At 40.2% G+C, this 56,505-nt stretch overlaps 3 protein-coding genes across 6 annotated transcripts; 1 reads left to right on the top strand and 2 right to left on the bottom strand.

Annotated features, from left to right (window-relative positions):
- Positions 1-860: 860 nt before the first annotated feature.
- aftphb (aftiphilin b) lies at positions 861-9,840 on the bottom strand. Of its 2 annotated transcripts, XM_084561931.1 has the most exons (10): positions 9,758-9,840; positions 7,396-8,756; positions 7,064-7,230; positions 6,779-6,905; positions 6,112-6,168; positions 5,779-5,901; positions 5,646-5,706; positions 1,894-1,986; positions 1,654-1,777; positions 861-1,531 (listed from the first exon to the last, which is right to left on the bottom strand). In XM_084561931.1, the coding sequence occupies exons 2-10, from the start codon at positions 8,719-8,721 to the stop codon at positions 1,393-1,395; spliced, it is 2,217 nt and encodes a 738-aa protein (XP_084418057.1). In that variant the 5' UTR covers positions 8,722-8,756; positions 9,758-9,840; the 3' UTR covers positions 861-1,392. The 2 variants fall into 2 exon arrangements, 1 of the variants encoding a protein (XP_084418057.1); XR_014699485.1 differs by lacking the exons at positions 861-1,531; positions 1,654-1,777 and having other exon boundaries at positions 1,907-1,986; positions 5,418-5,706.
- A 6,692-nt stretch (positions 9,841-16,532) lies between these two features.
- LOC311500309 (galectin-related protein-like) lies at positions 16,533-23,552 on the bottom strand. 2 transcript variants are annotated; one of them, XM_084561628.1, is made up of 5 exons: positions 22,970-23,552; positions 22,343-22,423; positions 22,174-22,262; positions 21,246-21,432; positions 16,533-17,174 (listed from the first exon to the last, which is right to left on the bottom strand). In XM_084561628.1, the coding sequence occupies exons 1-5, from the start codon at positions 23,000-23,002 to the stop codon at positions 17,031-17,033; spliced, it is 534 nt and encodes a 177-aa protein (XP_084417754.1). In that variant the 5' UTR covers positions 23,003-23,552; the 3' UTR covers positions 16,533-17,030. The 2 variants fall into 2 exon arrangements, with proteins under 2 accessions (XP_084417754.1, XP_084417753.1); XM_084561627.1 differs by having other exon boundaries at positions 22,343-22,432; positions 22,970-23,551.
- A 4,268-nt stretch (positions 23,553-27,820) lies between these two features.
- abch1 (ATP-binding cassette, sub-family H, member 1) lies at positions 27,821-56,229 on the top strand. Of its 2 annotated transcripts, XM_084561626.1 has the most exons (20): positions 27,821-28,069; positions 29,605-29,753; positions 31,881-32,040; positions 33,905-34,059; positions 35,469-35,576; positions 36,464-36,557; positions 40,836-40,910; positions 41,156-41,336; positions 42,335-42,431; positions 42,520-42,688; positions 43,374-43,474; positions 46,184-46,254; positions 46,487-46,536; positions 46,638-46,694; positions 46,857-46,927; positions 48,594-48,682; positions 49,853-49,956; positions 52,399-52,558; positions 53,087-53,191; positions 54,568-56,229. In XM_084561626.1, the coding sequence occupies exons 2-20, from the start codon at positions 29,620-29,622 to the stop codon at positions 54,672-54,674; spliced, it is 2,088 nt and encodes a 695-aa protein (XP_084417752.1). In that variant the 5' UTR covers positions 27,821-28,069; positions 29,605-29,619; the 3' UTR covers positions 54,675-56,229. The 2 variants fall into 2 exon arrangements, with proteins under 2 accessions (XP_084417752.1, XP_084417751.1); XM_084561625.1 differs by lacking the exon at positions 27,821-28,069 and having other exon boundaries at positions 29,211-29,753.
- Positions 56,230-56,505: the final 276 nt, after the last annotated feature.

Below are 56,505 nucleotides of genomic sequence, written 5' to 3'. Positions count from 1 at the left end.
CTGATACTTGGTTTCATACTTTGAATTTGAATTTGTGTGGATCACATTTGCCCAGACGTGCGTGTGTTTCTTCTCTCTGACGTGTAATAAATCATGGATGACTCTCCGGTCATTATTAGGACCGACAAATAAATTAATGAGGCCTAACTAAGGCAAGGCATTCGATAGGAGACAGGTAAAAATATATTTCAATGTCAGTGCAAATGTAAAAAAAAAAAAATTTTTAAAAAATCTAACATTAAAATAGTCAATTAGGAACTACTGTTATAGTGCAAATACAAAAATTATAAGAATTTTGAACAGAAAAGGAGTGGGAGGAACAAGAGGACCAGAAGGACGACTAGGAGGAAGAAGAGGAAGAGGAGAAAAAGAGAAAGAGGACAGTGAGAATGAAGACGATGAAGAAGAATAGGAGAAAGAGAAGGAGGAGAGGAACGAAGAAGAGGAAGAAGAAAAGCGACAGGACGACAATGAGAAAGAAGAGGAAGAGAAACACAACAAGGATGAAGTAAATAAAGAAGAGCAGGAAGAAGAGGACATGGAGGAGGAGGAAGAAGAAGAGGATGACAACAAGGAAGAAGGAATAAAGGTAGATGAGAAAGAAGAAGGCAATGTGGAGGGGAGAAGAAAGAAGCAAAATGGAAGAGGATGAATACGAAGAAGAAGAAGATGGGGAGAATGACAAGGACGAGGAAGACAAAAGGAAGAGGATGAGGAAGAGAGAGGAGTTATTCCTCCTCCTCTTTGTCCTCCTCTTGGATGAAAATGATTGTGTCAAGAAGATGAACAGGAGGAGAAGGAAGAAGAAGAAGAGGATGAGGAGAAAGAGGAAGAAGTAGTTTAAACCCCAAAATTAATACTCAAATAAGAATCTTCTTTTATTTCTATCAAATGTCAGATGTCACACATCCTCTAGAGGGCAATCAATAATATTCAGGCCTTATCAGACCAGCCAGTAAGTACATTCTCTCTGTCTACGATATCAATTACATCAAAAATAAACGGACGGGTTTTATCATAAATACATAAGTGTTTGCTATAATAGTTTCTACAGTGAATAAAGGTGTGAAGTGTCAGTTTAAAACGAACTCAACTACAACGCTGCAATTGAATAATTATTCAGGCTACAGGCAGACAATAGCCAGCAGGTGGAGTAGTTTTACCAAAGTGTTGATGATCAACCTCTTGCATCCTTTTTAAACATATGTGCCTTTTCAGTCAGTGTCTGCGATGTCATGTGATATGTACTGCAGCATACAAATTCAAACAGCCCAGATTATTCTGGAAAAACTGATTATCATCTGCATGCATCAGAAGGAAAATTGTCTGACTCCAGATGCTATATAAGTGGCATATTAAGCCTTCAGTATAAATGTGTGTGGAGATCACACATCACTGGAGATCTGCATGCTGCTTGGGTACGAGGACGCTTGGAAACATGAGGACCTTGGCCTGCATGAAGGACAGGTTAGGAAGTCCAGCGATCACACTGCCAGCCTCTGCACTCAGCTCTTCATCCTGATGAGGTCTCCTGTTCGACAACATACACAAGTGACATAAGTGAGTTTTTAAAAATGAGACACACATAAGCAGATGTTTAAGTACAGATATCGTAAAAGAAGCTCAAAATTTGAGCATAGACCTGAAGCTGACCTCACTGAAAGGCTTGTCTTCTCTACAGTGGACATCAGTCGATTCAAGGTGTCCTCTAGGCTGCTTCTATTCGTGCTGCTTTCCAGTTTGCTGACGGTCAACTCATACAGCTCTCGGTCAACACCTTTTCATGACAGTATGTATAGTAGCAAACACAATAAAAGGGACAGCGCTTCAAGAGGACCTTTGTCATGGTAAACCTAAGGGGAAAAGTTTAGTTCTGTGGTTTTACATGCTGACCTGGTGGAGGACTGTTGCATCGGCTGCTGCTGCTGCTGCTCGATGTGCTCTCGTCCACAGGCCCAAAATAATCCAGGTTGAGAGCAGAGCAGCCTAGCAGGGGGAGAGAAAGAATGAGCCATTTCTTATTTATCGTCTACTTGTGTTTGGTGAGAGAAAGGGCAAGAAATTTTATATTCAGTCAGTGACAGCTGGTTCCAGTATGACGATTTAGTTCTACATTTACTCATATCGATCACATGCAAATATATAAAAAGTCTTGATGAGGAACTTCATCCCAAACATTTATTGCCCTGTCTTTAGTACAACAGACATTTATTATAGAGGATAATGATTCAGAGCTAATAAAATCTGGGTATGATAATGAACAATGATTTTAAACTGGACAGACAGATTGATTCAATGGTGGAGTCCTGTTTCTTCCAGTTGAAGCTCTAATCAATCCTGTCTCATCTGTTTTTTTGAAGATATTTTTATCTCGTCTCATCTTGACTATTCTAATGCCCTGCACACTGATGATAGCCAGGCCTATCTCTATCACTAGTTGGCTACTAGTTGGAATCTAGTTGGCGCAGAAGGCTGCGGCTACCAGGAAGCAAGAATGCATTTTCCTAGTTTGACATTTCCTTCAGTTTGAGAGCTGCCTTCTAAAATGAGTGTATTTGCCTTGTTGTTTTGCAACTCATCTTCTTAAATTGATACCGACACAACTGATAACCTCACAAGTTTCTGTTGCGGAAAAAAAAAATCTACATATGAATATACTATCATGCTAATAATTTAATGGAATTCCTTTGATTGATCCCCAGCCGGTGTAAATTACTTGAATTACCAAAATACCATGAAGGTAGAATAAGGTAGAATAAATCCATGCCCCTAGATTGTTGTTCTTCTTCTTTTCATCTGTTCAAACTTGTAAGCTTTTGTACCAGTTTATTCATGCAGCGCACTCTGGAAACACAGATGACTTGTGGTCGAGAATATACGAATGTGTAGTAAGTAATATAGTATCAGTCCAAGTAGTTTTATATAATGTCTTTATGTTTAAGCGCAGGCATCTCCGAGTCACTAGAGGGCAGCCAAGCAGTGTTTCCACTGGAGGCTGGGGGTTGCGACAGGTGTTTTAAGTTCACTGATCATTTTAACAAAGGCGCTGATGGGGTATCAAACAGTTTTTGATTGCGCTCGAATTTACGTTGTCTTTTTGTGGTTTCTGTTTATGTCAAACCTATTGGAAGTGACAGACTATTTACTGAACAGTAACGCGGTAACATATAAAACACAGTGTGATGTTGAAAAGTTGGAAAAGACTGGAGTTGTTTTTTTGAGCACATCCAAACAATAGGCCCATTATCAGCCAGTAGTGGCTTCAGTATAGGACTCTGTCACTACAGGCTTTATAGAAGTTAGATGTCACATATCAATGCCCAGGTCACGATAACACTACAGGAAATGATCTTTATCTTTTTATGTCCTCCTGTTTCATGTAAAAAAAACAGACAGAATATCCAAGCCAGCGCTGGAGTTGTTTGAATATTCCAACTTTGCATTCAACCACAGAGCAGAGTGATGAAAACACCAGGAAGAGAAGCCAAACCAAGCAGAAAGGATCGACCCATTTATTTCAGTATTTACAAGGAGTCCTTATTGCAGTGCACCAATTCTCAATTTGAGCAGTAAATCGGGATAAATAAATAAAAAGTCTTTTTGTCGACAAATTATAGATCCAAATATAATTTCACCATTTGAAACAAAAAATTAAAAAAAATATTAGAAAATGATTGCTAGCAAAAAGGCACAACTCATTATGAACAGCTGTATCTGGATTTAGAGAAATGTTGTAGAAGCACCTGGAAAATGGTGATTATTTTCTCAAATTGAGGTGCTTTGGGATCAAACGCTCAGTCCTATTAAACCTGCTCATATTTTAAAGGATGAGTGAAGAAGAGGTTAAAAATAAAAACAAATGAAAAGGAACAGGAAACACAACTGCAACCTTTAACTGAGAAGCGCAAGAATATAATCAAACAAAGAAAGAAGAGACAATAAGCAACTATTTTTAAACATATAAAGTAGACATCCTTTTGTATTAGTGGCTGATTGGAGAGTCAGATTGAACACTGGCATCTGCTGTGCATACTTTATTATTTCAACACTGTTATGTTGTCAGTGTGGTTTTGTTTATTTCTGCATTTGTTTCTCATTTTACGACTAAACCGTTGTCTTGTCTGGCTTGTAGATGTGAATATATGAAGAGTAAACCTAAGTATATAAACCAAGGTAAAAGGGCATCTTCAATTTAAACATTGTCCATTTTGTCTACACCAGCGGACTCAACTCAACAAAAGTTTTATCAGGCATATTAGAGCAGATATTCATCAATCAAGTTTATCAGCTGCTCATGTCCATTTTTAGATACATACATGTGTATATATCTGGTAGCTCCATCAAGAACAAAGTTTAATCTTGCATGCTTCGCGGTTATTTCTGGGAATTTCACATGATCTTTTTTCTCTAGTAACATATTCCTTATGTGGAAAAAACTTGGTTATTTTGCATACCTTAGTGTTACCTTCTTTAAATACATGCAGCAGCAAATGGCTGCCCTAAAATGCAAACTGACGCACATTGTGGTTAGTGTGAAAGCAATTAATATTATTTATTAAATTAGTGACAATAACATAATATTTGAAAAATAGGTTCTGTTACTGTTGTTTTGTGATTTGGTTTAGATCCCCCGTCTAATTAACTTATAAATTAACATATCTATCCACGCAACATACCTGTTGCAAGTGGCGTTCACCAAAGCACATACTACTTTCTTAATACCATTATTTTCGGAATTTCAGTTGAAATTTACACCAGATTTACACAACTATTTATGCTAAAAATTTAACAAATATTTCACTAAACACCTATTCTGCTTCTTGTTAAATTAAATTTGCCAAATTTCCTGAGCAAAGAATTGCGCTTTTCAAATAAATATGAACAAATAAATGTTTTTTTGTCAAAGAATTAAAGACAAAGTCAGAAAGTGTGGGATACAGTCCGATTTAGTGTGTAATATAGTCAAAAGTTACAGTATTAACACTCAGAGACTTCAACCTCTGCAGAGGCCACAAAAAAGTAAAATTAAAATAATCCCTGAATAAACATATCCATCAAAACTCTGGCACATGTTAGAGCCTTGCTCACTGACTTGTTTGATAGAGTGGGATAAACAAGGGAAGTGTTTAGTGTTAGATGTGGTGTTAATTTTGAATTAATTGAGTTCTTGTGATGTAGTTTAAAAAAATAACTTCAGGACTATTAAGCAGCACTTCAAGATGGACATCCTAAACTTTCCTTATCTCAAATGGGATTGATAAATACTGAGATAAATTCCTTCTGGTAAAGATGAGGTAAAGACACCAGAGTAGGTGAAAAAAGGGAAAGGGGTACAGCACAGTGTTTCCCCTGTGATGGTTTTGAAACAACTGAGAGCAATTAGTATTTTTTTCTGTTTGTATGTACATCTGTCTTACTTTGAAACTCCAGTTTTGAGACTGTTGACAACAACAGAACGTTGTGGTCATCGTTACAGCAGAAGAGGGGAAACACAGGGAGGATTCAAAGAAGCAGCACATGCCCTGGAGGAGGTGAGGAGTCCAGAGGAAACTCAAAAGTTTTGGCTTCTTAACAGAAGCCATGAAGGGGATGGCTGGTAGTCTACTTCCAACCCCAGAAGTGGGGTGCTCGGCGAGGGGACGTACCGTCCTGAGAGCTGCTAAGGCCACGGCTGACCCACTCGAGCCGGCTGGAAGGGAGCTCCTCCTTCAAAGAATACAAATATTGTTAGATGTGCTCTGGTATTGTTTAACTGAGTCATCAACCAGTCTGATGTACCTGCACTGAAAGTGTTGAGGGACCAGGTGTGTCCCGAGGCCTTGCAGGTGCTTGTGCTGTGACCACTGAATGTCCTGGAGAACACACAGCTGGCACAGAGTCTTTGGTGGGCTTGAGCATTCCCTGGAGAAAATAAGAAAGTTTTAAAGGGTTGGGTGCAAGCAGTGGAAAGACTGAATAAAGATTTTACAGAGCAACAGGGCTTCATATAAAGGGGATAAAACACAGCACGTCTCAATGCTACATTCAAACAATAAAGACATGTTGTCTGGTCATCTATCACACACCAGTAAGTGTCACTGATTTACTTCACATTTCCTACAGGTAGCTCACCAGGCCGGATGCAAAAGCAGGCACAGTCACAGGCTGCTTCTTCTTGCCAACAAACACCTTCAGAAGGAAAGGAAGTAAAAACTGATTTCTTTTACATTTGCAGAATAACATCACCTAAAATGGTGATGTTTCATGTGAATTACAGTGAATGCAGCAGTACAGCTATCTGATGTGCTATTTTTACATGGACACTTGTATTCCACTAATAATCATAAACAAGAATAAAAAAGCCTCATGTAAGCACCTCAATCAGAACAGACTGGTGCAATTGGAGGGAATTATGTCAACAGTTGATCTGATTGTTTCTCTCTGGTTGGAATAAATCTTTTCTTTATGCTCAAGTTCGTCCCACGTGGCGTAAACATCAGGTGATGTGATGATTTTCCAGGAGGGACAGAGACATGGAGGTAGCAGAAATACCAGTTGTTCAAACAAGTGACAGATTTGATGCTGGGCATGTGAAAAAAAGTTCTATTGTGCTTTATGTTTTGGGGTATGTAAACACAAACTGTAGATCTTATCAGAATATTTTACCCAATGTCCATGTAAACAGTTAAGTTGGAATTTCGGATCAGAATCATTTCAGTTGGACTGAAGAAATACTGTCCATGTAAGTTCAGCTTGGTAAACCAGTATCTGGTATAAATGCTACTGAAGCGCGACTCACAATGTTCCTTGTGTCTACGCCAAGGCACCTGAGCAGAGTCCTGTTAGTATGAGACCCCCCCCACTGAAACTGGAGCCCAACTGCACTGTGGATGTCCTGCTGTGGCCAGAACAACTCTTGCTGAATCCTGGGAGACGGTGAGAACATCAAAAAGCAGAGTAATGGTATATTTAGAGATAATATAGAGATATGTTAAATCACAATTTGTGGTACAAAATTAATTTAAATCCAAATAATAGTTTAGTCTGAATTGGGCTAACTCCTAATTCAGGAGTTTATCCTCACCACTGAGCACCATTGAATTTTGGTATCGCCTCTTCGGTCTCAGGGAGACGGCGGGGCTGAAGCAAAGCACAGAGGCTGAGCAGCTCTTCTTCACCTTCCACAGCTGGGACCTCTACCTCTGGGAAAGTGGCCAGCAGGAGCTGCTGGACACGGCAGGACAAGGAAGCCTGGGCAGAAAACAGAGATACGTGTTCATGTTCAGAATATATACCTTTTGACAGACATCTAGCTTTTACTGTAGTTTAATTGCCAGGGAATATCTTAAAATGTATTTGGGAAAAGTATAAAATAATTATAATTATTGTCACCAACAGCAATAACAACACTCCTACCTGACAGCTGTTCCTTCTGCTACCTCCATATTCCTCCTCCTCTGTGCCCCTATCAGTCTGCAGGCTGCTGACTGGCTCTCTGAACTGTGTCCAAGTTCTTCCTTCTACATGTGCACTCTGGTCCTTGAACTCTGCCCACAACCCTTCTCCGTCTTCCTGCGTGGGCGCTGAGCAGAAATCTGCGAAGCTGTCGCTCGGTGGGAGGTTTCCTAGACTCTGCACGGCTGCATCAGCTGTTTGTTCTTGGTCCCTGTGATGCTCAGAAGAACTGTCAGTGAAGTCAGCAAACCTGTCTTCGGTCTGGTTGGAGGTAGCGGAGGTTTCCTGAGTCGCATATTGGTTGCAATGATCACTCCTTTCTGACTCAGACTGGCTGAGGTTTACCATACTGCTGTTCACACATGAGTCAGTATATTTGTAGTGTCCCACTTCTTCATCCTCACCATCAGTCCGGTCCCAGTCACTCTCATCTTCTTGAGAAGCAAGGGATGAAACATTGGGTTCCAGGTCTGCAGAGACACCCTCAAATGACAAATCATCACAGAGAGATGCCAGGTCCGATGAAGCAGGCTCATACGTACTTCGATCTCGATCTTCTGTCTCTCCATCTTTAGAGGTTTGTAGAGGACTAAAACTCCATCCCCTCTGAGCGTCCTTGCCTCGCTCCTCCTCACCAGATGGAAAATCCAAAGCTGCTGCAGCTTCCTGAGTCTCATAGTGGTCCTGAGATGGTTGCACAAGTGCTGCATCTCTTTTCTCACAGTGCTTGACCTTACTACAGACATTTTCACAATGAGGTCTGGGCTCAGACTCCATAAGAACTTCCTGTCCTGAATCACAGATTTGTTCATCAGAGCTGGTGTCTGTCCCTCCTGCTTTGCTGTCCCACTGCTCTGCGTTGCCCATGGGAGACAAACCACAGCACCAGGGGTGGGCCGTCTGCTCGGTGAACACAGAGAAATCAGCAAATCCGGTTTCCTCCTTTGGAGAGGAAGCACGGATTATAGAAGCACTATGTGTTTGAGTGTTATGGCATTTTTCAGCATATCCATTTGTGAGGTGCAAAGAAGATTCTGCATTACAACCCTGGTCTTCCTGACCTCTGCCGGACTCCCATTTCACAGTGGATGTAGGTTGGGATTGTTCAACTGGGTCTTTAAAGCAAGGTGGCTCAGTAGCATCAGCAAAGCGAGGGGAGCAGGACATCTCAACAGAAAATCCCCCAAAATCTCCAAACTCGTCGTCCCCTGATCCCACCTCCCCTCCACTGTCATCATCCAGTGGAGGCGGGGAGGAGGAGTGCAAGGGAATGATGTCTGGCTCCATGGCTTCTCCTAGCAGCACCTGAAGGCCTCATGTACCTGGTGGAGGAACGTTAAAAGAATAAGAAGAGAACGATTGTAAACAACAGCGTTATGGGACTCATTTTAGTGCAGTAAAGATGATAATCACAAGGTTGTCAGTCTTTTCTAGAAATGGCTGGATGAATTTAGCTTTTGTCCTTACGTATGTATGTACATTTCATAGATTACTTTAAATGTTCTGGCACTGGATTTACTCTGTCTTAACAATCTGCATACAGCTGATGTACTGAAGACCAGTAGCTCAGTGCAACTACACTCCAGTATCTTGGTTTTAATATAATGTTTAACAAGTGAAATTCCCCTGAAACTAAAGCATTTCCTCTTTACAGACTGTGCTAAAAAAATAGAGGAACTTGCACAGTAATCATCTTTATACATTTATAACGCAGCCTCATTCTTTTACATACCCTATTTTGTGTGCGTCCCAAATATATTTAGCAGATTTCTACACTTTAACTAATACTCTAACGGTACTTCTGGTGCTGATCCTGAAGTGGAAAAAGTGGCCCCAGTCAGTAAACCGATACAGGAAACATTATCCGCAGCTTTGTGCTACTTAGATGAGCAGTTCAGGATCATGGATTAGCGTCTGCATTAACACAAACACACACACGAACTACTCTGACTGATATACATCTACACAGCAGGTACATTTCACTTATTTTTTGTTTGGTAAATGTGTAGTCCATAACGCGAAAACAACGACACACGTCCTGCCATATTCCCCCAGCCTCTCCTGGACAGACAGGTGTCATGGACAGCTGAAGTAAGCAGAAGCTAAAGCTATCTACAGCTAATTAGCTTAAAATACATACATACAGAAAAGCTAAAGCAAATAAACAAACAGCGCTATATTGTTACCAACACAACAACTGACTAGCTTATAACAGCTAGCAAGAGTAGCCGCAGTCTAACGCTATTTGTCCGCCACAAGCAACCAAAACACTGACAAGCTACTTAAATGTAGCTAACTAGCAACAATTATCTTATTTATTTACCAACGGTGAATCACTTCGCTTGTCTGTCAGCGCCGCAGCCTTGTTCTCCATCATCTCCACCCCGCACCATTCTTCCATAGGTATTTACATAGGTGTTTGGAAAGTGACGAGGTCTCACTATGCTCCCTCGGAACACTTGAGGAAACACACAAAGCACAAATACAAAAAAAGGGAGTGGAACGCCACTTTAAAATAGACGATCTCTGTTCGTGTCCAAGATGCCTGAAAATATTATCACCCCCTGCTGGTGAGCTTCGACCCTACACCTCCAACAGTTTATATTGTTTGAGGTTGTGAACAAATGACTAAATAAATACATTTATTTACGATGAAACCACCATTAATATCGATGACAATATTATAATAATAATACTGAAACACACGTTGGCATTAATTAATCAAAATAAATGTGATAAAATTATAATTCTATTTGAATGAATTGTAAAAATGCAGAATACATAAATAAATACAAAATTAGATCATTAATAAATAAACGTAACAAATTAAAGGTAAATAAACTAATTAAAGAGGGATTATTGCAAATAATAATAAGAACAGAATAAAAACATAAATATTAATTTGTCAAATGTTCCAACTTCAGGACACACAGCGCCCCCTGCTGTGCCGGATGACCCTGGTTGTTGCAGAAACACTAAAATGAACTGAGGTCAAGTTTTGAACGAGTACAGGTGATATAGTTCAATAATCTACATACTTTTACACAGATTATGGAAACAATTAATTGCCTTCTTGGTAGAAAGTCTGTATGACACTGCAAACATTCAGAACAACTGTCAGTGTTAAGAAATAATGTTAAAGAATAGGAATAAACATGACTTATAGGTTTATTTCAAAACTTATTTCCTTAACTGAGTGAAGATGTGGTAAACTGTTGAATATACAGTATGACAAAAAAAAAAAAAAATTAAAAGTTAAACAGAAATTTTACTTTGGAATAACAGCCATGTACCAGTTAGAAAAAGGATGGCTGGAGGTTTTACAAACTTGGTGCCATTCTGCTGCTGAAACGAATCCAAATGCAGAAACAATATTGTTTGTCTCTTATAGGCAAAGCGCTGGATCAAACTCATGTAATGTTTCTTTCTGGTGTGAGTGTGCAGGTCCTCCACTGAGTCTCCTTCTTCTTCTCCTTCTTCCTCTCCTTTATTTACATGTGCAGCAGCAGCAGGTTCTGACAGATGGCAGTTCCTTCTGTTTCATTACAGAGTTGTTTCACACAGCTGGAAGGAGTGGACTCCAACGTTTCATGTGCTGGAAATTGAAACAACTAATGAGTTTCCATGCTGGGACTCATCAGTTGAAGAGGAAATGTTTCTTCAGATGACTTCAGCTGCATCTCTTAAACATGAAAACATTTATCCAAGATCTGGGAGAATACAAATATGTCAGGTGTTTCTTCTATGAATTGTTCGTCTTTAACTCTTCATTATTATTATTATATACATTATGTACTAATAGGTGTTAGCTAGAAAAGCATATTGACTAAGCACTTGAATTTCTTCACTTAAATCTTGAATGTAAGATTTCAACTGGTTATTTTCTGCTACTCTGCTCTTTGGATTTTCTTATTTGAATTGTATCGTTCTTGGGAAACTGTCTCATTGTTTGAATGTTTGCCTTTGATAAGCATTTGATTGGGTGTTGCAACAAAGATTTCTCAGTTTTTTTTTTTATTGAGAATTCGAAGCCTTATAAGCTCACATTTAACTCTTGCATCACTTTCGCCCCTATTGAATCCAGCGCAGGTCGTGGACAAAATCGTGACAAAATTACATTATAGGCTGATCAACCACAACATGGGAATAACATTTACCATGTTGTGACAATTCACTGTTCTGCTGAGAAACGTTTGGACCTGGCATTCATGTGGATGTTACTTAGACATGTAGCACGCCCTCCCCTTAACCCACAGGACCCAAAGGCCCCCACTAACAACATTCTGTTGTCAGACACCACAGGACACCCTCAGAAGGCCATTCTCTGATGAGTCACAACTGTTTTGGAGGCACAAGGGAGACCTACACAATATTACGCCTCATATCTCTAATATCAGTCATCTTTGTAACCACTCAGTGTTTAGAGACAGCCATAGTGAGCAAGAGGTGGTTCCAAGATGAGAAGTTTATTGGTTTGCAAAGTAGCTGTTTTTACAAAAGCACAATAAGAGAAAACATTTGGAGCTGGGAGAATGTACCGTGTGGTTCTTGTGCACATTCTCTATTAAACATGTAGGGTCAGCTTTGACTCATTTGGGAATTTGTCATCACGTAGGTATACTGCTCCAGTGAGAAACAGCAGGACAAACAGCCAACACGATGCTTGGTAAGATGAAAAATACTCAGCATTTGTAACTCCCTGGAAACAGTCATATGAAAATGATGGCTAACCTTGTTTTGCAGTTAAAAGAAAGTCAGTTCAAGCCAATACTTCTTTCATACATTTCCTTAAGTCATACAGTAAATTCCGTAATATTTGTACACGTCAGAAACCTCACTTTCATCATTATAAACTTTTCATATGCCTTCATGTAAACAGCAGAAATGTTAGCAATACAGTACTTATCCTCACCACGAACAACCCTGCTGGTTACACTGTAATAAATAGAAACGATAACATGATTGTACAACCACACGACACTTTAGAAACAGATCAGCCTCCTTCTACTGTTCATTAATAGAGAGGCTCCCTCAACAGCAGTGTAGCACTTTTTAAAAAGTTTGTCTTGAAAGTTGGGGGGGAAGAGCTTGAGTAAATACGTTAGCCCACATTCTTCAAATCCTGCATTTTATCATCAATTTAAGGACTTAAATTCAGTCTTCAGATGAACTAAAAGTAGGCAGGACGAAGGAAAAACTTGTTGGAAAGATGTTTAAAAGAAGAAATCAACATGCCTGACTGAAACAAAAACTGGCAATATACCTGTAGTCCGTCACAAAAATCGCCAGGTACTAGCTTACATGCATAACAAAAGGCTTTCTGCTTGTTTGTGTAAAAAAACCCAAAGCCCCCCGAAGGCCGCGTTCATAAATATGTACATCCAAAGTCCAGAATCAGGGTAACATACAGACCCAGGAAAAATAAAAAGGTGTCAATCATGTAAAGGGAGGAAGGGTCCAAACGTAGATTCTAAATAAGTGGGAAGAACAAATATTTCCACCTGGGTTTTAATGATCAGATTACAATCAAGAAGAGAATGACATTCAATCTTATTTTTAAAGGGTTGCAGAACAATTGATGTTCTTCAAATAACATGGGATCATTAGGAGATTATGAGCTGGGACCTGTTGTATACTTCAGGGAGAATACAATTGACACAATCAGCCATAACATTTTGACCATTATCTTGTGTTGGAAGCTGTGGGTGGGATAAATTAGACAGCAAATACGTCCTCAAACATGATATGATGTGGAAAGATTTGAGCAACTTTGACAAAGACCCAACTGTGATGTCTAAATGACTGGGTCAAAGCATCTCCAAAAGTGCAGCTCTTGGCGTGTAGAGGAAGGACAACAAGGTCATGGGTGTCCAAGGCTCATTGATGCACATGGGAGTTGAGGCTGGCCTGTCAGACACAGTGGATCACTGCCAAAAGCGCCTACAATAAACACATGAGCATGAGAACTGGACCACAGTGCAATGGACCTAGTCTGATGAATCATGTTTTCTTTTACATCACATAAATGGCTGGGCTGGGGTCGCTCACCTGGGGAAAACATGGGACTGGGATGCACATAAATCCCACTAGCCAGGTTACATCGTAATGAGATCATCAGTGTTCTTCACATCACAGGGAGGTGGTTTTAATGTTGTGGCTGATCGGTGTATGTTGTACCAAAAATGCTTTTTAAACTGTAATACTGGTAGCTGGACACCATTTTAAAGTGCAACTGTACCAAACAGGTAAGCTCAAGTACCTCCACACATCTACAGAGAACCCACTGCACACACATCCACACAAATAGCCCCCTTTAGTTCCAGCCCTTTAATTCAGCAAGCCGTGTACTTGTTCGTCTCCCTCCCCCATAATTCCTGTTGAGGAACCAAAAACACAAACCTGTATCCCACTTTAACGCACGTCTTGTTTCTACATCACTGAGATTACAGCCCGACATGGATTATATTAACACAGGAAACAAATGCTCACCCGTTAATAGAAGCAACACAAGAAATAATACAGTATCCAACAACACACTCTGTCAACACAGTTACACATTATTTGTACACATTTGTTCTGTTGTAATACTGGAGTAATGATGCATCACACTGGCCCATGTTCTTGGAAAAGCAGTTCTCAGTACTGTATCTGTCCAAAATAAACAAGGAAGACCCGACTGACCGACCAGGAAAAAACAAGTTCTGCTCCAGAGCAGTCTTTCACAGATCAGCGATGTTATTGCTACGTGAAAGGAACTAATAAAAAGTAGTGCATGCATGTAAAGAAAGCATCCTGTCTGCATTTTGATGGATGATGCACACAGGTAATGAGACCTCTGAAAGAAAACCTCATTAATGTGAGCGAGGGTATGCCTCAATTACCGAGTGCCCTGAAGTGAAGACAGTGATGCACAGATGTCATTTTACTCCACGGCAGCAGGACATGACTGGGAAGACTCCTCATCAGCTTTCTATCAACGTGGAATACTGAAGTGTAAAAAAATGAATGCTAATTTTGTGCAGCTTTATGCAAGAGCTACCCTCAGTTCTTCATCTGCCTTCAGTTTTACTGACGCAGCATTAAGAGCATGCAGGGTTCTGGATAAATAAATAAAACCTGCAGAATTCAGCTACTTTCCAGTATGTTACACTTTATTAGGGTTTATAAGTTGTAAAAATTGATTGTATTGACAGTTAATAAATCATTTACTAATTAACTGTAACCAGGTTGTGAAAATCCATTTGGTGGATCCTCATACTAAAACCTGCTTTGTCTTTTTAACATCTGGAAGAGCTGCAGGGCATCCTGACCGGTATTTATTAACAGCTTATTAACATTTATAGTTGTATCCTAATGCATTACTATAAAGTGAGAAAATCTGAAACTTTTATAAATGATTAATTAACATGTATAACTAAAACCTGATGCATCAATGTAGGTGTTTATGAAAACACAAAATGGATTTTTCACAGCCTGGCAGCTGAAAAAGTTGCTCTAATTAATATTAATTGGTCTATAAAGTATGGGTAAATGATTTATTACCAGGAAGTAGCACTCTGAAATTTATGCAGCCTTTTTCTTTCTTTTTTTTTTTTTTTTTAGACTTAAACCTTGCCGACCACCCTTAATGTAGACACTGGATGAAGAGGAGTAATCAGAGCACCTTGAGGCATAATAGTTTTGGTGTACATTATTGTAACTTGCTTTCTGGCTCATATCAGTGAAGGAAAGACTTCCTGTGGCGACTGGAATGGTCACAAAGACAAAAACATGAGATGCATAACAGACATTGTTTGTAAGACTTCATAAAAACCTGCGAGGTAACCGCTCCGTAATGTTAATCTGCCTCGGTGTAGACGAGATGCGGGTGTGGAATGATTCAGGATTTTTTTTTTTTCTTTTTCAAAAAGCCACACATTAGACGTATAACAGCACCAGCCATACCAGCTAAAGACATTAAGAAAATCATTCTGTGCATCACTATATCTCCTATGCTACTATAGAAACATGAACACTATACATTCAAAATACCACCAGGATCCGATCGTGCGTCCACGATGACCGTCTAATGTGAAGGTGATAAAGGTTGTGGGTTTTAATTTGATCACAACACTTTCTCCTAAATATGAACTGAAGAGTGTTTCTTCTTAAGAGTACAACTTGCATATTGTGTCATTAGTGTACAATTCTAAATGAGGTTTGCATGAAATAAAAAAGTGATTTAAAAGCCATTTCTCAACTGTATGTTCTAACCCCAGGAGAATGGCTGCAGAGAAAACGCTATAAACAAGTGCCAACTACCAACTCACTCAGTCTGCAACATGGCACGCTGCATCTCATCATGATTTAATCCTTGTTTCTGGGTATTTAGGTCGGTGAGGTTGCAGCACGTTACCATGACAACTGGAATAAACCCAAGGGAGAGGACGGGGAGCACCAGTGGAGTTGGAGATACATCAGCACAGAAAAAAAACATTCCACTAATCTAAGTAAAGTACTGGGTAATAGCTAATGGCGTATCACTGTAACAGATAGAGTCCTGTTAGTGTTTTGCAATAAACTCTTCTGATCCACAATGTTGGCGTGTCAGGATTTTCTCCACAAGATTTGGAAAAAAATGAGGATTTTCTGAGTCATATAGAGTTAAGAAGCGTTTTGCTTTAGATAAAATTCTCCAGAAAGAACGTTTGGCTGAATAAAGATGCAAAGATTTGTGGATGAGAATAAAAGCTTGTATGCAAGCAGTCTCACTGAAAATAGGATTCCCTTGATATAGTAGAGGAAGGGGCGACACTTTCCTGTGCGAGCAAGAGCTGGGACAAGGTCTGCACATAATAGCAATTAAACAGCTCAGCCCACAACACACACATCTAATCTAACGTGTGATGAACAGGCAATGTTTTGTATGGGAATTAATAAAGGCTCAAACACTGCTCAGGTTCAGCTGGAGAATTTTACAGCACATTTGTCACCGTTCTCAGGTGAAAAGTCTCTTTTTAGCCCAGTTGAGATGAATTTTCCAGTTTATCCAAACTATTCTACAACATTTTTACATGCTTAAAAATGCATTCAGTTGACCGTTCAAATTACAGAATAGAATCGGTCAGCAGTTTTTTATTTCTCCAATCATTAGCAACAGTTTGCTTTCATATCAGCCAATATAGTATTTTACCTGAGTAACTGGTTACTAGAACCAGAAACACCTGCTTCTCTCTCGCTCGGCGGCCCCACAGAATTCAACATAAAAAATGAATGCGCAAATCCCTGATCTGACAAAACGGGAACAACAATGAAAAAGAAAAAAAAAAAAAAAAAACTTAAAATGGAGCACACACACCCACAAACAATCATCATATCAGATCCTGGTCAAACAAAAAGAAGGGGAAATAAGTGAAGTAGAGAAACTCTAACTTGTCACTGCCAGACTTTTTTTCCTTTTTCCAGTTGCTATGTTTCTGCAGTGTTGATGGGTGTTGATGGGTCATGGATGATGACGCAACAAGTGCACGTGTGTGTGTGTGTGTTTGTGTGTGCGGTCATCTGTGATCAAGTCCTTGCTTCACACACGACTTGCAGAGCGGGAAGATTCGGGGAGGTTAACCTAGCTTGGTGATCTGTAGGTCTCCTTGTATCCGTACTGTGTCGATAGAGGGCAAAGATTTTACTTTGTGATAAAAGTCAAAGAGCTGGTGTCCGTCCACGAATATCCGGAACCTCTGATGCTCGCAGTGGATCTCAATCTGAGGACAGGGGAGGAGAAAAAGACAGGGAGGAAGAACAGAAAGAAGAATCATCAATTATACAAGTTGAGAAATAAGTTTCAAGGCGTCATGCTAGGCTAAGCTAAGCTAACTGGCGGTAAAATCAAAAAAACCTAACCATGCTTCTTGTGTCGACATTTACATTCATGTCGAGCTGTCTCAAAAATAAAAGTAAATTCAAACCAAGAACTCTGCTTATCTGCATCAAAGGTGGAAAACAAAACTACTTAATTAAGCAGTTTTAATTAGTTTAGGTAAAAACCTTTACCCAAACTACTTTTTACCCAAGATGATGGCGGAAGACTTTTATTTGGTGAACGAAAGCAATGAAATCTTATAATTTAGTTACACACTGTACTCAATGTGGCATCTTATAACCAGTGTTAATGAAACACACATTTTGGTCATTTTAGCGTTGTTATTACAAAAAGGGGCAAGGTACAAGAAAAAGCCATGTGTGGTAATTAAATGAATTGTCACAAAGAACCACGCCAGATCACCCAATATAATTTGAATAATAACCATCTCTTTTGGCTCCAATTTTGGTCTCCACCAAATCCACAGGAAAAATCTAAGGTTAAGCTGCTAAATGTTCAGGTGCTTTCTAACTTTTCTCCTGTGTTTATCACTTGTATTCTGAAAGCAGCTACATCTGGAATGCTTACAGTGAAGAACAACAAAATTTGATCTAAATCGGTCCAAACTACTGTCTGAACTAGGGGTGTCCCAACTGGTATCGGGGGACAATCCAGGTATTTATTTATTTATTTATTTTTTTTTTTAAATGGTCGGATCGGGTTTCCACCCAGCCAGATCTTTTGTAGTTATTCATTTTAGGTCTGCAATAAACCAAATGGAAAATTGGGTGAAAATTGTAGATGTTTGACAAGGTGATAGTAGCAGCTCATCATTCAATACTACCAACTTGATTCAACACTGGCAGCACCGAAGCAAAAACAACAAACACTGAACACTGAGTTGACCAGCTCTTTTCTGTAGTAACACACAAGGTATGAACTACTGTCTTGACACTACATCAACTTTCACAACTCTATAGTCACACAGAGCACAAGCGATCTAGAAAAATACAAATAAGACAAGAAAAGTCTTTATGAATCCCCAGGGGAGGGAACTTTGTTGGAATTCAAGACCAGATTGGGCCTCGGATCATCTGACACAAAAAAAAAAAAAACTGGATCTGGATATCTCTAGTCTGAACTTTCTTGGTGTTTTAACATGCACACGTGTTCATGGCTTCTTTGTATCGGCACACAGGCCCTCGGCGAACCCCTGGACCGAACAAAACAAACTTGTAGGTGTGATCACACAGCCTAAGCAGCAAGTAGCAGGAATGAGGCGTCCCGCTCTGAAACCACAGCACATCATGTGTCTGTCCACATGCCTCTGAATTCATGAAGCATCTTGAAACAATCAGCATGACAGCCTTAATCTCCAGCCCCCAGCTTTTGAAAGTCATGACTGCTCTGTCACACTTTAGCCACAGACAATGGCACTTTATCAGAAAGCTGACATTTAAACAACACAAACAGGAAACAGCTCCAAAAATAAATGAAATAAAGATCTGTATCAGTACCACTATAGTGTACATAACTTAAGAACTTAAAGGCTTGAACTCCCTCTCTTTTAGTAGAAAGTCTCATGCATCAATTTAGAAGTAGCTCTCTCGTTACATGTTTCCCTTTAGATTGAAACATATGTTTTTAGTTCAACGCCATGTGTTTTATTCATGACCACATTCAGAATTATTAGAGCGGAATATGACAGAGAGCCAACAGCTCCTCAGGACTTATGACAATTACTTATCATGCATATGTTCTGCTGCTCTGTCTCCCCCCACGCCACACTTCATCCAGCACATAAACAGCTGATGCACTCTCTCATGCAGTAAATAGGCCACTATACACACACACACACACACACACACACACACACACACACACACACAGCGCGATGTATTTACATTAGATAGATATGATGAAGCATGGGAGTCATTTCCTGTTTGTCTCCAGTTTTTACTCTGGGAGGATATTTGCAAAATATTACTGGAACGTGTGATTAACTCATTCAGATTGCTTGTTGTGTCAATGTCAGGACTTAAAAAGGGAGAATCCCACACACCAAAATAAATACTTCAAGGTTTTAGCCGATTTCCGGTATGGCTTAAAAGTCGCATTACTGCTCAGAGTGCCAACTGTTTTTAGTTTGCACATTTATAGCCGTTTTTGAAGAGCATGTATGCAAGTAGGAAAAGAAACTGGAACGTGCTGAATGTTGTACTACTCAGCATCACACTGCAAGCAAGGCCCAGTTCCCCCATACCTGGCAGAACTGGGGCTCAAAGCTATCCTCTAATGGTTGCACAAGGTCAGCCGCAAAGGGTTGTGAGAGTTGGGACAAACATAATCTGAAAGTCCCTGCAACTGAAAATGCTATGCACAAAAGAAGCCAGTATATTATGCTGCCGTTATCAGCGGGACAGGTCAACTACGGGCTTCACTTTTTTTAGACTACTGTCACCAGTAGAGCCAAATCAGGGCATTGTGCCTGATGAGTAAAATGCTACCACATCCAATGGGAATAGTAATTCAGATAAGAGCCACACAAATCAAAGTTGAAGCTGGTAAAAGGATAGATTTTCAGATAAATACCCAAATATTTCTTTAAACCTGACCAAAATTCTTTGATTGTATAGATTCCAACTTGTTGACATTCACACAAAATTATCATGAAGTCAGCACAAAGTTTCCCCGCAATTTCAATCTGGAGTCGCTCCATTCAGAATTCATTATGTTCGGGAATGACGCACTGGGCCAATCAAATCATTTGGGTGGGCTTTAGGTGGTGATGTCATACACGTCATCTCTGCGTTAACAAAATGGCTGCCGTCATAAAAGTGAGATGCTTGGATTCCGCTATTGGGTCTGTTGTAAAGGATACTGAATTAAACTACACTGAAATAACTTTAAAAGGACAAATAAGTAACAGAGATTAAGGCGTTTGTCGAGAAGCACACGTCACACAATTTGTTGCTCTGACTGGTTGTTGCATGTAGCGGTGTTTGTCTCTCTGCATTGGTTGAAACATGTCCCATAATCCGTATGGCTACACCCGGCTAACTCTAAATAAAGTGGTTCTGCCTGCTGCAGAGCTTCAAATCTGTCAGATATTTAACATTATTTGTCTACTTTATTGACAACACTGCATCCATTCAATAGAAGATGACCAAGGCAGGCTCATGTTTTTGCTACTTCCATGTTTCTCTTATGAAAGCATGGTTATTAGGAGCTAATATTATTAAAGGTTCTCTCAGTCTGACTGTAAATTCCTTCAGACTAGGCCGGTCTATTCCAATTGAAAATATGCTCTCTAAAATGTTGGGTCAGGATCACACAGTATTACCTGGATAACGACCAGATGTCAAATTTTTATTCATCTGGATTGCTGTGTCCATCTCATGACAGTAGCTCCAATACTCACTCCACCAAATCCTCAGGAAAATATCTTCAGCGGCTAAATATTCACCATCTACTTTCTGGAAACACCCGCTGATAGGGAGGAAATACATTACAGCTGTGTGATGTTTCATCAAAACAGTGAGCTGGAGGACGCTAAGAAAGCTCCATAGACCTGAAGGAAAATTTTTCAATTACAAATCCTGTTGAATTTAAAAATATTCAGTGTAGCTTCAACTAATTCGTAAACAAGATTAGATTAAAATGAGTCTAAACTACAGTCTAAACTGTGTAGGTTTTATTTTTTGGGTGTTTTAACGTGCATGTGTGTCGCCAATAAAGCAGAGGGGTAAAAACGGGCCAGTCTGTTCTGACTGAGGCGGTCACATGAGGCAGTTTCGTGCTCCTCTGACAATAATTCTGACTGTGAGGTGAATATTAATGTCCATGTAAACAAAACAAGTGGAACTAAGATAATGCGTAATGTTTTTCATTATGAGCCAACAAAAAACTGCCGGGAAGGTAGCCAGCATCAGTGGATATATGAATAGACTGTGAAAGCAAAATGGGACTTTACCCTAAAAGGCTGGTCAGGGATGAAGGGGAAGTAGACGGTGGACACCTCCTCCTCTGTCCACTTGCCAGAGATGCGGGCATTGCGCAGAAACTGGCGGTCGTTGAAGCGAGCGGTGAGTTTCAGGGCCACGTCGTACGGAAGCTCCTCCTTCTCCGAATCACGGCCGCAGGTCAGGCTGACGTCAAAGCTGAGTGAGGAAAAAAAAAAGACAAAGGGTCAGGGGGGGCAGCACGGGGTGACATCAGATGTATGAGTCCAATAGCTAATCTGGGGATAAATCAGATTCTTAATTCTGCTGCTGCTGTCTAAGAGCAAACCAATTGTGTGTTAATTATGCATAATCCCTGCTGCTTGTTTTGCTTGCCCACCCTCCCCTGCAGCTGTGCAACTCATACACAAGCATCTTTGTGCAAGGCTGTAGCCATGATTACAGTAACACATTTCCTGGGATCCAACAAAGGAAAGCAGTATTGTGCATTTTTGAGCCTCAGAGCAGATCTGTCAGCCGGGACACTCACATGAACTTTGGCATTATTACTCTGCCAGCAGCAGCTTCTGAACAAGATGAGGTCATAGAGAGGTTTCTTCCAAGTTCTGACACAAGTTTCCATGTAAGGGTGGGACACACCCAAACAAATCTGCTTCAATGGGTTCTCTTTTATTTATTCCCCCTTTTTTCTCTCCCAGCTGTTGAGGGGAACGCCCGTCTCTGCATGCTTAAAGAGTCACCATTCTCCCTGGCTGCCCACGCATTACTCAGTGTGTCCTGGGGTGGCTGTGCAAGTCTGGCAGGCCCAAGAACAAAACAAAAGCCTATCTCTAAACTCTTATCATGCATGTAGCTAAATTAAGTTTTTTAAATGCTCTAAGATAAAGCCCGGCTCCAGATAAGGAGTGTGTGTGCGTGCTTTCTAAAGTGTTATCTTACCTTTCTGGCTCCAGGTCGACAATGCCCATCACTATGATCTTCTTCCCTGGCCGCATGCCGCCCCGGATGCGCCCGCTGAACGGCACCGTCTATGCAAAACATGCAATGAATTTATTAAGCGCAGCTCGGAGCGAGCCTCAAACGAGTTGACCATAAAGACATGTCCTACCAGGAGACGTGATAGATCCTTGTCAGGTGAGATGAGGCCGGGGTTCCCAAGCGAGTCGTTCAGGTGGTCATCTTCCACAGTCTTCAACACCAGTGACAAAAGACACAGGAAGCAAACTATAATGTATCGCTCTGTCAGGTAGGCTATAAATGAACCTGGATGGTTTAACAGCCAGGTTGAGTCTGCGGGCCTTTCATTTAATAAACACACACAGTGTGGCCTTGCATGCGACTTGAAACAATGACGAGGTGGCTGCAGACCTGTCATGTTATTATGGACCCCGTCTATGAGCCCTGTGATATTATAAATCAGTCTCCGAATTTGCTCCATCTTACACTGCGGTACAAATACGCACATTCGGAGCACCGGCTGCGCGGCCTAGGTGAGCACACGCCGCCGAAACATCTCAGTGTATTGGATTTCCTATTTCCTTCCCGGCCAACAGATGAAAGAGGAGTCGCCTTGCGCTCTGAATGCGTTGCGCACGGCGCTCCGCATTTACAATAAGCCCTGGATAATCGACATAACGGTGCACTTAAATCAAAACCGTAGACAGTTACGCACGGAAAGTAAACGCCGAAACATCCAAACCCCGCCACGTTCTCCAAACCGATTCAAAATACTCACTATTCCGTCCTTTTCCGCTGCCTGCACCGCCATCTTGAGCAGAATAGCATAGGATGCTTATTATCGGAGCAGAGGCAGCCCTGCCGGGGAGCGCGGTGAGTGTCAGCGTCGTGGCACTGACTCAGGAGGATATTCCTGTTCCTGCTCCTATTCCTGGGTCCCCACGCCTGGCCTGGCCTCGCAGAGAGCAGAGTCATCTAGCAGGACATCCCTGTGCTCCACCGTCTGTTTGAAAATGGGTGGATAGCTGCTGACGTATGCTTTATAATAATTACTGCCTAAAAGCTTAATCCCCGTCTGTTGGAGAGGGCTAATCAGACAGATTTTCCGCAACCCTTCACCCAATTAGGCAACGCGGCCTTGAGGGTTGTTTTGGGGTTTTGTTTCTAGACTGGAACGACAATCCTGGTTAGTTTAAGGGAGCCAGACTACTGCACTCGTGTGTCGTTTAATCAGTTTGACTGTGGGACAGAAAGGCTCTGGTCTAATTGGTCAGAGAGGGCACATTCCAATACTTTTGAATGATTTAACAATACTGCAGGGCGAGTGTGAGATAAAAATAGACCAGAAATTTGCAAGACTGCATCGTTAATAGCTTTTCACTGAATGAGCTGGACAATTTCACTGCCTCCCTTTCACTGACTTTTGCACACCCCTCAATTGGATTTCTATGCATGCACCCCCCCCCCCCCCCTCTCTCTCTCTCTCTCTCTCTCTCTCTCTCTCTCTCTCTCTCTCTCTCTCGATTCCTCCCCCCTGCACCTTTCTCTTTCTGGTCGTTTCTGGTTCAGTTAAACTGGTCCACTCTGCCCCTTTGTGGATTTTTTAAGGCATTACAAGCTGAAGAAACTCAAAAGGCCTGCGTTGTATAGAAATAAATAATTGATGCATAATTAAAATCGAAAGCTCTCAAAGTCACTTTAATTATCCAGTTAAAGTCACATTAAGGCCTTTTTAAAAATCCCCCTAACATTGCTTTAATTAGCCTCAACATTTGTGTTCTTTATTTGCCAAAGAAAACAATCAAGTAGCATAGTCTTTGATAGTAATAATTTTGATTTAAAGTCTTTTCCGTATCCCAATAAGACTCCTAACATAATAACAGTATGCACAACCAATTTAATAGTAATCCTAAAGCGTTATGCCTATGTTTGAAAACATTATGCTGTATATGTGTTACATCTACTTTAAATTAGTTTCAAAGAGAACAAAATACAGAAACACCAAGGTGTGTAGTGAAGCAATCAAAGACCCACTGTAAAGCTATTAAAATAAAGAACACTTGGGTTCTGCAGTTACAGTCAAATATCTGAAGACACTTCAGTGGACATCACCAGTGTCTGCTTTTTAAAGTTGACTGTGTTATACACTGCACTGTAAAAAGTCGCCACCTGGATTTAACTAAGCAAATAGGTACGAGTCTCCTATTGGATAATTACTGCATGGGCGATTATCTTTCAGCTGGCAACAAGTTATTTAACCCCAACGATACAATGAGTAGCTTTTCATTTCTTAAATAACCACGTCGAAAGACACATCCTGTGGTCGTGGAAAAGATGTTAGTCTGTTTGAGAAGGGTCAAATCATTGGCATGCACCAAGCAGCGAAAACATCTAAGGAGATTGTAGAAACTACTAAAATTGGGTTAAGAACTGTCCAACGCATTATTAAAAACTGGAAGAATAGTGGGGAACCATCTTCTTCGAGTAAGAAATGTGGTCGGAAAAAAATCCCTTGATTGATAGTGATCACGATCACTTAAACGTTTGGTGAAATCAAATCAAAGAAAAAGAACAGCAGAACTCAGGGCTTTGTTTAATAGTGAAAGTAAGAGCATTTCCACACGTACAATGTGAAGGGTATCAAGGGATGGGGACTGCAGCTGTGTAGCCTTAAGAAAACCACTAATCAATGAGGCTAACCAGAGAAAAAAAGGCTTCAGTTCAGTTTGATAGGTGTTAGGGAGGAATTTGTGGTGATGCAGATGAAGAAGAAGAAGCATCAGAGTCCTGTATGTCTTATGCTGAAGGAGTTTATTTAGGCTCGATCGAGGAGAACAGAAGATTCGTCATCACAACATAAGTGCATGAGTCCACCTCAATTCTAAGGGTCAAACCGTAAAGCTCAGATTCTTATACTAGAAAGGTGGGCCGAGGCAACAAAGGGGAGTTAACATCCAATTGGCTATAGTACATAAACATGAAGATAAGGATTCACACCAGCTAGGAGATACAAAGTATCATCCAGTGACGGAGGGCGTTATCATCTAACTCTACAGCTGTGTCTGTAGACAGCCAGAAAGTGAGATTGAAGACGCCAAAGAGGGACCATGGCCTTGGCATGTTCCTCAGAGAGAAAATAGGGCAGATAACTGACCCCAGCAGTAATCTAACAGAAAGTTGGTCAGGTCTAGGTTATGTGTCCAGCTGACTACCTGAATAAACTTATCGAAACAATGCCACAGTGAATGCGTGCTGTAAGCAAACAGTCCAACAAAATATTAGAGAGCATGACCTTTTGTTTTTTGGCCAGGCAGTGTACATGCTAAAGTAGTACCTCTCTTATGCTCTCCTCTCTCTTACTATCCATGCTCCTCATATGCTATTACTTTATGGTCATGTTTCTGATACGCTGAGCTTTGTGTTTCTGATCTGCGATACTGGATGTTTGTTATTATTTGGTTTGCACTTTATTTCTCTTTTAAATTCTGTATATTGTTCTTTACTCGAAAACTAAATCAAGAACTCACTATACATATAAGTAACCCAGCATGTACAGATGCCAATCAGCTCTCCCTGACTGGTCTGATTTTCTCTGGATCTCTTCAATGCATAGTCTCTTACGGTTCTCAAAGAGGCAGATTCTGAAAGAATTTTAGAGAGGCTGGCCAAGAAGTGTTTTGTTCATTGTTCATTAATTTGCAGGGCTAAGCTTATCTGTTTTTATGATTATATGTAGAGGCGAAGAAGATTTAAGCCTGATCTGTTCATTGATTAAGGCCCTCCAGTGTAGACAAAAAAGATAAGGAAGAGCGTAAACTCATAAACAGGAGAATTAATCTGACAGATGTGCAATAAAAAAAATAAACTGATTGGGGCCCCAGGGACCCTTTTACCCAGTACATTTTGTACTATTGTAGTTTGAACTGAGGAAAACAAACGTGTACTCTTTTGTCTTTCATTTGTGCTTTTCAACTGCACCACCACAATAATCTTTAGAAAATTATATTTTTACATGTAGCTAAATATAAACATATATATTTGCAGAGTTCTGACACGAGAACCAGTGTCATACATGTCTGGGAAGGAAGGCTGAGGTGGTTTTCTCAGGATGAACCTTCATTTCCATCAGTGACTGAGAAAGGTAAGAGAACAAGACCCCTGTCAACAGACACACAATACACAATACTTAAGGCCCTTTGATAAATGAGATGGCTGCAGGGTATCAGTCACTCCTCCAAGCAGGTTGTTTACACCGAGGAACACATACTATACTCTAGATCAAGTTATTTTGAATCTCATAAACATTTACAGTGACTTATAATACTAACTTCCCTTGTTTCCCAAAAATGTATTTCTCGTGTATGTATTTTTCTTGCAGATGCATTGGGCGCTAAAAATGAAACCATTTGAGCAATTGATGTAAAAACAGGATGCATTAAATTACACGGTAAATTGATATTTTTGCAGAGGGTCGTCGGTATTGCAGCTACAGTTTGCAGCTCCACTCAGCCGCTGCTCTCAGTGGCTCAGATCTGGCAATAATTTATAGATGAATTGATCCTCTAAATGCTATATTCTCTAAGCGCAGTCGTTGCATTGGGCGGTCATTACTAAAACAGAGCAAACAGATCGCCCCACTTTGGTATACAAAGTCTCACAGCGCATCCATCCCTTCCTCTCTCCCCTCTCTCTTTCCTGCAGAGACCCAGCCGCCTGCGGGGTCCGCCCTCCTCCTCTGCTGCCATGGCCGAGGAGGCTGCCGGTCGAAATGATGCTACGGCCGGACCTGCGGACTGCACCGAGATGGAGGAGCGGGTAAGAGGCTTTTTGGTAGTTTGTGACGCTACCTTTGTGGGGAAAACGTCCAGAATCAGACGGTATACTCGCTGCAGCAGGCCTTGACACGCTGCTGCAGCGAGATGGAGAGAAACTCTGCAGCATGCACGCTTCTTCACTCGCAGCAGGGTTTGATTTTAGTTTTATGACACATCGGAGGGCTGGATTTTTATGTTTATATTGGGAGGGAAGTCCAGAGGAGGAGAGAGGTTGCGCAGTGCACGGTGGGTACATCGCACCGCTGCTGCAGCGCGCACATCCTGCGCTGATGTGAAAGGGAGAAGTGAAAGTGCAGCAGCTTGTCGGACGGTGCAAGTGGGCTGCCCAGCCTCAGCTTATAAATAGCCCGACGTCGGCCTCTCTGCTGACAGTTTGCGCTCGGGAAATGCGACTCGTCGGCCTCGCTTGCTGCTGAATCCGGAGAGATTTTAGCGCGCCTGTCAAGCCCGTTTTCTTCCACTTGGTGGTGACGCAAGTTGGCAACAACTTGGCAGGCAAGGTAGGAATTCTTTCTGTTCGACAGAGCAGAGCAGGGCCTGAATAAAAGAAAAAAAAAAAAAAAATGAGGTCGCTATCAGAGTGAAGGGTCCATCCAGAAGAGCCAGCTGGGGCACAGTGTGGCATTTTCTCTCATTATAAACCTGTCCATCCAGCCAGCTGGTATGAAGAATAGGACTGCAACAAATAATAACAAATGTATCCTAAATGTTTTCATTTTAGGACTTAAAACAGTTTTTGTGCAAAAAAAAAAAAAAAAAATGGCATCAAAAATAAGATCTCCTGCATATACATATGCCACAGGAGAGAGAGACAGAGGAAGAGAGAGAGAGAGGGTGAGAGGTGGATATTATTGTGATGAAAACATGCTTTTCTCCACCTACTGGCTGGTGAACTCAACCAGTTCTTCCACTTTGCATTTACGTGGCTGAGATGTTTTTGTCAGCTGAGGTTCACATGCTCTCTAGCTGTTGTCCTCAGTCTGTGAACTCATCCATCAGGTGTTCTTCATCCTCGCCACTTCTCCTCTTGGTCTTCTCTCAGGGTGAGTTTTTTCCACTATAGCGCTGCTTTATCCTCCATCAGTGCAATACTGAAGTAGCTGTGTCTATTTTGCGCGTTATCTCAGATGTGTGCGATAAATATTATCCGGGTTTGAAAAGTCAGAGGTGAGGCCAACCAAATGCACCAGATTACGCAACTGCAGCCCCCTTAATCTATTTTCTGGAGAATGAGAGATTCTGGATTAAAGGAGTTGGAAAGCCGTGAAAGAAGGCTGTTATTGGAGATTATCGGCCACTGCTGGATTGTTTTCAGGACATGCGTTGTCTACTGAAGCTGGCCCACAATGCAAAGAAACCGCCAGGAATATCAGGGTGCTGTCTATGTGTTGTTCTGTCAGATTCTTCTCTGACTTTTGTGTTAGAGGGCAAAGTAGTTTCTCTCCCTGCTTGCATACTTGAAATAAAGACTCATCCGTTCGCCTCTGTCAGCTCATTGGTGACTGACTTACTAAGAAGAATGGTTTGCATTTTCTTTCAGCAGCTTGAAATAATGCCCTTTTATATCAGTGCCACTCCTGTTGACAGAACAACAGACGTCAGCAGGAGAAGAAAGTCGTCTATTATTATTCTGTCTTATTCTAGTCAGGTGTTTTCTCACTGTTTAAGTGTGTTTTATTCTACGGCATTAGAATAAACTGATATAAACTAATTCCTGTTAATATCTAATATAATTCATCATAATATCAGCATATAGGAACCTGAAAATTCCCACCTTTGAATAAACAATACATCATAAAACAGAAGCATCTTAAAAAGCTATAAAAAAAAGTCACAGTCTTGCCTAAAAGTTCGATTTTGAGATAATTTCTTTGTGTTTCGTAGTAAATCTAATGTATATGTTGTTTCCATTTATGCTGCGCTCTGAACAATAAATCAGATTATGGATTTAAAATGTTTAAATAGAAATGATAGCTGAAACTAATATTGACCACTGTACCCTTCTTATCATGCATATTTTAACAATGCATGTAGTAAAATAATAGCACTTCGGCAGCAAAAACAAACGTTCTGCAAATTAAAAGATGTCAGTAAAGTGCATTTCAGAAAAGTTTTTTTTTTTTTTTTTTTTACCATTGGCTGAGGCATATACGTATGTGTGGCTTATATAAAGAGGAAGTCTAGAGCTGGGCTTTGTTACAATAAAACTGTTTCAGGGACAGAAACAAACAGCAGCTAGTAAGCAGCTAAAATGTACTTTAAGTTCAGCACAATAAAGCTCATGTCCTCACTTCAGTGTCATCAAATGATAGAAACTCTGGGTCACTACTTAAAAAATGGGGGAAAAAAATTAATAAAATCATGAATGAATATCGTCCCTGCAAAAATATACTATTTATAGTGATAGAATAGGGCACTTTAAGACTGGGCAGCCTTCATAATGCACTTGCCCATGTCATGATATATAAAATACAGTAAATAATGGAGGGCCTAATCTCATGAGATCTTCTATTGTAATGTGACGGCAAAAAGACACGCACCAGTACTGTTATATGACAAAGTGTCTTTTCTCTTCCAGCTGAAGGACGGGAACATGAAGGCAGATTTAGAGGCGTCTCTGCCTGCTGGACAGGAGGATTCCGCCATCCGGTGCCGCGGCGTATGCCGGTCATACGGCAAACTGAAGGTCCTCAGCAACCTGAACCTGACTGTACCACAGGGACAAATGTGAGTGGAGCGACAATGGCTAACGTCTGGCTGTTGGTGTTTGACATTTTGGACTTTAGCAGTAATTTTTAACCAGCCAACAAAGTTTTAATTACAGCAGAGAAAGTAGAAAAAGGCAAATTCAATGTAATGTAGGAGGGTTATACCATAAAACATACAGAAAAGACACTTTAAAGCCTCTAACCCCCTGTAGCACTAACACACACAAGGAACTGACTTGTCCAATAAATCCACTTTGTTTGGCCCCTTGAAGCTGAAACAGGAAAGAGCATCTTAAGGAGGCATTGCAAAGAATTTTACAGAATGTTCTCTCAGTGCATAAAATAACTTGTGTCCCTAATGCACGCCTTATGTTTAGCATGTAAAAGTCTGTCATCTGTCACTTCACCGCATGTGAGCTGAATTATAGATGATTCACAGTATGTCAATTTTCTCACACATACCTAAATTCCTCAAGTGTCATATGAGGTGTAAAAGATTGGGACCAAAAACAAATAACAAAACCCTAGAATCGGAAACACATTTATGCTCGTATTACAGTTCCTCCTAGTACACAGAAACTACAGTGAAACGATAAATACGGGGCAAGCTGTCAAAGTCAACAGGCTTTCTCACATTTCTAGCAGACTGAACGCACTGAATGACACAGACATAATGACGGTGTTACTAAAAACACGTGCATTTGTGATTTAAAGGGCAAGCATGCCATTGAATGAAAACAGCAAAAGGAAATACACTTTGTGCACACCCTTCTCAATGGCGTGGAACAGTGGCGTGGTGGTTAGCACTGATGCCTCACAGCAAGAAGGTTCTGGGTTTGAATCCATGGGCCGACTGGGCCTTTCTGTGTGCAGTTTGCATGTTCTCCTTGTGTCTGCGTGGGTTCCCTCCGGCTACTCCAGCTTCCTCCCACTGTCCAAAGACATGCTCATTAGGTTGATTCTAAACTGGCCGTAGGTGCATGTGCATGTGAGTGTGAAGGGTTGTCTGTCTCTCTGTGTTAGCCCTGCGATAGACTGGTGACCTGTCCACGGTTTACCCAGCCTCTCGACCGATGACAGGTGGGGATAGGCTCCAGCAACCCTTCACAGGACTAGCGGTTACAGAAGAAGATGAAGATGAATTTTGTAGTGTGGATGCTTTGGACGATATATTTCTAACCAATTAAAATAATAAAAAGTAAATCTTAGCTCCTCTACTATTCATGTCTTTGTGTTATAAATGCAATTTGAGTCATTTAGCTTAGCTTTAGCCTAGCTTAGATTAGCTCTACTGTAATCGTTTCTCAGTGAACCACACTGAGATGTTAGCAAATGTTAACAGACAGTAAACAGACAATTTATAATAAAATATGTTATTTAGTGAACTTTAGAGGTACTGGTATCCAGATTATTTTATTTTTAAACCAAGTCTCACTAACTGTTTCCCCTTCTTCCAGTCTTTTTGCTGAATTAAGCTGAGCCAAGCTATGCTAATTGTCTCAGGTTTCTAACTCCTGATTTAAACCTGTAACACATGTTTTTGGCCGCATAAACTTAGTGAAAACAAGCTATAGGCAGTGACATATTTAAAAACTGTCAAAAAGCTTAGCAAACAGTTGCTTTTACAAGTAACCTGTGCAACATTAGCATTCTCTGTTCAGCTATGCTTTTATTCTCTGCAAACTCCTGAAGGAAATATTTGTTTCTGCAGCAGCTAATTGCCCCACTGTAATTACTATGGAGACGTTATTTGGTGCACAGTGGTTTTTAAATCATTTAAAGAAAGAAAAATGTAGACAATTATTGTTTTTCCACTTTTTTTTTGTATGTAGCACTCTGGTGTATTATCAACTTTGTTTTGCTTGACAATAATTTGCACAAATGAACATTAAGTCATCTTTTAAGGACATTGTTGAGTCTCATCTCATCTTGTTATCTTACTTTAATTATGAAGATGCCTTTAAGATCTTTCTGTGGTTCACAGTATGTCAAACAAAATCAGTTAGTTTCCTTTCTATTAACTTTATTGACCAATAAGACTAATGTGATGCGTTTATGTGCCAGGAAATGTACAACATCCTGAAACCTGACTGACAAACACTGTAACTGCCAGATCTCCTGAAATGTTTTTGATTGTGTGTTGCAGTTACGGCCTACTGGGCCCCAGCGGATGTGGGAAAACTACACTTCTGAAATGCATTGTGGGAACCCTGAAAATATCTCGGGGGCGCATCACCGTGTTGGGGAAGCCGCCTGCGTTTCCTGGTCATGACGTCCCGGGAAGGATGGTCGGATACATGCCACAGGTAAAAAAACATTAAAAAGTGTGTGCCTTAGCTAACTTGTTGTTAGCTATGTATTTCTTCTTAATGGTAGCTCTTTAAAACCCCACTCATTCCCAGTCAGAGTCTTTGGAACTACTTGTCGTGGAAGCTATAAAACCTACGTGTTCTCATTCCCATCAGCAAGCTGCTCTTCAAAGACAGAAACATCATAATAAGTGCCTTTCCCTGGGGCCTCTGTAATTTAGCCTTTGTTGTACTGAGCGACCTTTACCTGAGTTCGCCTCATTACTGTCACACATGATATCTGATGAGGCACATAACACACATGGCATGTGTCCTCCCGCGTGTAACCCTGAGCATCACATTGCGTCCCTGCAGGAAGTGATCTGTGACCCTGAGACAGAGGAACGGGACACCTTAGATGTGCTGCTGCTGTCTGAGAAATGTATTAACCCAGGACTCAAAAAAAAAAAAAAAAACTATCAATATACAATATACGGGCGGCACAGTGGCGAGGTGGTTAGCACTGATGCCTCACAGCGAGAAAGTCCCAGGTTCGAATCCATGGGCCGGCTGGGCCTTTCTGTGTGGAGTTTACATGTTCTCCCTGTGTCTGTGTGGGTTCTCTCCGGGTACTCCGGCTTCCTCCCACCGTCCAAAGACATGCTCATTAGATTAATTGGTGATTCTAAATTGGCCGTAGGTGTGTGTGTGAGTGTGAATGGTTGTCTGTCTCTCTGTGTTAGCCATGCGATGGACTGGCGACCTGTCCAGGGTGTACCCCCGCCTCTAGCCTGGTGACCCTTAACAGGAATAAGCGGGTACAGAAGATGAATGAATGAATGAATGAATATACAATATACGTTGGTTGATTTGTTGTACTGAAAATCTATTTTTAGGCCATTATTTAAGCCTTTAATCCTTCAAGATTACAGATTTTCTGAAGTAATCCAGACTTCCAGCCTTCTAGAAATGTACTAAGGAAGTCAGTGGTATCTGTATTGAAGCATCGTGTTGTTTGGCAGATATCTATGTCTAATTTGCCAAGTATGTATGCTTTTTTGTTTGTTTTTAGTTGATTTATTTGCAAAATATTAATGAGAAAGATGTGATAAGACAAGAGCTGAGTATAGAACCGAATATTCTTTGCACCAATTGAAATGCATTATTGTAATGTATGTTTAGGGGTAGTTATCAGATTCATTCATCTATATAGTTATGCTATTATCTGATTTAGGATTTATTTTATTTGGCAAAGTTCTTTTGTGTTTAACATGTAAACACGGCTTCTTTTGCAAAGCAACACATGGATATTCTTCTTTGTTTTAGTATTGATACCAAAATACAGGTCTGTCTCGAGAATGAAAGCAGCCATTCATAAGACACAGAGCTCCTATGAGTCTGATCTGATCTTTTATTGAAGTAACATAAGCTTTCTGAGAATGGATATATTTCAGTGGTTAGACTTCCATCAGAAGGTAGATGTCCCCTATCTCCTACCAGATAGGGACAGGACCCCCCAGAGACTATAGGTTGCTGAAGCAGATGCTTCTATGGAGGGAAAAGTTTTGTGTCTCTAAAACAGTGTTTTTCAAGGCACACCACCAACTGAAAATGTTAAAAAAATGAAACTCTGAAAAAAGTCTTATATATATACACAGACACTTGACAATGGCATATTATTTGCAGGTAAAAAATAAATTCGTTTTCAAAAAATGTTTTTTAGACCAATTGGGTGAAATTGGATAATTTCCCACGGCACACCTGACGATCTCTCACGGCACACTAGTGTGCCGCGGCACAGTGGTTGAAAAACACTGCTCTAAAATAATGTAACTTCCATGCCTACAACCTTTTCACAGAAAGTTGTTCTTGTGTTTCATAGGAACTGGCACTGTACAACGAGTTCACCATCAGTGACACCTTAACTTTCTTTGGCCGAGTCCACGGCCTGACGTCGAAGGAAACCCAGGCTCGCATGGAGTTCCTCGTTGACTTCCTGGATCTACCTCAGAAACACAGTCTGGTCCGAAATCTCAGGTAAAAAACACTTGTAGTGCTTGGAGCTGAATTTACCCAGAAACAGTTCAAGAACATGATACTGTAAGTAGGTCTCTAGTTCTTGTGCAGGCCTTTGCAGAAGGTACTTCTGTGTGTTTACTGAAAAACCCATAGTGGCATGCTTCAAGATATTAGATCTGGGCGTGGTGAACTGATGTTTTATATCCCTAGATAAAGTGTGTATTTACAGTTCGACTTTGAGCCCTGAATTCTGTGCACATACAGCCATTATCTCTGTCTCCATTACATGTTGTAAACCCAGTGTCTATAAAACAGTACAGCCCAGATAAGTAGACAAGCAAACGTCAAATAAAGATAGCTCAGTGACTGTTATATCTGCATCAGCTGCCAGATTTGACAACAAAAAGCCTAACTGAAATTTGCTGAAAAGCTAGTAAAGTTTTAATTTTGGAAAGGAATAGGAAAAGTAAAGCATTGTTCCTTCTCTACTCTCCTTCTCCAAGTATTTTGGAGTGATAAGTGCGAACAGAAGTTACAACTTCATTGATGCATTTGGCCAAACTGTAGTAAAAGTATCTCCAATTTTTATGAGCTCCCAAAGAAGTGGCCAATCTGGCAACAGTGGTTAATGAGTCATTGAAAATATCCACAGAGTCCATAACTGCTTAATTTAAGGGAAAGTACAGTACATAGCTGTATGCTTTGCAGTTTATAGGTTGTAAAGACGCTCCTCTTATGCCAACAAGCTGTACGCTAAAGTAAATCACCACATATTAGCAAGTAAGAATTTCAGTTTCATCAGAGTCTGTCATTCTACATTCAGCCTCCCCCAAAGTTAGAGCTTGAACCTGATTGGAAGCTTGGTCTACAACATGTTTTTTGTGTGTGTGTGTGTGTGTGTGTGTGTGTGTGTGTGTGTCCCACTGAACATGTGTTATCATCTATGGAGCCTCGTTTGCTGCCAACTCTGTACCGCTGGGATTGAAAGACTTGAAGCTAATCACCATAAAAGGAAACAAGTATTTCTGTTGGAGTTATTTAAAAAATAAATGTGATGTTGTGATTCTTTGATATCGACTGTAAAATGAGATGTTGTTGCAACCTCTTAGGCACAGAGGCTGATTACTTTATGGCCCTCTCATATTCCACAGTTATTTCATTAGGAGTAAAAATTGTCTCTTTGCCTCGGGTACTGTTGTTTACCTCTGTGTTGTGCCTCAGGTACTGTTTTTTACCTTTGTGTTGTCAGGCAGGTTAGTCTTGCAGGTTTCGTCTCTGCGGCTTTCGGCTCCCACCACCTCCCTCTGGATTGACTGGCATGCATAGAGGCGAGGTGGATTACTAGTTACGAAACAATTAGGAATTAGGAAGTAGGAAACGATTCACCCTTTGGCTCTTTTTTTTAAAAATCTGTATGTGTGTTACAGTGGGGGTCAGAGGCGCAGGGTGTCTCTCGGAGCGGCTCTGCTGCAGAATCCGGAGCTGCTCATCCTAGACGAACCAACAGTCGGTGTAGACCCTGTGCTCAGGGCTAAGTATGAAACACTCATACGTCTCTGGTCTGCAGTCACTTTCACTTCACTTTTTCCCTAATAAAGATATAATAAACCTACAGGGAAACAACAGAATTCAGTAAACCAGTCAAAATCTGTCAAAATCAATATTTCTGTTGAATAATGTTAGTAAAGAATAATAAAATAAGTTCAACACATACACCATGAAACGCTTACTAAATAGCGAAAGCTCTTATATATAATAATATTGAGATATCAATCTATTTCCTGACTGTAGTAGCCATACAAATCACATTTAATTCAGTTGGCTTAACTGCATCATGGTCATTCAAGTCTACTTTATGTAGCAGTTTTGTATTCAGGCACTGGGCTGTAATCCTTTCTTTAAACAGATAAACTGAACAATCAACAACCAAGTTTCAAGAAGAACTATTTTAAATCCTAATACATTTATATTATATCTATATATTTCCTGACTGTAATAGCCTTGAAAATTGTCTATTTTATATAGCAGCCATTAACATACTATCATACATAAGTATTTGAATTCGAGTTGCCGCAGGAATTTCTCTTTAATTGGATAAAAAGCAGCAACTTCAAGCAGCCAAAATCAGGTTTTCAATTAAAAAAAGCCGTCATTATGTATATTTCCTTTATATATATGTGTTTACTACATCTAAATAAATCTAAGTGTAAATAACTGGGTAAAGAGTTCATTCAGATAAAGTCTACACTACGCCCTCTCAGTGTGTTTCTTCAGTGTAATTTAGTAATCACAAAGTCTTTTCAGATTAGACGACTGGCAGCAAAACCGTTGCTGGTAAAGCTGTGAGTTGGGATTTGAGGAAAACTCAAATCAGCAAGCAGGTCAAGTATTATGTAATTAGTTACTTCTGCCTTCTTTGTAGGATCTGGCAGCATCTGGTGGAGATCGTGAAGACGGGAAAAGTGTCAGTCATTATCACTACACACTACATAGAGGAGGCCAGGCAAGCCAATGTGGTGAGATCATACTTACATGAACACAGAACCCACATACATGTCCAACACGCAAATTAAGCAACATGTGCATGCACAACATTCATGAATACAGCAAGACAAAGCACCACATTCACTCTCCTCACAATGAGTCTATTGATATTTGCTCTGTTAGCATGTTTGATGAACTTTATTCTTTGTAAGCTTTGACAGGACAAACAAAAGCTCAAATCTAGTTAGGCACAGAGTTTGTACAGAAAATTGCATGGGGATTTATTTTCCCAAACGTCTACTTTTTTCCACAAACATGTACCCTGTCTCTCTAAATGTAATAAATTGATCACCTTAATCTGCCTCTGAATATTGCCAAATGCAAAAACAATGCACTTAAATCATGTTTGAACAATATTTGGTAAAGACTGCAGTGCCTGGGTGTTTTAGGAAATGAGAAGATAAAAAATTAACCCATATATGGGTCACCCATTTTCAACATGAGCAGGACAGCGCCACATATAAAGTTTGGGAATCAGACAGATTGGCAGAAATTAGAATAATGCCTGCCTTGTAGTCTTAAGTCTGTGTAACATGATATACACTATGCAAATATACTAGTTTATTTACACAGTCTGAGCCACACCCTGCTAGTATACAAATCCATGTACTGTGAAGAAAAACAGAAAATAGGAAGGAGGAAGGCACACATAGATTTAGTAATCTAAAAGAACATCAGCCTGTAGCCCCATTTGTGTTACTTTCATAACTTGTCGGACTAACGAATAGCTCAGTATAAATCCACTCATTACATGAGTTCATTCACTGTTTAACTAGTAATCTTCTTTGTATATAAAGTCCATAAATCCGAATCACAGTCGAAAGTTTGTACTGTAAATTAACCACGTCTGTTTTCCCTTGGTTTAAAGTTAGATACATTCATTTGGAAGTAAGAGGAGAATTTATTTCACATAAAGACTGGAAGATAGCATGGCCACTAAAGCTTACAAATGATGATCTTGTTTGAATAATTCATACAAAAATAAACACAGCAATATTAAACTAAGCTATGCTAGCTGACTGTTAGCTTATACTAAGCTAAGCACTAAGCTCACCTTAGTATCTTACACTAAGCAAAGTTGGCTGACCATTATCTAAGCATTAAGTTTACACTTACCTAGCCTTACTGACAATTAGCTAACACTAAGCTAAGCATGAAGCTGACTGTAAGCCATGCTAACTAACTGTTAGCTTACACTAAGCTAACACTAAGGTAAGCTAATTGACTGTGAGCTCACACTATGCTAGGCACTAAGCTTACATTTACCAATGCTAATTGACCATTAGCTTACAGCAAGTTTACCTCCAGAATAACACTAAGCTAAGTCAACTGACTGTACTTGAAGCTCAAGCACCAAGTTTACACAAACCTAAGCTAATTTACTATTACCTTACACTAAGCTAAACATTAAGTTTAGCTTAACCAACCATTAGCTTAGCCTAGGGTAAGTAGTAATGGACAGCATTAACTGAAACCGCAGTTTATGTTACTGAAAACTGAAAACTGAGAAAAATCTTATGATGTTTCATATTTCTAATCATTCTGTGTGAAACCTGGGCCTGTCTGGATGAACACAGCTCTTGGCCTATAGGTACACAGATATATACACAGACACTTGACAATGGCATATTATTTACAGATAATAATTAATTCGTTTTCAAAAAATGTTTTTTAGACCAATTAGATGAAATTGGATAATTTCCCACGGCACGCCTGACGATCTCTCACGGCACACTAGTGTGCCAAGGCAAAGTGGTTGAAAAACAGTGGTCTAAACCACATTTGTGTTGCACAAGAACAGACGTAAGGGTGATAGTCCTCGGAGAAGAGGTGAATTTTCTAAACTGTTCCTTTAAGACTGTATGTCTTTCATTGTCTCTGTGTTTGTAATTAATCTGAGGAAATATGCAGAAGTAGAACAAATCGTTATCTAATCTCATCTGACACTTCTCCTTTCCCATCTCATTGGTCAGTGAAGTAAACACATCTACTTATTTTAGCTGGTCATACAACTACCTCTAAACTTCTACATCCACCTGCTTTGTGTTTGTTAATCCGTGTATATCAGAGAGTCTACGCCTGAAATGACTTAATAAAAAGCATGGAAACTCTGCAGATGTCAATATTTTATGTGTATTAAATAGACATTTTAGACCTTGTATTGTGTTTTAGAGAGCTGCTAACTGAAAGAATTTCATAATAAGTCTAGGTTTCAGTGGAGAATATTGTCACATGACATTTAAGAAGCTTTTTCATCCTGCTAAGAGTCCAGAAAATACTTAATACTAAATACTATTTAGTATTAACTTGAATGTCCCTCAATGCTTGAACCTTGGTGTGAACCTGTTAATCAGATCAACAAGTCACTTGTAACCAGTTTGCTCGTGCATGCTTGAGTGTGTATGCTTTAACGCTGAAATCGTAGAAATTGCGTAACTTAAGCTTTTTCTCAAGCTGCACAAAACAAGACCCAAGGTCATTCTGGTCTGCATCCAGACCTAAAGAGCTAGAAAGTCTTCTAATCTAGTCATACAGACAGAGGGAGAATGAGGCACATTTGTTGATTTATTTCTGTCCTGTGTCTGTTACACTTTGACAGAAGCATGTTAGATGAAGTAGCACACAGTACAACAATGCATCAACACATTGCCAAGGAATGAGCTTTGCTCGCTCGTGTCAACACACCAGCGCAGTTCCATCAGTCTTACACAGTCTGGTACAATAGGCAGACTTTGATCACATAGCAACTGTAGCTTTTGTTTATGCTGTGTTTGACCTATTAAAAGACTGACATAAACAGGACAGGACAAGAAGAAGTCACTATTTCATGTTTTGTAGCTAGCTCAAACCTGGAAAGTCTATATGATAAAATGAGGTTCAGACAAATAACAAGAAACATTCAGAACTGATATTTAAGACATCCTCGATTGTCTTAGTTTTCGTAATTTTTACAATTATATAAATTAACTTTAGGGTGGCACAGTGGCGTGGTGGTTAGCACTGATGCCTCACATCAAGAAGGATTTGGGTTCTAATCCAGGCCAAATGGGGCCTTTCTGTGTGGAGTTTGCATGTTCTCCCTGTGTCTGCGTGGGTTCTCTCCGTGCACTCTTCCCACTGTCCAATGTACTCATGCATGTGAGTGTGAATGGTTGTCTGTCTTTCTGTGTTAGCCCTGCGATAGACTGGTGACCTGTCCAGGGTGTACCTCGCCTCTCACCTGATGACAGCTGGGATAGGCTCCAGCCCCCCCGCAAACCATCACAGGACAAGCGGTTACAGAAGATGAATGAATGAATGAATGAAATTAACTTTAGAGAGGCGCAAGGGATATGCATATCATTACATATATTGTGATCCTCTTCATACTAGGAACATTTTGCAAGCTTAAAATACACTGCCTGACCAAAGAAAAAGTCACCACCAACAAAAAAAGGTCACACACAGTAATATTTCGTTGGACCACCTTTAGCTTTGATTACAGCACATATTCGCTGTGGCATTGTTTAGATAAGCTTCTGCAATGTCTCCAGATTTATTTCCATCCAGTGTTGCATTCATTTTTCACCAAGATCTTGTATTAATTGGGAGAGTCTGGCCACTGTACAAAGACTTCTCCAGCACATCCCAAAGGTTCTCAATGGGGTTAAGGTCTGGACTCTGTGGTGGCCAATCCATGTGTGAAAATGATGTCTCATGCTCCCTGAACCACTCTTTCACAATTTGAGCCCCATGAATCCTGGCATTGTCATCTTCGAATATGCCCGTGCCATCAAGGAAGAAAAAAATCCATTGATGGAATAACCTGGTCATTCAGTATATTCAGGTAGTCAGTTGACCTCATTCTGTGGGCACATGGTATGGCATGATGGGTGCATCACTTCATCTGCCCCTCTTCTTACCCTGATGCCCCCATCACTCTGGAACAAGGTAAATCTGGACTCATCAGACCACATGACCTTCTTCCATTGCTCCAGAGTCCAATCTTTATGCTCCCTAGCATTGGACAGTTCTTTACTCAATTTTAGTAGTTTCTGCAATCTCCTTAGATGTTTTCTCTGCTTGATGCATGCCAATAATTTGACCCTTCTCAACTAACATCTCTTCCATGACCACACGATGCGTCTTACAACATGGTCTGTCAGCTGTAAACATGTATTTAGGCATCTTTGTGTCTCAGACTTGAGAGCTGTTGTTGCCCCTGTGCTGTTTTTAATCCAATCTCTAATGAATAACATTTGTTTCTTTAGGTTGGTCTCATGCGAAATGGCCGTTTGCTGGCTGAAGGTCCTCCAGATGCAGTCATGAAGCAACACAGTGCAACAGTGAGTAGTTTTTAAAATTCCAGTGGACTCTGGGAACTCAGTGCTGCCGGTTGTCAGGGCTGGGAGGTGATTTAGCAAGACAAACCAAGCGGTGATCCTTATTTTGTTGAGCAGCTAAAGAATATGAATTACTATGGGAGACTAACTGTAGTTGCAACGTTGTAAATTTGTACTACATATCGTACAAATCAAAATGGTGTGCATTTGTAGTATCTTTTGGTTTTGACCTACATTATCTTCTGCAGACGCTGGAACACGCCTTCCTGCAGCTGTGTGAGACATCGGATCAGATCGGCTCTAAAAGGGGGTCCAGTCCACAGGGTGGACCGTTAGAGAACAGCCAATCATTTGAGAGTGGGCGGGACGAGAGTCAGCCGATTCTTGCAGTCGGACCAGCAGCTGCAGATGAGGTTCCCAAATATTCAGGTAGTAACATTCCATGCAGAATTGTTTCTTTGCTAATACACAAACATATACGAAAGTTTAGTTTCAAAAGGCTGCATAGAGCAATTATTTTGATGTATCTTTAATAAATCTCTTTTAAAGACGTCAGAACCTCCACATAAATCTGCTTTGAAATCTGTGTGGGTTCTAAGATGTGTACCATGTAGCTGTCCTCAGCTTGGATTTGGCCAAGGACTGTTTTTGATGCCATCCACACATTTCTTGCAAAATGACCCTTTAAAAATATGTGTGAAGTTAGCTTTTAAAATTATGACAGTGGCACTTCATTCTGCACTATACTGTATACTGTAGGTGTCTCTGGCTGTTTAGGTTTACCTAAAGGTTAAGGGAACTTCCTCCCCATCACTTGCACAGCTGGAGCTACCTCCAACTGACAATTTGACATTCACGCCCACATCGCTTTGCAGCTGTGTGGAAGCGACGCGATTCTTATCTCTCAAGCTTTCTTGTTTTATCATCCGTCCATCAAGTTCCGTCATTTTCAGTGCAAAGCCGCAAATCTCTCACTGAAGGCGTTTTACTCCACATTCAAGTGAGGCCTTTCTTAATAGATGTGGTTAGGATTTGGTCTGATTTTTCTCCTCATGTCAGGCATGAAAAATGTATCGCAGCATTAGCAACATCGCAATTAATTTGAAGTTTTATTTCTGCTCAATGTAAACCCAAACTTCACAGTCTTTTAGCTCTGTTTTAGCCAACTCTCAAGGAAGATCTGACCACAGCTAACTGCATCTGTCTGTTGTTAAGTGCAGGTGGGGTTTCCCAGAAAACAGCCTCCTCCGTTGGCTAAAAATACTGTTTGTAATGAGAGATGGATAAATACTGAGCTGACACTCACTACAGAGCTGAAGTGTAAAGGAGATGGAGATTTGGTCGATAATTCACATTGTCACAATATAATTTGATACAGTTTACAGTCTAATGAATATATTAATGGTGTGTTTGTGTGTTGTGTTCAGCGGACTGGAAGGTGCGAGCCAGACACTTTCTGCCAAAGTGGAGAAACATCGCCGCCCTGATGATCAAGACACTGGTGCGGATGAAGAGAATGCCTGGGTATGTTGTAGTTTAACAGTGTTTAACATCCACTGAATAACAGCAGTGCCTGTGTTTGTGACTGCCACCATCTCCTCTGTCTTCGCAGCTCGTTGTGTTTCCAGTTCTTGCTGCCCGTCATCCAGATCTCTCTCATCTGTTTGTGCGTTGGCGGAGACCCAAAGGGGATCCAGGTTGCTGTGGTGAACAACGAGACATCCCCCTCCTCTTACAGCCAAATGCTGCTGTCCTTCCTGGATAACTCCAGTGTCAGCCAGGTATTAATAGGGCCCCGAGAGATATTCATGCAGCTAACACTCATGTTTACCGCAGCTGTCAGAGCCAAAGAGGATCTGAAAATGTTCACATTGCGTATATCTGTTTTATTTCCTGTTGCTGCTTCATATTTGTCCAAGAGCTATTTTGTAATTTTATGTGACTGTTCATCACATGTATTGTTTTTACATTTTTCACACCGGTCAGGGTGGGTTCGTTGCTGCAAATGATTCAATCTAGAAGGCTTCTCTCTCAGTTGTTAAAAATTAGTCCAACCTAATTATAACCACTTCTGTTCCGCTACGGTTCACAGCAGAACAAATAGAGAGACTTCCTTTTTCTAGTAAACCAGCGAAAGCAAGACACATTGAACATACTGTACTGTGCAAAAAAAGGAGGATTGAGATCAGAGCTATTTGGTTGACTACCAACTGTTGCAGAACTCCTTGTTACTGATGATAATTTATTGCAGTACATGCAGGCTGGTTGTCATGCTGTTGAATACATTTGGGACTGATAGGCAGCTCCTCGATGATGTTGCATGATGGATAAGACTCTGATCTATGATACTGTATATAGTAAGGTTAAGTAATCTAAGTTGTCTCGAGCAAAGCATCCATTAGCATCCGCCAACAATTTACTTAATATAACAAACTCTAAATATATAGTGTTCTTTTTTTTCCACAGGTGCCCTTGTCCCATGCGGAGGCTTTTGAGGGGATCTATAATGGGGAGTACTGGGGGGTCATCGGCTTCGGCAAGAACTTCACCAGCTACCTGACTAAACGGTGAGAGAAACCCCACCGTAAATGATTATCAGACACGATGGATCCGTATCACTTAGCATAAAATAAGAAAAGACAATATAATCCTTTATTTATTCCACAGTGGGGAAGTCAGAACACAAAGTACATAGCAACCCCTTAAACTCTGAGCTCAGACTTGATATGAAACTGTAGATTTTTTGTAGATCTAAGGAATTAATGTGGTGTTGGATAAACTGGTGAAGCTACCAACCTGAGCTCAGATTATATTTCAGTTGAGATATGTGGATGTATACATGTCAGAAAATGAACTGTAAGTACATATAGAATTAAATACTCTCGCTTCTGTTTGTATATTTGGAGCTTGACAAGTCTCAACTAGTCTGAATATTTGACCTTTACCGTGCGTTTCCTCCTCCCCACTCAATGCTTACTTTTCCTTCCTCATTCACCTCACCTCTGATAGTCTCCTTTTAATCATGTCACTGCACAGACTGATGCTCGCGATGTTTGTGAACCTGTAGCCCAGTCCTGTTTACAGAAAGGCTTGCGAGCCACAGTAGAGCAGGCTGGCTTCATTAAATGAAACGCACAGGCAGCGCTCCAGCTGCAGAGACAAACACATCACACAGAGAGACGTCATGAACACTTGTAACCCCACTGCAGACACACACACACACACACACACACACACACACACACATATCTTAGGAACTAAAACAAACTTCTGCTTTGGCCTTGTGCTATTCTAAGTAGCGAATGTTAGCACGCTAATGCTAAACTTCTATAAATGACAGTTTAGTCCAGACCTCGCATGTCCTCTAGCCTGACTCTTTTCCACATCCATACACTCGTATAGAGAGCACAATAGGATTCGGTGTCTTGTTCATGAACAGTTTGATATGTAAATAAGAGGAACAGCAATATAGGCGTGTGTAAAATCCAGAAAGTAAAGGATCCAGTGTCTGGTTTCCAACCCAGGTACAGCTGCATCAGCAATGAAAATTAGGAGTGTGGTTGCCAGTGACAGAGACATCAGTCCAGATATTTTTCAAAGGTATCCATTGGGAATTCCCTCATCATCTGGAGGAAAGTACTCGGGTCTCTAATAGGACAGGAGTTACTTCCATCTATGGCTATCCAGCTCAGATGCGGTGCTTTCTGTGCAGTGTGTATATATTTCTCAGATTTGTTGTTAGTCAAGTGTGGGAGAAGGATGTTCACAGCGCTGGATTAAAATCTCTAAATTCTGTCCAGTGTGAGAGCGTCAAAAAATCTGCTTACAGCAACATTTCTCCCTCCTGTATAACACATGTTAAATGTTTTTCTGCTTAGGAGTAATACATAGAGGCTGTGTTACTGATGCAGTTTACCCGGATTGTCTAGTTTTCTGTGGCTGAAATCTAAAACTTATTTCTTTCTCCACCTTAAATTAGTTATTTTCAGTCCCTATTGTTCTCCCTCTCTCCCTCTCGTCGTCTTTGATGCACAAACAACACCAAAACACCTGAGAGTTGCCATCATGTGAGGATGAGTCAGCCCTGTAGGGTATAGGCCAAGAGCTGTTGAGTTTTTAGGTGTGAATCACGTCATGTGTATCATTCCTGGCTCGACCGTCCTGTCGTTCCTGTCCCTAACACACCCGGGCAGGTTGCGTCTTGGCTCCGACCAATCAAGCGTTGCTCAGTCTTACTGAATCATGTGCTGCTCATGTGATAGACATGCCTGAGCAAAACAAAAGGTGTCTGCTTTTACTTCTTACTGGTCATGTGAAAATAATCTGAACTATTCAGTCATGATGTGATTATTATTGTTGGTTAATTATTGTCTGGACTAGGCTTGATCGATAAGGAGCTAATTATCAGATATGTAAAGTAGAATAACAACAGAATGTATAAGAAATTATAATATACAGGTAAAAGAAATGATGAGGAATGTAAATCTACAAATGATTGACAAGGAAATGGCCGGAAATTTAAGATAATTAGAGTTATTATTTATCATCAGTGTGTCCTAATGGAATCAAACAGAACTACAAACAGTATTTACATCTTTAAAAAAAAAGTGTTTGTAGCACATGTCAAACTGGTTAGGGCAGTTTAAGTTCTTTAGAAATTAGAGTACTAAGACCACAAATATATGCAATAAGACAATTTAACACTAATGCTCACACAAAACTAAAAACAGTAGAAGTTGTAAAGAAATGTTGTGACATAGGACATACTCTCAGTGGTTAACAAAACTGAGACAAAGAACCGCAGCTTCCTCAGTTCGTCACGCCTGCAAGTGGATGAAAAATTTTAGGGGAGTGAGATAAGAAACAATCAAAATCCATGTTTGTCTTCTGAACAAAGGTGCATTTAATAACTTCAATGTCTAATAATGCCCTCAACAACACTGTGGGTGCTGCTTTACTTGTGTCCAAGGAATAATTAGCCTGGGTGACCTTACATGTTTTAACTGGTGGAATCAGCCCGCGGTCACTTTCTTCACATAACTGTGTTTTTCGAGGTCAAACACTCGTAAAATAATTCATATATAAAAAAGAAGAGTTTGTACACAGAGTTTGCACATCTTGAAATCTTTCAGTAAAAATCTACTATTGGCCAAGATAATATAAATAAAATGTGCATCTTCAGCATCCCTTCTGTTACATTCCAGTTATACAGTTATATGAACTGCTGCTGAATGTTAAATAGGTTTCAGATCATGACTCTGTTCCTAACTTTATAGGATGCTCCAGCGGCAGGTTTCTAAAGATGTGATCGATGGAGGATCAGTGCACGTCTGGCTGGACCTGACGAGTAAGATATGAACCACTGACTCTTTTTTTTTGATAATTACGTCTATTAATTGCTGGAGATGTTTTGTGGAAACCGTTACATATTAAACATATTGTTTTGGATGTGCCTTATGTTTAATAAAATTGTGAGAATGAACTAAGATACACGTAACATGAACTAAAATATAAAAAAGGAATCAGCCGTCTTAAAGGTAATATAGTCATTGAGAATGTTACGTATTATTTTTTTCTAGATCGACAAATAGCCTTAATGCTGCAGAAGAAACTACACGAGGCATTTCAGGTAAAAATGCTATCCAAATTTCAGTCATTACAGAGAATATATTACACAACACCAAACACTCAATAACTAGTAATAAATATGTGTCGTCCTCTGTCCTGCAGGCGTTTGTGGATAATAAGCTGGGTAGTATGTCCTACCTGGTTGCCTTTCCAATAAAGGTACGAAACCACAGAATAAATATTAGTGTTTTTACGAAGTAGACATGTTTGCATTGCAGTCTTAACGGTAACACAGATTTATAACCTACGAATACTTTATACGCAGCTGTGTTGTGAACTGTTAAATAAAATCTGAATTAATCTGTTATTGTCATCTTCTAGTTTGAGGAGCCGATCTATGGCAGCCAAAACACAGACTTCACTACATTTGTGACACCTGGAGCTGTGCTCAGGTCAGTACAATGTGGGCTGGCTTAAAGTTAAGGTTTTACTGCACTTCACTTGCCTTCAGTTAGAGTGCCGCACAAAGGTTTTGGCACGCTTCAGACTTTTCTGCATATAAATGACTCAAAACATCAGTGAATTTTTAAAAGTAAAGTCTTAAAAGTAGACAAAGAGAACCCAATCACACAAATGAAACTAAAATATTATACTTGTTTATTCATGAAAGTGAGCCAATATTACATATCTCCAAAAGTTATGTTCAAGGCCAGATTAGAGTTCATCTGAAGTGTTTCCAACCAGTGTAATTAGAGTTTGGTATCATTCAGTGCCCCGATTTGTTTAAAAAATAAAATAAAATCAGGGATTTGTTAAAGTCTGATCGTCACAACACATTTGTGGAAGTGTATAATGGCACGAACAAAGGAGCTTTGTGAGGACCTCAAAAAAATAATTGTTGTTGCTCATCAGGCTGGAAATGGTTACAAAACTGTCTCTACAGAGTTGGGAGTCCACAAATCTAGACAGACTAAGAAGATGGCTGTTGGGTGACTGTCTTTGTTTGGGCTTGTTTTGCTGTATCTGAGCCAGGACAGCTTGCCATCACTGATGGAATAATGAATCCTGTACTGTACGAGCGAACTCTAAAAGAAAATATGAGGACATCTACCCACATGGAAAGAACCTATATAAACATATAGGTTTTAATATAGGTTTTGAATGTATGTGACATACATAAAATTGGCCGTTTTCATATATACGCATATATGCTATATATATGCAGCATATATGTTATGATATATGCTGCATATATAACGTATATATGCACAGATAAACTGCATATAGGTTTCATATATGCGCATATACCCACACGGAAAGAACCTATATGAGGATATATGCGCATATATGAAACCTATATGCAGTTTATCTGTGCATATGCTGCATATATATAGCATATATGTGTATATATGAAAACAGCCAATTTTATGTATGTCACATATATTCAAAACCCATATTAAAACCTATATGTTTATATAGGTTCTTTCCGTGTGGGTATCCCTGAGCTGAATTTCTAGAGAACCTACGTCACGCAGCAAGACAACGAGACCAAGCACACAAGTCGTTTTACAAAAAAATGGTTAAAGAACAAAAAAATATGTTTTGGAATGGCCAAAGTCAAAGTCCTGACCATAATCCAATAGAAATGTTGTGGAAGGACCTGAAGTAGTTCATGTGAGGAAACCCACCAACATGTCAGAACTGAAGTGGTTCTGTACTGAGGAATGGGCTAAAATCCTCCAAGCCGCTGTAGACGGCTGATCAACAGTTACTGGAAACGTTTAGTTGCTGTTATTGCTGCAAACTGACACAAATATGCACAAATGATTCATTTTCTTGAATAAGTAAATGCACAAGCATAATATTTCTGTTTCATTTGTTTGACAGTGTTCTCTTTGTCTACTTTCAGGACTTGTGTGAAAATCCACTGATGTTTCAGATCTTTTTATGTATAAATGAGTTTAATAATGAGGGGCAAAAAAACTTTGAAGCAGCGCTGTACATGGAATGATTTGAAATGAAAATAAAAATGAAAAATTTGGTTAATTTATATTGTAAGATGGAAATTATAAGGTCTCTTTACCCTCAATTACATTTACTTTGCCATTTATCCTTCAGTATCACCTTCTACCTGGCAGTGGGTCTGACGGCGCTCTCCTTTGTCCTGGAGAGGAAAGAGGGACTTTTGGACAGATGCTGGGTCGCAGGTGAGAGGTCAAAGCTGTCTCCCAGTTCCATTAAATCCAGAGCACAAAAAAGGATATTTAAAAAGGAAATTGGGAAGCTACTAACAGCTGCTGAAAGTCACAGTAATTATGGATGTTAGTGGAGCAGCTGTAGGAAGATGTCGGAAAACTTTATATGTATCCCGGAAAAGGGCCTCTGTGTCCTCTAAAGGTGCATATTCGGATTGTTTAGGAAATTAAGTGGAATATTTTTGTGACAAATCCATGAGATTTATTAATTTTTTTGCAGTCTGCGTCAGTGACAGACCTTTAGTATCGACAATAATCCAGGGAGTAAAATCGTGACGTGTACTTTGAGACATGACCAGCAGAGGGAGGAACATGATCACTGCTGAAAGTGAAGATGATGTTTATCAAGTAGTGAAGTCCAGATAAACCTGCATTGTTTTTAGCTCCTTTGAGTAATTAAGACCTTAAAAGCAATCAGTAAATTTCAGTTCATTATTAACAATGTGTGTAAATGTGTTTTGGACTGAGCCTAGACTGAATGAGTTTGACGGACTCAGATTATTTTGGACAGAGCGTGAAGCTGATTAAACAATATAAGTTCTATGTTATAATTATAGAAGTAGTGGATAGTATACATCGTCGTTTCAAGCGCAGAATTCATGAGTGCAAAGTGAACTTTGTTAAAAGGTCACACTGATTAAATCTTGTGGCTGGCGTAGAAAGGAAATGGAAGGAAAGCACTCAAATGTGGCCTCCTGCTGCTGTATTTCTAATGTCATGGAACCCATCCTGAATCAGTTTTGACAAAATGTACATACTTTTAATGCGCAAAGACACATGATCCAAACTCTGTTACCATAGCAACAACGCGTCCACACTTTGAAAATGGTAGTTTCTTACCTTTCAAGTCATCTGCAGTAGCACACACTTGTAGAATCCCTCTGTGCTGCACACTGTCTTTACCACAAACCAACAAATTCTTGGTTTTCTATGTTTTATATAAGATCATCAGTTGTAAGAAAACCATCAAAGAAAGTGAAACCCAACATATTTTATTTGGGAAACTTTGCAAACAACTATGCTATCACTAAAGGCACAACAGTAAATGGTATTAAATGTGATTTTTGTTTACGTCTTCTTCTAAAAAATGTAACTTAAACTAATAGTATTCCTCTCGACCAGGCGTGAGCTCTCTGGAGACGATGCTGGCTCACCTCTTCTCACAGCTATTCGTCATCAGCGTTCAGATCATCATGCTTCTCCTCTTCATACTGCTCGTCTTCAAGGTCGGAGCCGCACTGACAGAAACAACACAGATAAGCTACACACGCAAACATGCACACACGTCAGATGTAAAATTAAACTTTATTAATTGGCAAAAATGAGATCCACTGGGTTGAAAGGAACAGCAGGGGGAAATATAGAACAAATAATTAAACAACAACATGAGGACGAGAGAATAATTTGGATATATAAAAAAGACAGACTGTTTTCACTTTATAGCCACCACACAACATTTCCTGTAATATTTATATAAGATCGTTTCAATCGCTGCTTTCCCGCTATAGTTTGCTGTTGCAGTTGAAGGTTAATGTTTCACCAACCTCGCAGGCCTTTTACCCAGTTCATTAACATTTTTACCTCATCATCAAACATCTGTATTTATCTGCAGCGGGTTAGAGACATAATTATGTTAATAACAATTCAAAAACAGCCTTCATTAACCTTTATTTTTCAAGATCAGCACATGTATTTCCATAAAAAAAAAAAAAGAAATAATTTAAAGCCCTCTAGAGAAAATGGTGTAAATCCTCTCATGTGACTCCACCAGACTATGAAGGTCAAGCAGGTCAGGTTTGCTGTGAGAACAACAAACGGCGCACATATCTATTGATTACCATAGATAATCAATACAAGACGAAGGCCCCGCAGACATAAGCAGACAGATATTGTGTGCGTCCCAGCAGGCTCGTGCTTTTATGGGTGTGTGCTCTCGTCTCTCTGTGTGTCAGTGTTAATTAAGGCGCCGAAGTCCAAAGAGACCACCGCTCCATAAATCACTTCCCGCGCTGGCAGTATCCAGGGATCACTGTGGGATCGCCACGACAACAGGCCTTGATTGCTGTGGCAACCGAGTGGTCATGTGGCCTCTGGGTGCAGGTCTATTTTTGCACGTTGTCAGGGGAGACGGATAGTGTCTGAACACACCGAGGAGTGCACCGACACACACACACACACACACACACACACACACACACACACAGGCACGTCCCAGTCGAGTTCAGAGAGTTATCACCTTAAATCGTCGGAGCTTGCTGACTCTTCTCTGTTTTTATAGGATTTTGAATAGATTTGTGTCTCTCGTAACGTGCTTCTGCTCTGTCTGTGTTTATTTTGTTTTTGCAAACTTCAACACTAGTGACGTTTCTTTCCATTTCTTGCGGTGCTTTTTGGCTGAAGATCAATGCGGAACATCAGAGAGTGTCTGTGTCTCTGCTGGTCTTTCCCTCTTTATCTCTTTCTCCGCTTTTCTTGATCTCATCTTCTCATCATGTTCCTTAAATGAGCTCTCCAATGATTTAGTGACACTGTCAGACAGCCTGACTTGTACAGTAAGCACAAACGAAACAAGGCTCATACGAACCCAGATCATTAGGGTCAGTGTGCTTTTTGGTGTTTCAGGTTTGGTTTTAGACAAAACATAAATAAATTAATGATAGTTTATTTGATTTTCATTTTAAAAAGCAAAAGAATATGAACCTTAACAAGTAAATTTACCTTTTGTGCTTAAATATATAAAAAAAAAAAAAAAAAGAAAACAGAAAGAGAGCTAAAGGAGAAGAGTGCCATTACTCGATTCATATAAAACCGTTTTATGTTGAAGGAATAAAAGACAACAATGAAGAAGAAGTTGTTTATAGTACTCAATGGTTTTGCAGCTCTCTACTAAAAATGTTTCTGCTGAGCACAGACATGACTTTATCTCTTCTAAATATTGAGAAACACAAGTTTTTTCCCCAAGAAACACTCAAAAATTTTGTGCTGGATCCAGAACATGCTCTGGGCTGTTGTAATGATCCAAGCCTTCAGAAGTGCCGTACAAGTGATGCTTCCTACAAATTCCAGATGTAGGCTACTTCTGGTTTCATTGTAGGACAATTCGGCAGTTTTTTGGGGGTTTTTTTGACCTGTCGCCCTTTTTTTTTAAATCACATCAGTAGATAGTAAATTAAGTCGAATACTAACTTTCTCTTTTTCATTGTAGACTACAGAATAAAAGAAAGGTTTATTTTTTTCTTTTTGTCTTAGTTTTAAAAGCACCGGGAAATGCATTTTAACCTCATCTTCTCGGTTAAAACATGCCGTCTATATTCCCCACAATTCAATGTGACCACCGACGGTTCAGTCAGATATTCTTGTTTATTCTGTTGGTAGTGATTAATGTTTGATCCTTCTTATTTTTTTCAACTTAAAGTGAAATGGGTTGAGGTCTCGTACGGGCTAGTGTTCAAAGAAACCACTTTCTCTTAGGATACTGTTCATAAACATTTACTTCCAGTGGATACACATTTACGAGAAGGAAGATCATGCATATTTTTTGTTTCTGGTCATATATAGTCATATATAAGTCGTTTTGTCCTCCACTGCAGCCGTGCATATGAAAACAACCTCGTCTTTCTCCAGCTCATTATCATTTCTCACCCCTTTACCTTTCTCTCTCTCTGCAGATGCCTAATGAAGGCTCCTTGGTGCTGGTCATAATCCTGATCGTGCTGCAGGGAGTCACCGGCATCTCGTTCGGCCTCGTCATCTCCTCTGCGATCGACGACGAGCAGAGCGCCAACCAGGCCGCCCTGGGCATCTTCTACCCCAACCTCATCATCAGTGGTAAGCAGCGGGTTAAAAAAGAAAGCTGTGTGAGTGTAAACGGTCTTGAAAAGCACAGTAGGTGTCTGATTACTGGAGCATTACTGAACCGGTAAAAGCTGATTATAAACTCTGTGATGCTGTTTGGTGAAATGGGTGTAAGCCTAATTTAAAAGAGAATTGGGTAGTTCATGTTGTCACTGTCGAGTGGGTGGTCTTGGTGTTCGTTAATCTTCAGAGTCCTGTAATACATTAGTACATTATTAATACATTACTACACAGAAAGAGTCAAAAAGAGTAAAATCACTTCCTTCCTCTTCCTCTCTATCTCGGTCATGTGATATGCTTTTTTAATGATAAAGTTTTTAGTTCTCCTGCAGTTCACATAAAAGCAAATAAATAAAGTTTATACAGTATCAAGAAAACAATAAAAACCACAACAAATGTGCGCTCCACCACTGAACTTTTTAGGACTGCAAAAAAATAAACGAGAATAACAGCAGGCGTAAATGACATCTGACACTGTGTCTTCTCTGTCCTGGGATGCAGGTATCATCTGGCCCGTGGAGTGTATCCCGTATCCTCTCCGCTACCTTAGCCTGGCTCTTCCTCAGACCTACGCCTCAGAAGCCCTCCGCTGTATCATGTACAGAGGTACGTTGCACCGCACTTTCAAAATGTCACAAGCTGCTGCGTGAGGGTCAGATGGTTACGTTATACACAACACAGCCAGTGGTCTAAATCATTAATCAGCTCTGGCTCCTGTGCAACTCGTCTTCCTGGAATGTGAGGTGTAGTGGTTTCGCTCCGTCTCTCTGTCTTTTCTCCTTCTTTTGACCTTATTGCCGCCGAACAATAAGAGGTCACTGGCAGCCCGAGCTCCCTCCGTGTTACATGATACGGCCCAGGAAGTCACGCAGGCCATTTCCTGTTTGAGGACCATATTGTAGAGGTGCAATGGAAGAGGAGACAGAAGGAGAAGTCAAGAGACTTCGATTTGGGGGATTAACTGAAATTTTTCTTTTTTTTCCTTTTTTTTGGCATCCTGTTACATCCTTGATTCATTGGCAGATGTTACGTTCAAGTTCTTGCAAACAGTTGGATCCATATACGTATAGAGAAAGACTTATTTCATCTTTCTGTTGTGACATTCCTGAGTCAGGTTACCAGAAATCCTTGTTCGCACACAATTTTTTTCAGTTCTACCCAGTAGATCCAAATAATCTTCATCCCTCATGATGCCCTCTCTTTTCTGAAGTGCACCAGTCCCTCCTGCAGAAAAGCAGCGCCCACAACATTATGCCGCCACCCCTGTGCTTCACAGTTGGGATGTTTTTTACTCCGTAGTCATTATGGTCAAACTGTTCAGTTTCATCAGACCAAAGGACATTCCTCCAGAAAGAAGGATCTTTGTCCCCACGTGTTGCCGGAAACTGTATTCTGGCTTTTTTTTTTATGGCTGTTTTGAAGTTGTGGCGTCTTCCCTGCTGAGCAGCCTTTCAGGTTATGTTTCCTCAAATGTCTTCACAAGGTCCTTTTGCTGTTGTTCTGGGATTGATTTGTACTTTTCGCACTAGTATGTTCATCTCTAGCCGACAGAACCCGTCTCCTTTCTGAGCGGTACGTTGGTTTGTTAACATTAAATCTGTGGAGTGGTTAAAAAATGGCTTCAACCAAAGTGCCTGTTAATTCAGCTGTATGTATTTGTTAATTTACTGGCTGTTCATCAAGGCACATTCAAGTAACATTTATATGATAAATATGGGCTTAAAGTGCAGATTCTCGGCTTTAAGGTATTTAAATCAAAACTGTAGGAAATATTTACACAGTTTCCATCACTGAAGTGGACAAATGAACCTTTTTAATACTTTGTCCAGAATCCTTTGCAGATAATGACTGCCTGAAGTCTAAAACTCATAGACATTCAATAAAGAATTGCTTTCCTCCCTTGTTACTTTCCCAGGCCTTTACTGCAGCTGTGTCGATTTCTGTTCTTCCTGTGTCTAAGTAGCTGTAAATCTTCCCACCAGGCTGGGGTCTGTCTCGGATGATGGTGTGGCGAGGCTTTGCCGTCACCCTGGGTTGGAACACTTTCTTCCTCATCCTGGCGACGGTCATCCTAAAGCTGAGGACGTGACCGCCTCGCCTCAAGAGAACATCCTTCAGAGTCGGGACGGAGCCGTTAGGTGAAGCCCAGAAGCTTTCAACTCACCCAGGCCTCCTGTCTGTGGACAGGGCAAGAGGAAAAAAAAAAAAAGAAGGGCAACACTGTGGTTTAAGGACTGATGAGCTGATGATCAGTCTCCCTTCTCCAAATTGTCTCACGCACATTTACTGAAACACAATCCTATGGTTCCCAGCCAGCTGCCTGATCCTGCGACAGTTGCTTTGGCCCGTTCAAGCTGCTGCACATAGAAATACACACAACATGCACAACATTAGATTATTTGATCTTGTCTTAAAGTTTGTTCCACTTCTATCTGCAGCTTCTTGAAACTCTCTGAATGGTGACGTACCAACTCAGGGTCACTTTTTAACATTTCCATTTTCCCTTAGTCTTAATTCTAATTTAGATTTGTTTCTGTTTTAATCACAGTGAAAATACTCACTGTAAGTGTTCGACATTATGTCTGCATAGTATTTTCTCTCTACCTGATATTTTCATTGTAGATGAAGTATACACTGAAAAAGAAGAAGCACAAGAAAGGATTTTGAAACAAATGTGGACATACTGTAGATTGTTGTGTCACATCGTGGGAACGTAGATTTTAAAGTGCTGATTACTTGTTTCTCAGAAAACTCTCACCGATTCAGACATCGCGGTCTTCTCTAGTCGAGTGTGTTGTAACAGGAAGTGGTGTCTGTGTTTCATCTGTGTTACCAGGTGCTCAAAAGCAAACCGCCACGTCAATGTTGATGCACCGTTTTCAATTCAAACCTATAAATGAATCTATAAATTGTTTTGTTTTGTGCCTACACTCCGGTTGGAGAAGGTTGGTGAAGGGAAAGCAAAGTTTGGTACTGTATCTTTTTTTTATTATTATTAAACTCTACTTTGCTGGACAGAGTGGAGGCTGTAGGACGGATTTCTCCTCACATGTCAGGTGTGGTGTGTTCTTCAAGCTGTCTGCATCCACGCGATTATATTTTTAAATCTGAAACAGCTCCGAATTATGCTTTGTTTTTGAGTCTTCTTTCAACAGTAATACGGAATAAAATGAGTAATATCATTTTGGGCTCAACATGTCGTCTGTAATTTAAAATTTAAAACAACTCTTTAACACAAACGAGACTTTTTTATTTTGTCTAAATATGAAACAATGTGGAAAAATAAAGGACGGCATGATTGGATAACATAACCATTATTAGTGAAATATAAATGTACTCTGCTTCATCTGCTCTGCATTTTATTCTTCTCAGCAGATATTTGTCTCTAAACCAGTGAGGTGTCTGCCGTGACCACGCCTTTAAAGGGACAGTTTGATGATGCCTTAATGATGCCACTCTCTGAGTATGAAGGAACAGCCAGCAGCCAGTTAGCTTAGCTTAGCATAGCAGCCAGTTAGCTTAGCTTATTTGAAACCAGGACTTTCTTTAAAAGTGAAAAACCTTGACAGATCCGCGGTGTTGAAAAAGTACCAGACTTACATCACATAATCTGTAATGGAAAATTCAAAACAACTTTACGCACTTTAATGTGTGTGGGTTTTTTTTTTTTTTTTTTTTTTTTTTTTATTGCGACACACAATTAGAAGTAGTTTTCTCTTTTTTACTTTGTATAAAAATACAAAACAGTGTGGAAAAAGAAAAGACAATGAGCTTGGAAAGGTTAGTACCCAAATTATTAGTAAAATATACGTGTACTCTGCTTCATCTCCTTCGCATTTTACTCTTTGTCTCTAAACCAGTGAGGTGTCTGTCGCAACCACGTACATCCTGCCTTTAAAAGAACGGTTTGATGTGTTAAA

This window comes from Chelon labrosus (genome assembly GCF_963514085.1).
Source record: "Chelon labrosus genome assembly, chromosome: 15".
NCBI lineage: Eukaryota > Metazoa > Chordata > Actinopteri > Mugiliformes > Mugilidae > Chelon > Chelon labrosus.
Note: the sequence above shows the minus strand (reverse complement) of the source record. Positions and strands in the feature narration are given on the sequence as shown.

Excerpts from the sequence above, each read along its gene's own strand:
- abch1 (XM_084561626.1), top strand. The coding sequence starts at position 29,620 with ATGAAGGCAGATTTAGAGGCGTCTCTGCCTGCTGGACAGGAGGATTCC. Across the intron at positions 46,695-46,856 it reads TGGTTGCCTTTCCAATAAAG|TTTGAGGAGCCGATCTATGG; the intron begins GTACGAAACCAC and ends GTCATCTTCTAG. Across the intron at positions 46,928-48,593 it reads ACACCTGGAGCTGTGCTCAG|TATCACCTTCTACCTGGCAG; the intron begins GTCAGTACAATG and ends TTTATCCTTCAG.
- aftphb (XM_084561931.1), bottom strand. The coding sequence starts at position 8,721 with ATGGAGCCAGACATCATTCCCTTGCACTCCTCCTCCCCGCCTCCACTG. Across the intron at positions 6,906-7,063 it reads AAATTCAATGGTGCTCAGTG|GATTCAGCAAGAGTTGTTCT; the intron begins GTGAGGATAAAC and ends ACCGTCTCCCAG. Across the intron at positions 1,778-1,893 it reads ATGCAACAGTCCTCCACCAG|GTGTTGACCGAGAGCTGTAT; the intron begins GTCAGCATGTAA and ends TGTCATGAAAAG.
- LOC311500309 (XM_084561627.1), bottom strand. The coding sequence starts at position 23,002 with ATGGCGGTGCAGGCAGCGGAAAAGGACGGAATA. Across the intron at positions 22,263-22,342 it reads AGGATCTATCACGTCTCCTG|ACGGTGCCGTTCAGCGGGCG; the intron begins GTAGGACATGTC and ends TGTTTTGCATAG. Across the intron at positions 17,175-21,245 it reads TCCCTGACCAGCCTTTTAGG|ATTGAGATCCACTGCGAGCA; the intron begins GTAAAGTCCCAT and ends CCCTGTCCTCAG.